Source organism: Caloenas nicobarica, chromosome 2 (assembly GCF_036013445.1).
Source record: "Caloenas nicobarica isolate bCalNic1 chromosome 2, bCalNic1.hap1, whole genome shotgun sequence".
NCBI lineage: Eukaryota > Metazoa > Chordata > Aves > Columbiformes > Columbidae > Caloenas > Caloenas nicobarica.
Window position 1 is genome coordinate 35,883,697 of NC_088246.1, and position 71,393 is coordinate 35,955,089.

The 71,393-nt window shown below is 41.7% G+C and overlaps 3 protein-coding genes across 14 annotated transcripts; 2 read left to right on the forward strand and 1 right to left on the reverse strand.

The window, feature by feature from the left end:
• Window positions 1-7,128: 7,128 nt before the first annotated feature.
• NFE2L3 (NFE2 like bZIP transcription factor 3) lies at window positions 7,129-14,669 on the forward strand. Its single transcript, XM_065627910.1, is given in 7 exon segments — window positions 7,129-7,362; window positions 13,542-13,686; window positions 13,689-13,949; window positions 13,952-14,351; window positions 14,353-14,483; window positions 14,486-14,533; window positions 14,536-14,669. Coding segments are annotated over 7 exon segments (1,353 nt in total).
• A 3,484-nt stretch (window positions 14,670-18,153) lies between these two features.
• HNRNPA2B1 (heterogeneous nuclear ribonucleoprotein A2/B1) lies at window positions 18,154-36,784 on the reverse strand. Of its 5 annotated transcripts, none has more exons than XM_065630008.1 (13): window positions 36,589-36,784; window positions 30,455-30,565; window positions 29,393-29,539; window positions 26,964-27,174; window positions 26,533-26,634; window positions 26,354-26,443; window positions 25,769-25,831; window positions 25,158-25,277; window positions 24,762-24,884; window positions 23,641-23,723; window positions 22,565-23,486; window positions 22,191-22,321; window positions 18,154-21,396 (listed from the first exon to the last, which is right to left on the reverse strand). In XM_065630008.1, the coding sequence occupies exons 1-10, from the start codon at window positions 36,616-36,618 to the stop codon at window positions 23,662-23,664; spliced, it is 1,059 nt and encodes a 352-aa protein (XP_065486080.1). In that variant the 5' UTR covers window positions 36,619-36,784; the 3' UTR covers window positions 18,154-21,396; window positions 22,191-22,321; window positions 22,565-23,486; window positions 23,641-23,661. The 5 variants fall into 5 exon arrangements, with proteins under 5 accessions (XP_065486080.1, XP_065486085.1, XP_065486086.1 ...); XM_065630013.1 differs by having other exon boundaries at window positions 26,363-26,443; window positions 36,589-36,782; XM_065630014.1 differs by lacking the exon at window positions 36,589-36,784 and adding an exon at window positions 35,027-35,359.
• Window positions 34,635-50,139, forward strand: CBX3 (chromobox 3). Of its 8 annotated transcripts, none has more exons than XM_065630017.1 (6): window positions 35,821-36,059; window positions 38,569-38,619; window positions 42,442-42,584; window positions 44,163-44,328; window positions 46,417-46,511; window positions 47,963-50,139. In XM_065630017.1, the coding sequence occupies exons 2-6, from the start codon at window positions 38,596-38,598 to the stop codon at window positions 48,087-48,089; spliced, it is 555 nt and encodes a 184-aa protein (XP_065486089.1). In that variant the 5' UTR covers window positions 35,821-36,059; window positions 38,569-38,595; the 3' UTR covers window positions 48,090-50,139. The 8 variants fall into 8 exon arrangements, with proteins under 8 accessions (XP_065486095.1, XP_065486089.1, XP_065486092.1 ...); XM_065630016.1 differs by lacking the exon at window positions 35,821-36,059 and adding an exon at window positions 36,877-36,978; XM_065630023.1 differs by lacking the exons at window positions 35,821-36,059; window positions 38,569-38,619 and adding an exon at window positions 34,635-34,724.
• The last annotated feature ends 21,254 nt before the right edge of the window (window positions 50,140-71,393 follow it).

Sequence of the window (71,393 nt, forward strand, 5' to 3'; positions counted from 1 at the left end):
TGAAAACGCTGTGATGTGCCATAGGGACCGACTGTCCTTTCCTTTTGAGTAACTTGGCAGAAACTCTGTGAAGTTCCTCTTTTGCGAATTGAGGTAAAAAAGAAGAAAGAGGCCTTCCTTTTTTCATCATAGCATTTTTCACAGAATCAGATCAAGCCTTTAGTTAGGATTTGGAAAGTCAGTTGTCTCTTTTCCTTCATCAATGAGCTGCCAGGGCAGAGCGAACTGATACAAACTGTCACATTTGCTGCTCTGCTGAGCTTGATTAGGAGGTCTGGGGAGAGCTCTTGTTTAAGGAGTTCATGCTAAAAGAAGTGTTCACACTACAACATCATTTATGTAGTGGTCTTTGTGTTGATTTATTGGTAAACACGCACAGAAATAATGCTGAGTTTGCAGGTGAGGATGAGAGGCTGACTGCCTTTGTGGACAGACAGAGTGTCTGACATGCAAACCAGCCACAGCCTGGAGAAGAGAAGGCTGCTTATAAATATCTCAAGGGTGGGTGTCAAGAAGATGGGACCAGACTCTTTTCAGTGGTGTGCAATGGTAGGATGAGGGGCAACAGGCACAGACTGAAGCACAGGAGGTTCCATCTGAATATGAGAAGAAATTTCTTCACTCTGAGGGTGCCAGAGCACTGGAACAGGCTGCCCAGAGAGGCTGTGGAGTCTCCTTCTCTGGAGACATTCAAAACCCGCCTGGACACATTCCTGTGTGATCTGCTCTGGGAGAACCTGCTTTAGCAGGTGGGTTGGACTGGATGGTCTCCAGAGGTCCCTTCCAGCCACAACCATCCTGTGATTCTGCGATTGTCTGAGGGAGGGCACACGAGCTCCCTGGCACCCACGTCTCCTCTGTGGGGCACTGCTAACGGAGCTCACCCTCATTCATTGCTGTTTGAGCACAGGATTTTAATGCTCTGAATCCGAAGACCTGAACAACATCCTAAATCTACCGCCATAACCCCTCTTCTGAGTGAAGGTTATCTTTGATTTAAGGTAGCTGGGCCAGCCTGACAGAGGTTTCCACCCCTCTTGTGGCCTGTATATGCTGCTGAGGATCTTAAGGACCGTGACTCAAAACTCAGTTCAGATGGAAAGCTGACAGCCAAAAGCAACTGCAACAGTACAGAGCTTCTGTACCCTCTTAACCCTTTAAAACTCACCATCTCGTTAAAGGAAAAGACTAAGCTGTTAATTGGTGCTCTTTAATGTACTTCATAGTGGCCTGCAGTGGCCAGAAAGAGGCTCTTGTCTCCCTTGAGGAATGGGACATGCCAAGTGCTGTGTCAGGCTGTCACATGGCAGCTCTGCTTCAGGCAGTGCTGGAGACGCGCTGGGCATCATCACTGAAAAGATAAAGGAAAAACAATGGTTTCTAGCCCCTAGATGTGTCCGAACATGTGTCTTCTCCAACAGCATATCCATCAGCACCTTCAAACACACGCTTCTTTTCTTCTCCATTTCTTGCAAGAAAGTCTATAGGCCATATTCAATTGTCATATATTTTCTTATTGTTAGAAGACTTAATCAACAAGCTTAAAAACTAAGTGCAAAGATTCCGATTGTGCTGAAAAAAAAAAAAGGGTTAACACCAACGAACAATATGGAATGTAAGGACTCATGTCAAATGTCTGTCATGGTATTCAAGCAGTGAATTACAGAGTGTAAATGTATTTAGCCTAAACCACATTTAATTTCTTCTCACAAGAGCAAAACCAACATTGTTACCTCCAGTTACATTTCCATTTTAAAACCCAGAGATCTTAATCTGGCACGGAAAGAAAAAAAAAAAAAAAGAAAAAAAAAAGTGGCAACGGAAGACTGTATCAGATTCCAGTTTATTTGGATTTTTTAAAGAGAACTGTTATTTTACTGGAATTCAAGAAACAAGGTGCAAGAAAATGCTAGGAGTATTGTAACACACCCATTGCATAGTATCACACTAGACACAACAAAAAAATGGAAATGTCATCTGTGATACCAGAGAAATGAGAAACTGCACCCATTACACACACAGTTATCATGGAGTGACACTTTGAGAATCTGCCCGAACAGCCTTACACTTCGTAAATGCCAAAACAAGCCTGAAACAGAGAAGCAGAAATTATGAGAAGTGATAAAAGACCTTTTGAGAAGACAGAAAACAAAACAGCTGGAGAAGATACTGCTAGCATATGTGAGAGTAAGTTCAGGTAGTGCTAAGTAGATGTGTTGGGGAAAATGAAGTTCAATAAGTGGGAAAGCAAAGGCATTGGATAGATATTTAGATTCCAAGTTGACTGTAATTAAAACCCGTAACTGTTTTGTTGTTGTTTTGTTTGGTCTTTTTTATATTTTGTTTGTTTTGGTGTGTGGGGGGGGGGTTGTGTGTTTTGTTTTGGTGGGCGTGGTTTTTGTTGTTTGTTTGGGTTGGTTTGGTTTGGTTTGGTTTTTTTCCTTTTATTTTGGGATTCTAAGAAACGGGGGGCGGGAAGAGTAGAAGAACAGTTACCACCGCCGGGGGGTGGAGAATTGCTTTGCGGTTCAACATTTCTTTTATCTTCCCCTAGCTACCGTGCTTTCTAACTCGGCTCCTTCGTGCCCCGCTCGCCCCAGCAAGAGAAGGCTGCTCCTCCCCGCGGGGACGCAGGGAGCCCCCGGGACACAGCTGGGGCGCCCGGCCCCGCGGAGCGGCGCTTGGCTGGGCGGCGGCGGGCTGCGGGGGTGGCCGGCTGCCCGTGTCCCTGTCCCCCTCCCGGGGCAGGGCCGGTGCGGCGGCAGGAGGGGGGCTGCGTGCGGCCGGGGTGGAGGGGCGAGTTTGTGCCTGGGCGGTGGGTCCATCTACCCCCACGCACCCCCAACAGGCGCGACGGCTGCGGGGACAGCGGGCCTGCCGACGGGCAGCCGTGGGGCACCGACCCTCCCCGAGCCTCCTCGGGCTCCGCTGGCAGCCGGACCTGCCCTGGCGGCTGCCTGGCCCGGCTCCCGGCCCCGGGGACAGCGGCGGCGCCCGGCGCTGCCCGCCCCGCCCGGGGAAGCCGCCCCGCGGCCGGCAGCGGGACGAGGACGGGACGGCGGAGGTAAGGGGGATGGCCCCGGGGGCGGGGGCGGCACGGGCTGTGCCGGCCGGGCACCGGCAGCACGGAGCGCTCCGGCTCTGCCCCGCCGCACCTGCCGAGCGAGGGGGCGGCTGAGCCCCGGGGCGGGCGGGCGCTCTGGGGCGGTGGGGGCGGGCTGCGGGGTTGCTTTTCTGAGCCGGTTCCCCCTCCCCCCAAAAAAGTGAGTGGAAAGACCTGCAGACGTGTGCGTTCCCACTCCCTCGGTGGCCGCCCGTCCCGGGAGACGGTCACGGGCAGCGGGGGGCGGTCGCAAGCCGAGCGGCAGGTTCGTTCCGTGGAGTAAAGACATGCAGCCTTCTCCTACCGGAGCGAGCGCTGGTGGCTCCCCAAGCACCCGAGCGGAGTGAACCCTTCAGAGCTGCGCTGGCCAGCGCCCACGCGTGGCCCCAGCGCCGTTCGTGACCTGCAAGGCAGGGCTGCAAGGCCGAGGCTGTCGCTTCTGCGTGGCATTTCCTCCTGAAATGAATCGCCTCAGTTTGCTTTGTGTGGGCACACAGGCGGCTCGAGAATGTCATCCGGCTACAGAAATGGAGCCTCTCTGCAGTGCATCATGATGAACATGCGAGGCCAGGCTGGACGGGGCTCTGAGCAACCTGATCTAGTTGAAGATGTCCCTGCTCATTGCAGGGGGGTTGGACTCGATGAGCTTTGGAGGTTCCCTCCAACCCAAACTATTCCGTGATTCTATGAGGAGCGGAACGGCACCACTCGCTTTGGGGAAGGGCACATTTATGTCGTAGTCTGATAGCTACACCTGTCAGGAACATTTCTTAAGCCTTGGGATTCTTCGTGTGCCAGGGCTGTTGTATCCAGCCTCATTGTATCTGCCTCTGTTATCAGTGTGGCATCGTGAACAATATAGTTGGGCAAGAAATACCCAGCAGCGATGGCTGATTTCCCTGTTTCAGTCACATAACATGCAGTCCGTGCCGCAATTCTGTCTGCATGCACCCACTCAGACCCTCCTCCTGCAGAAGAGACGTGCATGTCTATAACTTGAAGATTAGCCGAGCCATTCAGCTGCAGGGACTGCTTTTCTGAGTTAAGTCGCTAGTGGGCATGGAGTTTCATTTTGTCTTGAACAGTTTGTGATCTGAGACTTCTGTGATACGCTGTGCGGATAGAAGATACAGTAATGCCAGGATGGTGGTTTTGTGACTCTGATGTTTAGTACGTTTTGAAATATCAGGTGGAACTACCAACATTTTTCAAGTTTTTTTTGAACCAGTATAGATGGCTGGTTCCTATGAATTAAAGGACCAGAATCAGCTATTACTTATTACACTTGTCTTGCATGGTAGGTTTTCTCTTTTATTTCTTCCTTTTTCCTCTTTTACTTGTTTGTTTGGGTTTTTTTGTTTTTTCCTATTTCCCCATGTGTTAGCTTGGTTATTTTTGTAAAGTCATCGTGAAACTAGTTTCTACACCCCAACTGTAAGTGACCACTCATTTCTGTGGAGAGATTATTTGTTTCTTTGGTAAATGTAGGTCTGGGCCTCCCTCACATTTTGTTCAAGTGAAAGAATGATTGGAGCAAGACAAGGCAGTGTTCCGTTCTTGACCTAAAATGTAAATGGACTTCTAAGTGAAAACACCCATGTCTCTTCCATCAGACTTCTTTTGAAGTACACAACAGGTTCAAAACATGAAACATGAGAGGAAAAAGTTGATCTTAAGTCTTAAAGGTGACCTCTGTTATTTGGAATAACTCTACCTGTGCTGTCAAAATATTATTGTAAGAGTATAATGGATTTCAAAGTGGTTTAGCTGATTTATAACCTTCATTTTGCCTTTTGTAAAAATAGACCCGAGCTATTTTTGGCGTTTCTCCTATTCACAATAGATCAGGATGAGGGGTCTGTGTAAACAGATGAAAGCGATTGCTTTGTTCTGCTCGATATTGTGCGATTGTGTGGCGTTCTGAAAAGTTAGCAGCTGGATTCATCCACCCCTCGGTTAATTTTATTCATTGGGCTTCAGTCCATGCTGAGAACATTGCTGGCAACACAATGCAAGTTGTTGATCCTCGTCCTTAGGGAACTGGTATTTAAAACAACTGCAGATGAAAAAGAAAATGGATTCAGTGGCTGAAGCGTGCTGTCCGAGCATGCTGAACTGTATGGGGTTGCCTGGCCTATTTTTCTGTTCTGTGCTAGGATGAGATGTAGTGCAGTGTTAGGACAGCCTGAGCACTTCATCTTTGACAATGAGTAAAGCAAACAGGTGGGTTCCTGCATTCAACTTGCTGCCTGACAGACTGGGGTCAGCCTTAACCGTTGTATTCACTATGTTCTCAGCAAACTATTTCATTCAGTCCCTTTTTGTAATCAAACAGAAGTTTGCTGATGAAGTGTAAACCCCACAATATTTTGTTGCCTTAGTAATAAAAATAACAAAATATTTTTCTTCTGGAATACACCTTTTAAGGAAGAAAATAATTACAAATTCCATGAGTCTTGCTACCTGTTTTCTTAGGCAGATGTGTGTGAAAGAATCAGGAATGAATAGTGCTTGTACCAGAGCAGAGACTACATTAAAAAAAAAAAAAGTTATTTGTTCCGAATCCTGTTTGTAATTCACTGTCCTGCATTACCTAACAGCAGTTCATAGGTGACTGGTAGAAGATGTGCTCCTGTGGCTTAGGGTATTAGTTTAATATCTCCATGCTGTTCTGATCTGGGTCAGCTACAGAATCAAGGCTTGTAGGTTTGGTTCTCAGGGATGTTTAAGATTGAGACTAAGGTACCAGGGTTCCTGCCTGGCAGCCATGAGTTACATCTTCAGAGAAAAAAAAAAAGGCAATAAACTTTTGCTTTGAATAGCCAGGAAAACATGCATCAGTTCATGCAAGGAAATGGAGCAATTTGTGTAGTAATGAAAGCTGATTCAGGCCATACCATTTGCAGAATACCCAGACCAAGATTTTAGGCTCTAGTGGACGTGTTTGCTAGGGGAACAGACTAAAAGGATGAGCGAACTTTGTTTTTTCTTTGGGGTGATTGTTTCTCATGGTACTTTTTTTTTCCAGATACAGTAGTGTTTGTGCACCACCTGGCCTTCCTCATCACAATTTGCTGGAAAAAACAGATTGCAATCTTGTTTTCTTAAGAAAGGATTTATAATGGGAGCACCACTTACTCCTTGAATCATAGAATCCTGACAGTATATTCAGCACCTATTTGAATGGCGACATCCACTACTGAAAACATGGGTGCCTGACTTTTTTTGTCCTACTCAAACCTACTCAACACAAGTAGGTCACAGTATGTAGGCTATATGTGAGTAGGTCACATTGACTTACTCACACAGGCAAAGTTGGGCTTGTCTGCTTATTTTTTCTCAATGTGGTTGTAAATTATTGTTGGGTTGCTCAAGGAATGCATTTTAAGGAAAATGCTAAATTGAGACACTGTGTGGCTGTGTAAACCTTGAAGTTTTTAGCATAGAAAAAGCTACAAAAAATACAGAAAAAATACATGCAGCTGGCACTGGATATAGGTGTGACAGCATCAGGGAAAAGAGAGAAGCCATCCCACAGGCACGCAACCCGGGATGCAGTCTGTGCCCCATTGTGCCAACTGGAGGCTGCATTTTCCTGGGGCTTCTTGCTGTAACCCTGCCCTGACAACACTTATAAAAGCTGTTATGTTGAGCCTTAAGACCATATGCAAAATGAGCAAGACACATTTTCCAAAGCACATTAAAAACTGTGTGGGGAACTGGAGGCCTCTGTGCTGCAAGGTATGGCATCAGTCCTATGTATATGGTAATAATATTCACAAGTACACAGAAAGGCTCAAGAAGCTTGTGATATGTCTTAGGTGAAGATCTTGCAAGAGTTAAGAGCTGCCCTACTTGATTCAGTGATTTTCTTTTCCCTTTCTCTCTGTATATCAGTATATCTATATGTGTATGCATGTGTGTGTGTATATATATGTAGACATTTGAAGAAAGGAAATATAAAAATCAGATGGGTTCTGTATCTTTCGTGGCATATACATGGGGAATTATTTAGATTACGAGGAATGGACTACGTAGCCCTTCAGTTTTTTATCTGTGGCCTGAATCTCACAGTAAAAATGTTCTCACTTTCCAAATCACGTGAACCCCAAGCGTGGACGCTGCCCACGCCAGCAGAAGAGGCGGCGCCAGAGCGAGGGCAGCAGTCGCTGCGCTGGGTCATCGCGCGGTGCACGGGACGTGCTCCGGCTCGGGCTGGGATGGAGAAGGAAGGCTCTGCTGCCGCCCAGACCAAGGAGGTTTGTTACACGTGGATGTGTTGCGCTCTCCATGACAGATTTTGGAGCCCTTCCCAACAGCTCAATTAAAAAACACCTGCTCTAATGAATAATTAACAGCATAACATTGGTCGTGTTTATGAATTACAAAAGTGAAGGAAGAAGATGCCCAGTGGATAATTTGTACTGTTTGTACTGTAGTCGCTATGTTCATGTTTAGAAAGGGCAGTTTGGGTCAGGTTATGTAAAACTGTTATCTAAAACTTGGAACACTGTTAGAGGCAGAATTTCACAGTGTTAAAGCACTGGAGGGAATGAATCCATTCTGGACTTTGGGCACCATTTGATGTATTTACACTGAGTGAGAATAGTTAGAGTTATGGATTTGTTTCTCTTGCTGAGTGTCGAAAGTTTGGTAAAGTGAAGGTAAGTACAAACCAGGTAGGCTTTTTTTTTTTTTTTTTTTTTTCCTGAAGGCTTTTCTCCAGTCTGAGAGCAGTCCCACTGAACCTGTGTGCTTAACTTACAGAACTTGGTTTGTTTGGTTTTGGTTTTGTTCTGTTTAAATTTTATTTTGAACTCACTGGGCAGTAGGACATAGCAGTATTGCTGTGGGCAGATGTCTGCAAATAGATCTCTGCTCATGGATGGCTCTTATCTGTTAGCCAGAACTTGCCCAGGTTTAATAAGAGGGTGTGTGAAGGACTGTGTGGTGTTTCAGAGAGAGGTGTGGTAAAAACCTCAAATGTTTGAGGCACGTGTTGTCTTGAAAGACCATGATCTTTATTTTTGTTACTGTGTGCTGTGGGAGGCACAAGGATTTTGAAAAAGCCAGGTCAAATGAGTGGCCCCGAAGGGTGTAGAGGGAGTCGGGGGTGTAGGGCTGACCGACACCGGGATTTTCTTGCTCCCTGGAGAGCGGGGAGGGTACTCCTGGTGTAGGGTGTGCAGGGGACATGTACGTGAGAGATGATGAGGGGAATATCAGGCATAAAGAAGAAGGAATTAGAGTGTGGTAATTGTGGAAAATAGAAGAGGAATTACATACGGTGGCAGAGGGAAGGTGAAGATACTCAAACCCCAGAGGAGCTAAAAATCTCAGACTGTGGATTTTAACAGCGCTCTCTACTCAGAGCTGTGAGTTGGCAGCGTTTGGTATCACGATCAGGCTGGTGGCTCGAGAAAGGTGGGAGCTGGATACCTGAGGAAGTACCTTTGCCTGGGAGGGCTTAAAAGGAAGACATCAAAAAAAAGAAAAAGGAACTGAGTTGTGGACAAAGGTTTAGTAGAAAGGGTGGTCCACGGATACTTATATGTTTATTCAGTGTCTCATTCAGTGACTACATCATACCAATGAGGATATACTACCAATCTAGTCTGGGTAAAGGTACAGAAAGAAATAAGTCTCTTGGAGAACCCACAACAGAAAGCATCTTGAGACAGCAGAGGCATAGAAAGAGCTCTTTCTTTTTTTAGTGTGCTCACTCTGAAAGGGTGACAATAAATGTAATAACCTTCATCAGCTTAAAAGGTTAATTTCTAAGGGGTTATTAAACCGTCTTCGGGATGAAAACTGATGTCTGAATTGAAATTAATGACAGTTACTATTTGTGTCTGTGTCTTCAACTTGTATCCAGCTCTGCCTCCATTTAGGAGTAGGTTGGTGTTAATTCTCTGTGGTTGCTGAACGTGTAGAGTGCACAGAGCATGCGTGTTTCGTAACAGCTGGCAGAGCTGAGCCATGCTATGTAAAGCCCGAGCACTTTTGTTTCTGAAATGCGTGTGGCCAGACAGATGCTAATAACTCAGCACAACATGCAGGAGTGCCTTTAGCAGTGTGCGTTTGGTTGCAGACCAGATGGTATTATTACGATTTGGAGTTGTAGACTTTTGACAGGTGCCATATTTGGAGTCACAGTTATGTAGTGTTTGATTTACTCAATTGCGTTGCTTAATTAGCATGGTTTAGTGTGCTTTGTAAGCCTAACTATATATAACATAAAAGTTACTTTGATATTTGATGTTTCCTTCCACCATTCCACCCTTCATGCTTTCTAAAGCCTGGCTGCATTTCAAATAATAAAGTACTCTTCCGTTCCTGTGTTCCTGGGATATTTTAGGGCTTATTATGAGTATAGAGAAACAGCAATAAATATTTTGCTTTTTAGCTGAGATTAAGTAGGTATCAATTGGTAAGATTAATTATCACCACATATTTAAAGTACACAGGCAAAAAAGCCACATCAGTAACATTAGAGCTGTATGACAACAGCTATGCATCATTATATTTAATTTTGAATCATATTTAATCCTGCGAAGTAGTAAAGTGAAACTACTGGTTATGTTACTAGAAGCTGTATTTCTTTTGCCTAACTTGTACTAAGTGGAACATTTTTTCTGGAAATGCTACTTAGTCAAAATGTGGCAAAGATCACTAGGCCTGTGCTGCCTCTTTTCAGCTGTTAGCAAAGAGGCGGCCAGCTCTACAGAGAAGTGCAGTTAATAAAGAAGCTTGCAGAAAAACATCTCAAAAGTTAATGACGGTAATGGAATAATTTAAAGCTTGACAACTAAAATAAAGGTAAAATAGAGGAATTAGCAGGCAGCATGTGAATGACGTATATGAGTAATCAGCATGAAAAATCGTTGTTTTGCAAATAATGGTGGTCATATACCTTTGCTCTGGCACTGGGATTTGTAGAAATATTTGCAGAAATACCTGAGTGTGACTGCAGTGAAACAGAGCTTTGCGGGGGCCGGCACCCCCTGCCCCTCCGTGCTGCCCGCGCACCCAGGCAAACCACCCCGTCTGCTCCGTTCTGCTGCCGTGAGTGAGGCCTTTCTGTCATTCCAGAGCCAGTTCAGATGTGTCTGTGCACCTGTAGCCCTGAGCCGTGTAGTTTTAGCCCTGTTTGCCAACGGCACGCTGATCGGTAGCTGTAAACAGCTTGCCTATGCTTCCTGCTGCTGCTAGAGAGGGGTCTTGTTCGCCCACCCAACGCATCGCAGGAGACCTATTCATATTTTGATACCATTACACGTTCTGCTCCCTACATATTGTTTTATGGACCACAAATAGGGAAGCAAGGGGAGAAGATACATAGAGGGATAATGTGATGTACAGCGCACCAAATTTATGCTGAGATCTATACTCTGATGCACTTAATTGGAAACTGAAGGCTTTCTTTTTTAGTGTAGTAAGAAAATCTGCCACAGCAGGCAGCGTCCTTCCAATTAAGTGTAGGCTGGGGCACCCACAAAATCATACTTTCTCCCACCTCCTCATTGATTCTTGGACCACCCTGAGCGGCAGATTTGACATAAATTACTGTTTTTCATATTTCAAAGACTGACAGACTGAAGCTGATGGTTGACCTGCAGTAAGTTGTACCTTAGGAAAAGGGCAGAGTTAGAGCCCAGCCCTCCAATGTGAAAGGCGGTGTTTCCTGCCAGGGGTTGCTCCATGGAAGCTCTTGTAGAGGCACCAGCTATTTTAGAGAACAGCCAGAAACTCCAATGACCATTGTGCCCTGAGAAGGTGTTTCCTTGTATCTTGAAACTTGGATAATTAGGATAATTTGGTAAATCAGACTTGGTCTCAGATTGTGTTCTCTAGCCCAACTGAAACTAGTAAAAGGCAGAAGCAAGATTAGAATTTGAGATATTTGGATTTTTTTTTCTTTTTTTTGGTTGGGTTTTCTAGTGTAAATCTCCTGCCTTGTGCTTGCACAGAAATCCTTCCAAAGGCAAGCTGAAGGTTGTCATCAGGTGAGGTTGCAGTTTACTGTTTGGAAACAACCTGCTGTGGGCAGCGTGAACTTCCACACTTTCCAGTGGTAGAAGCGGAAAGGCTGATGCAACAGATGGGCTTGGTAGTAATAGCAAGCCTTCTACAATCAGCAAGAATCAGTCTTTTTCTCTCTACGGACACCACCCACGTGTAGTCCTGATCTAGCTCTGGGGCTCACAGCGGTGTTACTGTAACTCAATTACTGTTTCTTCTGCTACCATTAATGCAAAATAAGCAACAGGACAGAAACACTAAGTGTGATTGTGCAGTACTGAGTTAGTATTTACACTTTATCTCTTCTAACATGAGATGTATATTGTTCAAAGTTGGGTGGAGCCACCGGACAACTTAATTATTTCAACTAACAATTCCTATTCTGAAACCTAATGCCAATTTCTATTTATACAGCAGCTCTTGGTGTGTTTCTCTAGAGCAACACTGAGTTATTAAGCACTAGCAGCTATTAAGTATTTGCGGTGAAGGATTACAGTTGTCATAAATACTGGGTTAAGTGCTTACAAGGGTACTACCCTCAAGAAGAACAGAACCATCCTTGCTGCAGATTAGGTCAGTCAGCACTAGCAGCAAAACTTTTTTTTTTTTTTTTTTAAATTTTCTGAGCTTCTGATATTACTGTTTACTTTCTGGGTGCCCATCTTCACAAAAAAACCCCAGTTGTTATCTTAATTGGAGTCCCCCTTGTCTCCCACAGCTCATAGCTGCAATCATTAACCATGAAGCTACTCATTACATTATTTTTTTGCAATACTCCAAGGGCATCTTATATATACTACCCATTGTAGGAGCCTTCCAGGGTCATTAGCGTTTTCTATATAACTTCTTCCTTATCCCTGGAACACCTCGTTTTGGCAATTGCTAGGTTGGACAGTGCCTCCTAGCCCATAAATTAGCGTTCTCCTCTGTTCAGTTTGGTAATGGATTCCACGCTAACAGCGTTCTGAAGTTCATCGGCTCAGTTTTCTTTGTTCTTTTCATAATTTGAAAGGAATTTTGCTGTGGCCTTTGTGTAGCTATAACCATACATGGTTGCATATTTTATTTATTAATGCACTGCCATCTTGTGACAACCTGTCTGTTGAAAACGGATTGCTTGTTTTTTCCAGGCACGACGTCTTTACAGCATAGGGGATTTTTTGATAGTTCACTTCCTAAGAATATTTATTTTCAAGGGCTTAATTGAAAATACCAGCCCTACCTCTGAGTACAGGTAGTCTTGTACATGGTAACTCCCTGGGAGAAATAAGGCAAGACTTTCTTCTGTTACCTGACCTCCCAGCAAGCATAGTAGAGAACTTACAACCTTCTAGTCTTTATGGTACATCATTCCTTCCCTGTGGAAAGTGCTTTTCACATTGTTTGTTCAATGAACCGCAGTCAGAAAAGTCCTTTCCTGCACCACAGTAAGGATGCTCAGCTACAGAGGAATCGTATAATATGCTTACTTGATGCATTTACATTCTCAGGATTTTTGTATCCATGTATTTTATTGACTACCGTACTCGTCAGCAAGTGCTCTGACATAATCTTGGTCAGTGGCTTTGTACCCAGCAACGATACCCCACATAAGGTGGGCCTTAATGCTGCTGCAGTACTTACCATTTGGACTTCAGGGCTGAGGGATCATACAACAGAGTAGTAACTTAAAGTTGAATGACATCCACAGAAGGTGTGATTTGGGGAGGGATTTTTCCTCCAAACTGAGTAGTAAAGGAGTTGAAATGTGAACACAATAGACCTCGGTTAAGAAGGAGCTAGGCCAAATGTGGTAGCTCACAGCCTCAAAAGCTTTCATAACCTGTGAAAGAAAAGCGGTGAGACCTTAAAGTTCCTGTCCTCCTCCCCCCCTCTTTTCTTACAGCACTGTTCTCAGCGGTTAAGTCCTGCAGGTGAGCTATTTATCTTCTTTACAAGGTTAATTTTCCAACAATTTAGCACTTTGAACCAGCTCACCCTGTAATCAGATGATCAATACCACTACCAGGGAAGGGTCAGGACCACTTTTCTTAGGACCTTTTCTTAGAGCAGATCAGATGTACCATGCAGGCTATAGTTTGATGGACACTTAGCAACAGTCCCATTTCCACCTCTTAATGCTCATCAGTCCCACACTGTCCTTCACGAGTCCTCCTTCTCCTCCTCTCATCCCTCAACCATTTTTCCTCCGCACCCTTCCTGCTTCCTCTTGCCATATGCCAACACAGGCTGTGCTTTGTACAAGTGGAAAACAGTATTCAGGGTAGCTAGAAGAGTTTAACGTATAATATTTTTACTTCAATAGATTCAAATATCAGAATATTAGAAAATAAATTGATCAAGAGTCTGCAGGTGAGGAATGTAGAGGCATTCATTGTATAAAAGATCTTTTTTTTTTCCCCCCATCATCTGTTAGGTGAGCTTACTGGAAGATATACAAGTTGCTATTTCTAGTAGAAGCTGAGATCCATCACTGTCACACAATATACATTTCACCCAGACACTTCACCACTGTTTCAGTCCTCATGATGCCATGCTACCAAGAACAGACTGCCTCTCTCAGACAGACATTTACACAGGCAAGACTCTTTTCCTCAGTCAAGTTTTAACAGCACAAATCCAGAATCACTACTTCGTGGGTCAAATTCGACAGGGCTGTTTTCAGCTGCCAGCATTAGAAACCAAACAGCCCACAATGAAAATTTTGATGAAATTAAACTCGTGTCTTTGGAGGAAGGTTTTGATCGTATAGAAGTTTCTCAGCTCTTTGAAGAACCTGGCTCAGATTCGGGACTATCTTTGAATTCAAGTCACAGCACCACCTCTTAATCTGCAGTGAAGGTGCTGTTGGGTAAAGCAGTGATGTTAAATCGGTTTCTTCACATGGCTTAGGAGCTGTTAGTAGCCATTGCCAAGAACACGGCAAATACGGCCATGTGGAATATCCAGGTGATTCAGAGTGTTCTGGAGAAGCCACACTTCAGCAGTTTCTTCATAACCACACTTAAAATCAGCTGCCAAGTCAAGCAGCATCTACTCTGGAGCATCATCAGCAGATGTGGATGCAGAAACCAAACAAATTAACAAATAGGTGCCATAATTCTACTGATCCAAACCTTAGCAGTGACAAATAGTGTACAAAAGCTCTGAGAATACCATTTTTAGTGCATGAAATCGCGAGCATGCCGGTCAACTCATTCAACACCGTGCTAGCAAAGAACCATCTGAGGAAAAGACAAAGTTGCTGCCCAAAATTGTTGTAAATGCAAACTAAATGCAATTCTTAACTTGGAAGAAGATGTGTCATCTTCAAACGCAAAAGGAGAGCCTTCAAAGGAGCACTCTCAGTGTAGCAAATCATCTGGATGAAGCAGAAGTTAAAACAACTTGTACTGTGAATTTTCAGTAGATTGATGGCCGAGGTAGACCCGTTAACCTGTGCCAATATGTCACTCATTGCAGTAGTGATGGCAGTATTTTCGTAATGCCCAAACACTTGGTCAAATCAGAACAGAAACAAGGTAAAGGGCAGAAGCAAAAATAATCACTTAGGTTTTATTTTTCCTGAGAGAATAAGGATATCTGCATGAAGACTGGAGGTCAGTGACTACAGTAGCACAAGCAGAAGAGATATTAGAGAAGGAAGTCTGCGTGTTCAAGGGTCTGGCAAACCCAGCAGATTATCTTTTAGAAAGTCTACCTGAATGAGCAAATCTGTTTACTTTTAATTAGAATTAAAGGAGCTAGGCCATCAGTGTAAGCAGAATTGGAAATACTGCATTTATAGGCCTATGTAAAACTATGAATTTAGTTTCTGGCGATGGGGGGCAGGGACACATGTCAGTAAGGGGGGGGAAAAAGCACGCTTTAGATCAAAGTTACAGGCGAAAGAAAAAACCTGTTTAGTCCCAAGTACTTGATTCTTCATATACAAAATTATCTTATTATTCTTTTTTTAGCACTGGAAGAAAAACTGTAGCTCACATTCATCTTCACCTTAAATTCAGTGTGAATTCATGTTCCTAAGAGATATACTGTGCTTTGCATTTGTTCAGAAGTGTTCTACTTTTCCTAGTTTTCCTTTGAGGAGAAGGGCCCAGGAGGCTATTGCGGGTTTTTTGCGCTACTTTCACCATCATAGCTCCAAGCAAACATAATGTACCAATTAATTTCACAACTCATATGGTCGATATTATCTTACCTTCATTCTCTGCAACTGAATCATTCTCAAGTTTCTTTCATGAAAGTGAGTGATGGCAAATGACCTCCTACTGTTTCCCAGTTTGTGATATATTTACTTTTGTGACCTTCCTTTACCCTCCCATTTGGATACTTCCCTCAAGAAGTATGAAAATTTTTCATTTTAGCTTTTAAAAATGAATATTCTATAAGTATCTTCAACTTTATATATATTTTTTTCCCCAAGTCTTTAAAGCGAATGAAATAGCACTAAATTACTATTTATCTGTACTTGTGATAAATGAGGTTACACTCCAGTAGCAGCTTTGAATAAAGAACTTCTGGTTTCGCTATTTATTTGTGCCATTAAAAAGAAAATATTTTCTTCACTTACATGCTTATTCACTACAGTTTATCCTTTTCTACTTAATAACTTGAAAAGGATCTGCAAAAAAGACAGCCTAAAAGAGAAACAAGCATGTAATAAGGAAGGTTAAGAGGCCTAGTAGTTTCTAAGATATTAAAATAATTACTAATACGAGCAACTAGATAGCAACAAATACTTTTTATATCTTTTATAAACAAAACTCATGCAACTGGTATATATATAAAAAATCTCATTGGTCATGGCATGATTACAATGCAGCCACTTTATGGTCACATGTTTAAAAAAAAAAGCCCTTGCACTAAACACATGAAAACCACACATAGACACAATAAAATTTAAATGCCATTTTAAGAAATAAACTATGCCATTAGCAGGTAAATCATGTTATTTGTTTGCACCTGTGTTTAGAGTAACTGGTAGCATCAAGCGGTATTTTCTAAAACAGAAGCACTGCCTCAGAGTGCAAAATGCACTGAGTTATGGATATTGAAACCAGCCATTTGCTCTGCATATTGTATTAAAAAATATTTTATGTGTGCAACTGTTCCTTCAATTATCAGTTTCAGCACAGCCTCAAATTGCTAAATTCATAGCAGAAACTTCCCTTAGTGACACCCTGAAAGTTACTGCTGCTAGTTAAGCTTCACTGGGAGACATATTTACCCTAACTGGTATTCACAAGGAATTTATTTCATTGCTAGTTCACAAATTTCAACCAAAACATGCAACAGGTAACCATGTATATATGATAAATTGCGAACTTTTCTTCTAGCTCTGGGGAAAAAAAAAATAGTACATTTGAATCAGCATGAATGTAATTTAATTAAATGACATAATAAGCATTTTAAAGTCTATGCATGTAGCTTTTGTAGGACCAGGGCTTTATGGCCTCTGTGCACAAATTCTGATAGATACTATATTATGCCCATAACTGGTAAAACTGGAAACCCAAGTGTTTATGTTTTAGGGCTTCACAAGTCCTATGGGGAAGGGGGTAGGGAGGGGAAGAGGAAAGAATAATAAAAAGAAAAAAGCTAAACCCTCTTGAGTTTCTTCTTTGGTAGCAGAAGTAGAGTGAGTGCCAAGAACTCATTTGCATGATGGTTATGTGGTTAAATTTTGGCACGTGCTGAAAATAAGCAGGCTGGAACTCTTTCGGAGAGCAATCTCAAGGGAAAGCAGCATACTACAGCTATGAAATGAAAACATCAGCCCCAACCCCATCTAGTTCTTTTAGCTGTAAATTTGAAGACCGGAAATTATAATGAACCATCAGCTAATTCTACTCCCATTATTGTTCTACAACTGTATTTCTTTAAGAAGCTTGTGTATGAAAATCAATTTCTGAGAACTCAAGTAGCAACTATACCCCTACAAAATCACTCAGGTGAATTATTAATTTTGGGGGGACTGAGTTATGACAGTGTTGACACAGACACTGAGAACCAGGTCTGGGTGTCCTACATGATTTTCTCAAACCTTCAGCTACCTACGCACAGGAAAGACAACTGTATGCAGACTTCAGAACAATCCTTTTTGTTTTTTCTTCGATTTTAATAGACTGCCATTCTGCTCTACCTAAAAACTCTTAATATATAATGGCCTTGGACTGTATCTTCAACCTACATACAAAAAGAAGACATTGTACAGGAGTGGAGGAGCTATTAATAAAAAGGGTGTAGTTAAGGAAACTTACCACTGAAGCAGCTATAAAAGGCTGAGACCCTCTGACTGAAGCCTATCTTGATTTTTTTATAGATTGTAACTTTCGAGAAACCAAAATCCCAAGTGTAGACACCAGGAACTACGCCGTGTAAAAAGACAGGATGTGGTATCAGACTTAGTCTGGAGCCAGATGTCTTGTAAAAAGCTACTAGAGCTGCATTCTACCTTACTGAATACCAACATGGAGACAAACACCTCTCTGAAGTACTTAAAGACTTGTTATACTGCTAGAAAGTTGCAAAGCTGAGGACGATAGATTTAGCTGTTGACAGAGACACAAAAAAATGCAAATACCAAAGTGGGAGTTCTCATTAAAAAATTGTTCCCATGGTAAAGCCATTAAGCAGTTCATGACATTTGAGTGGTAGACCATGTTTTTGTTGCACTAATGAAGAGATTAGAAAAGGTCAGATTGAGGAAAGTACAGAGGAAAAACACTGGGTGGTGAGGAAATTGCAAAGCATACAGATTGCCTGCCCCATTATCGCCGGGTAGCAACACACACAGGCACTATGAGCAGCATTAGCCGCTGGCTGCTCTCAGACCTGAACCTCTTCTAGAGTATCCAATGTACTTTATTAGAACACAACACCCTAAGCACTGTATGAAACACAAGGCTGCACACTGACATACAGGCACACTGCCAATAACCACCCCCCCCGGAAGTCATGGCATACTGTGGTAACATACACGTTGAATGATCACTAACAGCACTGCACTGATGTGCAGCTTCAGCTTAGTGTTCTGGTTTTATTCAACACTTTTTCACAGAAGCTACATTTTACAAGCTACAACTGTTCCTGCTCAAGAGCTTACAATCTAGTTTTAGATTAGAGTAACAAACTTCAAAGAGGAAACAACAACTTCATGATTGGTTTGTCAGTTTTAACAGCTCAGTATTTGTCCCTATATACACACACTACATTCAGATCTTTTGGGAGTCAAAAGTATGGCTCTAACGAGAATCTTGAGAACAGTGTAAGTAGAGGCCTATAAATGACGCAACATGACACTTGGCAGCAGGTTCTAGTGAAAATTTATTATTCACTAAATAAGCCAAATGGAGATGACACATGTAACCATTACCATAGTGTACCTCATAAAAGCACTGCAACTTGTTACCTGCTACACAGCTACTAGAACTCCAGTAAATGCCTTAGCCATTGGTTTTTGTACAAGAATGCCCAAAAACAGACAACAAAAGAGACCAAAGAAGCAGCAACAGGTGAGGTGTGGAAAATCCCATGTTGGGGAGAACTCTAGGGGGAACAGCAATTTTCTAGGACTCACCCACCCACAAAGCCACCCTGTTCATACAGTGAAACAGCACAGGAGGTCATGGAAGTTTGTAAACTACACAGTCCCCAAACACTGTTGACCTACTAGGTTCACAGCATCTGTGGGGCAAGTCAAACACCCATTTAAAGATCAACACAATTTACTTTTACTGTTGATAAATAAACCCATTCTTGCTGACATTAACTGGAGTAACTTCTGCTGCAATGCAAATCAACACTAGCTGCAAAGCAAGAGCACAACTGTTAAGAGAGACGGTATGACTTCTGGAAAAATGGATCAACATTACCCAGGAACACCCTTCCACGTTACACTCCTGTGAATGTCTACCAGTACCACTGCACCAAAGAGGAAAGAACTCCCTTAGGAGAAAAAAAATTTGACAGCACTACTACAGGATTCTGCTTCCATCATGCGCTCAGCTTTGAAAAAAAATTGGAACACTAAGACTATAGGGAATGTCTTGTTTCAGTGTCTTCTCAGCACATCATCCTCTTTCACAAATATGGTAAAACTGCCAACACAAACTCAGCTGACACCTTCTTAAAATTCAGATCTGTTTTCTGGGATTTTTTTCTTCCCCAGAAATATGACTTCGACCCCAAGATGATATGTACATTTATCATAAAAGAACACAGTCTTCCCCACACATGACAAAGTTCAATTCCTGCTAATTTTACAATAGCAAGAGCAATTTCTCCCATTTTCCTGAACACTTCTTGGCATCTGAAGTAACAGAAGTGAATAAAATCTACCTTTAATGTAAATAATAGAACACGAAGTCTGAGTGGCCAGAACCCTATTATTGACCTCTCTTCACCACCTTTTTATAAATGCAAGTCATACACTGTAGGTTATTTTTTCTCCCATACCGGTTACCAGTAAGTTGTCTTTCACATTCTTCCCTCAGTTTGCTGGGAGCGAGCTGGGCTTAGTACCAACAACCTGATCCTCAGTTCTTAATACACTGAAACATGCTTACCAGCAATGTTGCCCTTACTTCAAAAACAAAGTCTGCAGAGCAACATAAACCAAACTTCTTAGAAATTAGAGGACAAGTATACATTCTCTACAAATTGAAGACCAGTAACTGATCACACACACACTGCTGGTTTTTATTCAAAGTTGCTAGCTTTCAGTATCAGGTTGACTCAAAATGGTGACTTCTCTTACTGAATTCATCAGTAAATGTTGTGATTGTCAGTTGTTTTAAGAACACACCAAGAAAGGTCATGGAAGTTCAACAGTAAGACAACAGGAAACTTACTCAAATACTCCAAACTTTAAGACTTTAAATAGCCAGTAACTTAGTTTTTGCATACTGCTGGCCCCTACACACTCCTTTCCCCCATCGCGAGAAGATCAAAATTAAAACATCCTTATTATGGAAAATATACTTAAATAAATTTAAAGCCTTGTTGCAAAACTACTGAAAGAGTGTAAGTATCTCAAACAGAAAAATTACTCCTCATTGAAGTGAGGCTTTTTTATATCACATGAATGTGGTCTTGGCAACTGTAAAGAAAAACATCCATTAACTAAATCTCTAAGTTCCAGGAAAGATGGCAAATTCCTTATCAACTGGTCAACTCATTCTGTTGGAAAGAAGAAAGTAAAGCAGATTTTGTGCATCTTCATTTTCTGCTTCCGTTGCAGCCCACCGGTTACCTATGCAAATATTTCAAAGTTCAACTTAAGAAACACAGGAAAAAAAAAATCATATGTGAATCCTTAAATAATATTTTTGAATATAAAGAAGGTTAAATACATTAAAACAGTACAGACTGAAGGTTATCTTCCCTCAAATACATTCCCCACTGAAGCTTTCCCAAGCTCACACTTGCGAGTTTGTTTTTTGTGGGTGTTGTTTCTCCACCTCCGAAGATTAAGCTATCAGTAGTACAGTTCTGGTACAGCAGGAACTCTAAATTCCATTCAGTCTCTCTCTCTTGATGCTAAAAGCTCTTTACAGGTGGAAAGGATAAAGCTACTGTCCTATCACATTTTGACAGTCTGTCTTTAGTCTAATTAACAGGAAAGGAGATATTTTTATAAAGTGATATAAAACACAGCCAAAAAGCTATTTTAAAGCAATTGTGTCCAACAGCAAAGAGATCAGCATTTTGAACTTGTAGCACTGTTTCTCCTAGCAGAGAACAGATGCCTACAGTCAGAGATACAAGTTCTGTGAATACACTTGCCAAGTTGACTTTGTTTTAAATCCACCTCAAAATGGAACGTTTCAAATCATGAAAGGGTCTAAAAGCTGCACATAAACATTATTTAATGTTAGACACACACTAAGTTTTATTTTATTAAGCATTACACTAGAACTACGTTGGTATAAAAAATACTTTATTTTAAAGCTATGAAAGTTATAAAAATATGTAGTTAAACTTTCTACTCACAGAGTGTTTGCTATTTTAACATTAGTGATTTGTTTCTCCTAATGAATCTGAATTTTATTCGAAAGGTTTACAAGACATTATTACTATAATTTTAAAAACCCAGAATTACAGGGAGCTGTACTAATTGTGATGTTTTATCAGTATTCATTTAACCTCTAGATTTTTAATGAAGGCAGCAAAAACAACTATTTTCTGATGATACAGAATTTCTTATTTCTTGAAGCGTTTCTGTGGTTGACCACTTCTTCATTAGTTACCTGCAGCATGGCACCTTCCTGCCAAAGAAAAAAAAAGTGTATCTGAAGATGTTTATCACATATGTCTAAACCAAATTACCAATAGGGGAACTTCAGCCATTTTTTTTAAAAAAGTATAAGCAGTTCACTGGTGTGTCTAACACAAAAAGGAACAGTATTTTTTTCAGCTGAGTCCACGCTCTTCAGTGGGTAGCCTTTTAGAGGCAACTGAACTTTGAAATCAGGGCTTTTTTGGTGGGTTTTTTTTCTTTAAAAAAAACAGATCTAGAAGAGTATGCCATCCTTACTCTGAAAAACTCATTACTTGATGAATTTTCATTAATTTGAGGTGCAAAAATTGAATGCAGTGAGAGTAAGGCTGACTGAATTTGGCACTAAGGTTTATTAGCTGCAAGAACTATAAAAAATGGTGGAAACCTCAACATTCTAGCCAAATTCCAATTTACATAAATTGCATTATAAACTTATGAAATACCACCTGCAGTTTCATTTGAAGTTTTCACTTCCCTTCCTAAAGAACTGCTTATGCAGTTAAAGAATGGACGACACATTCCTTCACAGAGGCAGATGTATTCTGTGGTGCAATTTTTTCCTTACACGTAAACAGTCTACAGTTACTTGGGAACCTTCAGGATGAAACACGTTATATAAAACAGATTACAGTAGAAAAGACACATAACATAGTTCAACAGCACACAACTACCTTCATTGCATTACCTTGCAACCACCATAATGCATAGACTCCCAAGAAAAAATAAAATGTTGCAGGATGCAAAAATAAAGTTGTATGATTTAATTAACTTGTGACCTACCATTTTAACTACCAACACCAGGGATGGAACCCTTGCAAAGCTTTACTAATGGACACTTGCAGGTCTCATTTGTTCAACTGTAGCAGTGTACAGTGGCAGCAGTCTATGCTTGTCCAGGGTTCATATCATAGCTAGATTCCAGTAGGAAAAAAATATGTTAAGTAGCTGAAATTAACAAAAATGTGTTTGTAAAAAATTTAATAATACAAGAAAACAGGATTCACAATTTTTTTTTTCAATCGGTAATTGTTAACTCAATCCATTGCTATGTTAAACTATGTAACGGTAATCACTATACTGAAAGAATACTGTCATACAACATTAGTTTCTTGGTTTTCGAACATTAAAGAAAGGAAAAGTAAATAAGATCTTACCTAAAGAAGTTTAACTGAAGCTTAGAACTATTTTGCTCTACACCCTCAGCCTTCGTTGGCATCCTTATCAACTACTGTGGTTAAAACTTTGCAGAAATACAGCGCAGCTTTTTAAGACTGGCTGAACTTAGTGACGTTTTCAAGAGTTCGCTTGTACTAGACCTGCGTCCCTGGAAGAGTAACTCGCTGGGGATACTTCCTTTCCTTGCATTGAAGAAGCAGCATCTAAAAGATCTAAAAAGGTGTTTCTCCTTGCAGAGATATCCCTTAAGTTATCTATATATTTTAAACCTGATCATTTACAGACAACATACTTTTTTCTGACCAGCATTTAATTTTACATGTACAACAATAGCTTCATATTTTTGTGGGACCTTATGCTACCCACTCCTTGCCTTATTTTACAATATTAAAAAAAAATCTAAACTTACACAATATTTCCTTCAGAATTATTTTATTAAATCATAAATGTACAACAGCTTCTTAACTCTACACACGCACTTAAATCTTTAAAAGGAAAACGTTATGTCTTATTACACCATGATCCTGGCTAATAGCTTTTCAAAACTTTGAGAAAAATCTTAAAAAAGGTTTCACATGTCACCTGAAACTTACAAATTTAACATTATCAAAGGAATGCTTCTACACTTACAAAGACCACTAGAAAGAAACAACAATTAAAAAGCTAAGAAACTGTCTTAAAGGCATTTTTACAATCCTTCCTCCACAGTAAGGTAATGTTATTAAATAATCCAAATCCATTCACAAAATGGCTCTCTGCATCTGCTCTGGTGTCTTCTGCCATATCACTGCATATTTATGCATGACTGAGATAAGTGTTTCCTTAACATTGTTATTTCGATAACCTGAAGCTGTTCTGTTACCTCTGGGCTCTCATCCTCTCCTATTTATACAGTGAAGCCTGTTTCAACAGAAGTAAAGAGTAAAAAAATAGGTTATGAAATTATTCATCTAACCATTTTTTAAAGGAAAGATAATATGATCCTAAAAAGCTTTTAACTCCTGCAGCTACTCTCAAGAATCACTGCAATTTTAACACTTATAAACATACTTACCCATGGCATGCTTGCAGAAACTCAATAACGGCTCCTCCCTCCATATCCACCACTTCCTCCACTGCCCCCTGGACCATAGTTTCCTGCAATTGCAGAAAAACACAGAACAGCTACATCAATACGCTTTCTAAATCTAGGAATGCTTTTGATTACTGTATGAAGATTAACATGTTTTACTTTCAGAGACTGCATATACAACAAATATTTTTAACATTTCACTGTCTTCCTCTAAGTAACTTCAAGAACTGCCATAAGACCTACATGCTGAAACCTTGGAAGACTCAATGTCACATGTAATTTGATGCACTGTACTGTCTTAAGCCTGCAAGGGCTGACTTTATTTGCATGCTAAACCTTACAAGAAAAGGCTTCATGTTTCAGTTTCGATTTCACAAGCTTTACATGCCATTTAGTAACATTCAGACAACAAAAAGCAGAGAACATCAGAAAAAAAATGACACCACGACAACAGGGGAAATAAAGAAACGCCAGCAAGTTTAGTGGACATTAAGTAGGCTCTCTACAAGTACTGTGAGCTGATAGCAAAGAACATGAAACTTGTCTAAAATCTTTTACAGACTGCGAAGTGCTATACATTTCATAATATTCAGGGAAAAGGTAGTATCTTGTCACTCATCTTTCAAAAAGTAGTAATAACAATTTGTCCCAAGATAATCTTTACAGTCTCAAGAGCAGAAATTGTAGCCAACTTGCAGAAAAAACATGGGCACTGCAGTCCATCTATTGCAGAAGTTGGATCCAATTTCTGTATATCAAACTTAGAATCATAGAATGGTTTGGGTTGGATGGAACCATAAAGATCATCTAATTCCAAACCCTCTGCCATGGGCGGGGACACCTTCCACTAGATCAGGTTGCTCAAAGCCCCATCCACCCTGGCCTTGAACACTTCCAAGGATGGGGCATCCACAACTTCTCTGGGCAACCTGCTCCAGTGCCTCACCACCCTCATTGTAAAGAATTTCTTCCTTATATCTAATCTAAATCTACCCCCTTTTAGTTCAAAACAGTCACCCCTTGTCCTATCATCCCTTCCACTTCCCCAAAAGACAGAAGCCCACCCACTCTGGCTCCAAGGAAGGCCAGGACATATACAATACCTCCACCATATGGTCCACCCATGTTTCTGCTGCCACCAAAATTTCCACTCTTCATTGGACCATAATTTGAAGGTTGTTGGTTGTAGTTTCCAAAATCGTTATAGTTTCCACTTCCATAATTGCCTGCATTATCAATACAAAAGTGGATAAATGCGTGGATGAGCTAAAATGCCTATAGCACTCCCAAAGTTATCTCATGATTAGAATTTGTATAAAAGTACAATAACACAGGTATTCCAGGAGTTTATGCAACAAACTACTTTTCCATACTATTTCATACTGTTTAGAAAACAAGAGCTTCCTTAGAAAACCTTTACAACCCCCTCCTCTCAAAGCACAAATGACTGGCATTGATTTACAACTGGAATGCTCTGTCATTTCAGGCCAGTATGTTACCTCCTCCATAGTTGTCATAACCACCTCCATAGCCACCACCCTGGTTGCCATAGCCAGGTCCTCCTCCACCATACCCTCCTCTTCCTCCTCCATAACCAGGACTGCCACCAAAGTTGCCACCTATGACAATATAACAATTTAAAATAAACTTTTCAGTGTAGAAGGCAATCAACTTCTACAAATCAGAAGACATTTTTCTCTTTTGAAGTCTACAAGGGAAGAAAAGGGTAGGAGTTTTGTAAAGAAATTTCTATAAACACTATTTTTAAAGACACATACCAACTTCCACCCTAACTGAACTGTGACCAAAACCCAGTCAGACTGCCTAAAGGCCTCAATTAAGAGGCTTAATTAAAATCTTGATTTTTTTTTCCCAGGAAATTTAAGAAACACTGCTATTCTAAAGAAAAGGGCATGGATGTCCAAGAACTAACCATACAATTTGCCATATAAAGGTTTAATACAAGCCAACAGCTATGTGTAGTTCTTAAAGCCAATGAAATTACTTTGGCAATTAATGTAAATTTTATAAAAATGGTAAGTGAATGTAAAAATGTTTCTGAATGAGAGAAAAAGAAGAACAATCACCACCAACAAAAAAGCAAACTAACCTCCAGGTCCTCCACCATATCCATTATACCCATCACCAAATCCACGGCCACTTCCATACCCATCTGTCGGAGAAAAAAAAAAAAATCCCACAAAGTACTTAAATTCATCTGTAGCAAACTAACTGAATTCTCAAATCCCTGTGACCTTAAGGACCAAATCTCAGGGAGTATTGATTAAGCACATCTACGCTCGAATTCAGTATGTGAAATAACACATCCCGTCCTTGCTCTACTTCTTCTATTTTTCTTGCAATCATAAGCCACACAGTTTTGATTTTGGACACAGCCCTTACACACTGTAAAAGTCAGCCAAGCGTTGCACACAATTATAGAGGATAAATCTCTGAATTCCATAACAAAATTATTTAGGTTAATTTTGGATTTTAAGAAAATCCTTAAAAAACCTCATCACTTTGTTTTACTGAATATCCACATAAATCAACTTGTATACTACACAAGAAGTTTCCAAGTTACCTTTCCTAAAAATTCTCTAACTGCATTTAAATCAAACATCAGTAGATGACAAAGTTACCCAGAACCAGAAAGTTGATATAAATAAGGAACAAAAAAATGCTACAAACATGCCTGTCTTACCAGCTCCTCCTCTGAAATTGCTGCCAGGTCCTGGACCAAAGTTGCCACCACCTCCACGTGCATCACCAAAACCGAAGTTCCCTGTAACAGTTTAATGTTTGTAAGCGGTGAGATCATGGAAGGTGAACACAAAAATCAACCACAAAACATCAACTGTTACTTGCACATACCTCCTCTCCCACTCCTGGAATTTTGAACTTCCTGCATTTCCTGTCTAGAGAGAGCTTTCCTTACTTCTGCATTATGGCCATTGATGGTGTGATACTTCTGCACTGTAACCGTAAAAATAAGATACAATCAGCATTTAAGTACTGATCTGGCAACAAACAGAAATATCAGTCTTATAAAAATGAAGTAATTTCCAAATTAATCCACATATATTCCATATAATCATTTAGAAAACCCAAAATACCTTAATTTTTAAGCAAAGTCGTCAGTACTTATTTAAAATACGTTTCCCACACAATTCACCAAAACGACAATGTAGCAAATATTCATGCACATAACTAATACCATTATCTCTTTAGTTTAGCTTTAGACAATTACCATAACTGCAAGGATTAGTACTATCAAATGAAAGAGTGAAATGAAGCTTACTTACATACAATTTTATCCACAGGATCATGGTCATCAAATGTAACAAATCCAAACCCTCTCTTTTTACCAGACTGTCTGTCAGTAATGATTTCAATAGTGTCGATTTTTCCATATTCCTCAAAGTAGTCACGAAGGTGGTGCTCCTCAGTGTCCTCTTTAATACCACCGACAAAGAGTTTTTTCACAGTAACATGAGCACCAGGTTTTCCAGATTCCTGTTAAAAAAACCCTTTAAATCATCACAAAGAAAAACAACTTCACAAATCACTGTTTTTCCAGGATTTCAGGAATGGAATACTGATAAACTAAGATGGTTTTTTTTCCTAGCACTGAGGTAGCCCTCTTAAGATGCATGTCCCTGCAACCTTGCCTGAGGGGCACTCTGAGAAGCAAGTAACATGGGGTAATTTGAGGTTTTTCCTCCCCATTTTATGTCAAAGCCTTAAGCGCACTGAAAAAACACAGTTAAAAGTGCTATGAAATGCATAAAAGTAAATAAAAACCCCTTTAAACATATTTAGACAAAACATAAGATCAACTGCTTGAAACAAACACGATTTTTATAATTGAAACAAAGATATGTCAGCTTCCTCTGCCCACTTCTTCAATGGCAGTGAAGGCAACATCCCACTTATATCAACAGTAAAGGTCCTTCAACCTGAGTCCACAGCTATGCATTTTAACTCCTATTCATATAGGAAGACAACTCCTCACATTCATGGGTTATTTTTGCACTTTGAGCAGGATATCAAAGAGGCTGCACTAGATAAGAATGACTTATTTGTAAAGCTTATAAATAGCTTTGTGTGTTTAAACAGTATGTAGGTAATGCTGCTTTAATTACCTTTTTCCAAATGCTAACCAACCCTGCATTCTGCAGGAAATGGAAAGAAAACTGGGATAGCTAACAGGGAGCTAGTGATTACAACTTTTGTTTCCCTTGACCTCTGGGACAGCTCATTTGATTCCAGTTCATCAGTGCAAACACACTAAACACCTGGATCCAACCTTAAACTGGTAAACCCTACAAGAGCTCCCACAATGTGGTGAACAGAACTCACCTACAATCTGCACTTGCTCCGTAAGTATTTCTGTGCCACACAGGCCTGGCTGAAAAGTTTACAGGTGAATTGCATTCCTGTGCATACACCTAACTCATACCCTGAAGTTAAAAACCATATCTGGGGCTAAAACCACAGTAGTCCTAAGATGATTTTGTATACCACCACTAGAAAAAAAAATATGTTTCCCTACATTCTCTATTTTCAGTCATTTCAGTTACATACCTTTTAGAAATACCCTAGGAATGGAGTCAGGAGAGACTGACAGGAGTTTATTAATTTGAGGTTTAGTAACAGTAACGACTGCAGAGAAGAGTTAGTTTGGAATTTGCATAATTACAGGCATTAAACACATTTTCGCTAGCAGCACTTTCAGATCCCAGCTGCATCACCTGCAGACATGATTCTGCAACCAGAATAACTTTAATAATTCACCGTAATATTAGACATGTATATAATAGGGTCATTTAACAGATGAAAAGTGTGGGAAATAGCACCCCAACTACAGCCTTTCAACTCAAAGAGTTTCAACCCATGCAATTTCAACAAGAAAAAAGCTGTGCTGGTTTGACTGAAAATGTGTTAATTTTCTTCGTGCAGTTAGAAACCTTTCTTTTTCATAGCTAGCAGGCTCATTATTTGGACTTAGTTTGAGAACAAGAGATAATAACACCCAGTACAGAGTTAATGTTTTTAATTGCTCTGGTCTGAGAGTCAAGGACATTCTGAGTGTTCTGCCCACAGGCATGAGGCATCAAGGGAGAGGGGGCATGGATGGGGCAGAGCTTGAGTGACATTCAGATTGATCAGTAAGACTATTCCACCCCATTAGCGTCATGCTTCTTATTTAAGGATTGGGGGATCTTCCGGTCTCTCTCTGGGGCGTTCTCACTCTTGGGCATTTTTTTCTCTCGCACGTTCTTTCTTAGTTTTTTACTGGAGCCAGGGGAGTTTTGGTTCAGGATGTTTAGCTCAGCCTTTTGCTGTTCTGCAGAGGCCTCTGAGCCCTTCTGCTTTTTTCCCTCTTTTTGGGACTAGGGTCTGGCTTCCTGGGACTGGCTGCTCAGTTGTGGATGGAGTTCGTTTGGAATTGCCTTGAGTATCTTTTATTTCTATTTTACATATATATTTACTAGTAGCGTATTAGTATTTTGTTATTAAACTGTGCTTATCTCAATCCAAGTTTCTCCCTTTCCTTTCAAATCTCTCCCCCATTACAGGAGGGTGGGGTAGGGTGGGGAGAGGATGAGTGAGCAGCTATCATGGTTGTATTGCTAGCTCAGGTTAAACCACGACAAAAGCATAAATGTCTGACCAAAGCAGATTCCTTTTTCAAAGCATAAGAAGTATCTACTTTCAATGCCATACTTACCTCTCTAGCCACAGCTCTCTTAGGCTCGACCACCCTTCCATCAATCGTGTGAGGTCTTGCAGCCATGGCTGCATCAACTTCAGCCATGGAAGAGAATGTTACAAAGCCAAACCCCCTTGATCTTTTGCTTGCAGGATCCCTCATTACCTAAAAACAATAAATGTTTAAACCATGTCTCCTTGTCTCATGTTAAGCTTAACACTAACAACTTCGAAGAAAATGTGTAAACTTAATTTACCTTTTCTTTGATTTGATTTCAAAACACAATTATGATAAAGTAGCATGCTATGATGTTTAAGTACATGAACAGCACTGCTTGGCATCACAGAAATTTAAACCACCATTGTCTTCCAAGACTCGTAATGCAGAAATGCTGCTGTATCAGTGACATACGTTTACATTTGTTTTCTCAAAAAACCCAAACATATAATTTATTTTAAGCTTTCCGAAGACCACAGATCTAAAATTTGTGTTATGAAATATGTATTTCCTGTTCCCAAAACAAATTCAGCAGAGGAACTTCTGCAAGGGTCACTGTCCCTGGAGGTACTTAAAAGATGTACAGAAGTGGTGCTTAGGGACATGGTTTAGTGGTGGACTTGGCAGTGTTAGGCTTAGAGTTGGACTTCATGATCTAGTGAGTCTTTTCCAACCTGATTCTATGAAGACATCCTTTTCCAGCTTTATTGAGGTTGCTTACCGTATCAACTTTCTGCCAAAGGTTACCAATAACACAGATATAACAGTGCTCCATGCAAGCACCCCCTAATGCACTTCAGCCAGTGACACCCAAGTTAATTTTAAACTGTTGAAATGAGTGGTTAGCGATAATTTGAGAGATTTTACAGGAAACACATTGTGAATGCTTCCTAATTCTATAAGAGTTTGCAAGGTAAGGTCTGTGCATAGCTTCAATGGACTGAATTATGGACCAACCACCTGTACACTTAGGAAAATATTAATATTCTGTCTTTTCATTAAGCTATCCTGAAAACAAACCCCTCACTTCTGCAACTTCTAAACATTCGCTGCCATCGTTGCACATTAGTACGCCAAACTTACCACACAGTCTGTAAGTTTTCCCCATTGCTCATAGTAACTCCTCAAGCTTTCCTCTGTTGTTTCAAAACTTAAGCCACCAATAAACAGTTTGCGGAACTGCTCCTTTTCCCTCTATCACAGAAAAGAAGATTATATTAATATAATTAACAATACCCCTTTTGCATCGGCATAATTAGACACTATGTCAGATTTTTCGTTAAGTGTCAAAAACTTTTGGCAAGACATATTTTTCAAAATTATGCTCAGCTTTTCTAAACGTTCTACCACTATTGAAGAAATTAAGCAATTTACGCAATTCTATGTGTCTACTTTTACAACACAGATTTTAATGTTAAGAACAATGAACCACAAAGACTTCCAGAACAGTCCCCTCAAAGATCTTCAGGAAATGCTTTTAAAGAAAATAAAAACAAACCCAAAAGTTCTCATTACAGGTAACATAAATTCATTCATAGTTGGTTTCTATTCCAGATAGCATTTATTTTTAAAAACCATGCTGGCTCAAATTGTCTTACATGGATACTACCATACTATTTACCCAAGGCATTAAAAATAAAGGAAAGTACGCTTCAAGATGTTCTAAAATGGGTTGACGATTCCTATTTTCTCATTAACTGTTAAAATGAATGAAAGCCAGAGCATCTGTAAAATTAATCTGGGATCCTACACCACTGGAATCAGCAGGAAATTCACCTGCCCTCAACAGCAGCAGTATCAAAACTAAGTGGATTTCCTTTAAAACGGAAATGTGAGTAATAGTCACATTATGTATCTACTATTATAAATTATGCTTTCAGTAAGACTTTGTTCTATTACCTTTCAGAGAAATTATCACTGTGCTTGTTTGCAGAAATTTCTGCTGTGATCACAAGTATACCATTAAAAAAACCCAGGACCAATAAGGCATTAGATTTACTATTTTGTATGTGGCATTATACCCAAGCAGGAAGGAGAACCTTCCAACCTCTACCAGTTAAAATTAAAAATGCCCTAAAAAGTAATCCCCTTCCACAAAATTCAAGATGTCAGAATGTTGTTTGAAAGAGAACTGTCTTGCTACGGATAAGAGAGCTCAAATGCAATAATTCCTTCAGCTTTATACTGCTAACTAATTTTTAAAATCAAGAAAATCTACTTGGGTGTTTGGTTTTATGCCTTCTTTAAGGTGGCGGTTGTTTTTGAAACAACCCAAACACTGCATAGTTAGCTATAGCTGACAAACACAACACAACCAAGTATGCACTGGACAGAAAGATAAAGAGGAAACTAGACAACCAATGAGATTCAGAAAATAAAAATAGTTCAGTGCACAAATGCTTTTGAAAGTATTAAGCCAATCAGCACTATAGAACAACATTTTTTCTCAGGTTGTCCAAGGCAGGCCTGATCTAGATGTATGTAACAGTAAAACAATTACTGCAGGTAGTACTGAATCATGTTTTGTGCAAAATGCATCACCCTATTACCAGCTTGAGATACTGCAGCCCGACAAGGAAATCAACCATTATAAAAATAAAAACTTCTCATTTTTATTTTGGGGGAAATGTAAAATGTCTCTTAAGAACACATGAAATCTGCTGTTGGATCTAGTATGTTTACTTCTAAGGAACACAGAGGAAGCTAGTACTGCCTCCTCCTTGCACAGACAGGCAAAATTAGAAGAGTTTTAAACCAGCAAATCCATGTTATGTCAAGTTTCCTTTCACCTCATCTCTTAAAAAGAATAAAGAAAAGGATGCTGCATACCAGACTTAGACTAAAAAGTCATATGCTGCAAGTATTGCTATCATTTATGATTTTGAGTAGGCTAGCAGAGAAATAATTTTAAGCAACAATATTGGGAAAAAAAAAAAATTTCCTCCCTTCAGATTACTTCAGTTCTCCTGCTTGAAAATTAGGAAATACTTATTATTTTAACAGGCCCACAAGAGACACGTTTTCCTATATAATCAATTGTCACGTGTCTAATACAGGTAGGATTTTTCCAATAAGCATTAGGTTTACCTTTGAAAACCGTTGTAAACATGTAAAGGAAACTCAAGGATCTCTAACAACTACATTTGCTTTTTAACGGACAAACATATACTACCCATTACTAATACACATTAAACAGAATAATAACAGATTTAACAGATGTATGAATTATTAGAAAGTGTAATTTACCATGTTTTAAGTGTCATACACTACATGCCCTACCCAGAACAACATCTAGGCACCACACATGTCAGGACACGCAATAACAAGTCACTCCCGGTTTTTCAATTAAAATTACTGTGTGAAAATACCATACGTGTATTGCTGCACTAATACAGGCACAGCCAGGGAAGAAGAGAGACTATTTGTCTTAAATGTCTTGTGCTGGTTTAACTGAAAATGGGTTAATTTTCTTCATAGAGTTAGAAACCTTTCTTTTTCATAGCTAGTACGCTCATTATTTGGACCTAGTTTGAGAACGAGAGGTAACAGAGACCTAATGCTTTTAATTGCTCTGGTCTGAGAGCCAAGGACACTCTGTGCACTCAGCCCACAGGTGTGAGGCAGCGAGGAAGGGGGGCATGGATGAGGCAGAGCTTGACTGACATCCAGACTGATCAATAAGAATATTCCATCCCACTGGCATCATGCTTCACATGTAAAGAGAGTTGGGACCTTCCGGTTGGTTCTTCTCTTCCGCTTTTTTCCTCAATCTTGCTTGCTCTGGGGCACAGCTGGGGGAGTTTGGATTGGGAGTTTTAGTTCGGCCTTTTGCCGTTTTCCAGAGGCCTCTGAGCCTTTCTGCCTTTCTCCTCTTTCTTCTCTCTTTGGGACCAGGTGCTGTTTCCTGGGACTGGCTGCTCAGCGTGTTTGTGAGGAATTGCCTTGAGTATCTTTTATTTCTATTATATATATATATGTTTACCGGGAGTGTATTAGTATTTTATTTTTATTAAACTGTTTATCTCAATCCAAGTTTCTCCCTTCTCTTTTGATTCTCTCCCCTATTGGGGGAGGTGGAGGAGGGGATGAGTGAGCAGCTATCGTGATTGTATTGCTAGCTCGGGTTAAACCACGACACGTGTCAATTTTAATCAGCTCAGTCTAGCATTAACCTCCCACCATGGTCCAGAAAGCTCTGACCAACTGAAGTTTATGCTGAAGCTGGAAAACATATGATAAAAATTATCACTCCAGTCCCTCTCAGAATCTTGATGAAAATCTTCATTTGGCAAAAACAACCCCTCTCCCCCCATACAAACAACCCACCTCCACCAAGGCCCACAATATAAAAGCTGGAAGAAAAACCTCGTTCAAGATTTCCATAGTACGCTCTGTGGCAGGAACAGAGTGTGAGAGGAAATCTTTATGAACTCTGCAGAATTTTCATTAGTGCTTATTTTAAGCCTCCCTTCACAAGCTTAAAGGAACACTTTAAAGGACTGGAAAACACGTGTCCTTTGCTGAAAAAATAATCATTAGAGCAAGGAAATGTGTTTCATACAGCAATAATGTGTGCACAAATACTCCGAGCTGACTGCAGACTTCTCTGAGTAACAAGAACGGTTAACAAAGACAAGCGAGTGGGATCTCCGAACCACTATGGCTAGGCCTGCCAAAAGCAAAGCTGGGTTTATTGATCCCAAACTCGAAAAGACGCTGTCTCCCCTCACCCTCTCAGCTCCTCTGCGTTCTACAGTGCTTTGCGATCCTTCTCCCGCCCTCGCAGCCTGAAGTTATCCGGAGCCGGCTCCGCCATGTGGCGGCTATCAGGAACACAGCGCGCCCGCAGCCAGGAGGGGAAAATGGCGCCCGGAATGAACCGTCGCTGCCAGGGGCAGCGATGCGGCGGGAGGGAAAGGACTTCAGCAAGTACCGACCCCAGATAAAAACAAACAAAACCGCCCACGCCTGAGTCCTCAGGCTAAGCAGAAACCAAGTGCTGCAAACCGCTTCTAGGGTGCACCTACACACACGGTATCAGGAAGAGCCTGTCTGCAAACGCTGTTTTCCGCCCCCGCAGATACCAGACGACTACGGCTGCCCTCCCCCCTTAGTGGGTTTATCGCTCCCAGAGGGATCCTCACAGCCTCACGCACAAGCGAGTCTCGGCGCCGCCATTTTAGCCCTCCCCCTCGCCACCGCCATTACCGGCAGCGCCGCCCCGGCCGCTCAGGGTGCCCTCGCAGGGCAAAGGCGACTCCCCGGATCCCGCATTAACTGACCTCCATAGTCGCGGGTGCTCCTCCGCTCCCTCCCGGCTTCAGCGCCACCTTAACGGCAGCTCGGCTAACGGGTACGTCGAGCGATTCAAGAACTCGCCCACCCGCCATGCACGGCTACCGCAGCTTCCGCCGCCCCTCTCGGCTGCGCACCAGCCCCAACCGCCGCTTCCAGAACCTTCCTCCCCGCTAACGCTTCCTCTGCGGGAAGATAACCAGCCGCCCCCCCATCCGCAGCGGCACCCAGACCTGCACTGACAGGGGCTCGACCCCACCCGTAACGTCCAGACCCGGAAAATTTCACTCCGTACCCATAACCAGACCTGCCGCCCTCCTTAAAAGCAAACTCTGAATTTTCCCTTTTTTTTCCACGTACCATGTTCTTCATGGTTTACGTATTCCTGCTCGAGAGTGGCGTACAACTGGTCAGTAATGGCTGCCTTAACTGTTACGCAATTTGAAATTCAGCTCCACGTAGTGCTAGCGCCCTCCTTCTCCAGCCTAGGCTCCCTTCCCAGGTTTTAGTTCAAAAAAAAAAAAAAAACCCACAAAAAAAAAGCTTGGAGCCGGAGCTTAAATATCTCCAAAGGGGCAGCAATTCTGTATAACGCCCCTACGTGATTTTATCACGTAATAAAAAGTCATCAACTCCCGTTAGTAATGGCTGTCTCCGGAATGAGCCGAAGGAGCCGTCGTCGTCGAGCTTATCCGCTTCGACAGTCGCCGGAAAAAGCCGAAACAGGAATGGAATCCCGTTCGACTCGCTTCGGCAATTTCCGGAATTTACCGAAGCAGAAAAGTATGGCGCTCAAAACCTGTTCGGCAATTTCCGGAGAAAGAGACGCAGCAGTGATCGACTATCCGGCGCGTTCGGCAATTTCCGACAACGGAAGAGAGTCGCAATACGTGCCCGAGCGGAGCCGAAACAGCCCCGATCTCGATTGGCACCGTGACGCCTTTTTTTTTTTTTTTTTTTTTTTTTCCGGAAAAAACCGAACGGCCCCGAAGGCTCAAACCTCCAAGAGAGGGGGTTATAATTAACTGAAAGCAGCCTCATGTCCGCCCCGCGCTGCTCTCTGGGTGGCCACCTGTGGTATTGGCAGGGAGCGGGCGGGAGCAGAGTAAAGCGCACCCCCGAAATCTCCCCTTGCTGCTGGCGGCCTGGTCCCTTCCCCCTCCTCCCGGGCAGCAGGAAGTGAGAACGACCCAGATTTTGGCGCCAGCACCGACACAAAGCGGGGGGCCGGGAGCCAGCGGAGGGAGGCGGGCTCCGCCGCAGCCTGCGCCGCTCTATCCCGCACCGCCGACATCGGGCCCACCGCCCGCTTCGGTACTCCGTTCTTCTTTCCCTCCTTCCTCCCCTCCCTCCCTTTTTCTCTTCAGCGGCGCCGCACGCACCGCGACACAGGGTGAGTGCTGCCGCCCCGCGCACCAGCGAAATGGCGCTGGAGCTGCTCCTTGCTTCCCGCCCCTTCTTCTCCCTCTTCCCCCCCGCCCCCAGCTCCAGGGGAAAACCAGCGCAGACCCACCCGCGGCTCCTCGCCCGGACTGAAGCCTTCCCCAGCCAACTCCGACCCCCGTCCCCACTCCTAAAAAGAGTTTTCGAGCTTCCCCCACGCACTGCTTTCCGAGCCGCCCTCCCTCCCCCAGCGCCTTCGCTAACGACTAGGCCTCCCCGCCGCAACGCGGGAAATGGCCGCGCTCCAAACGCCCCCCTCAGCCTCGCCGCAACGAGCTTCAAACCCACCCCGCCGCTCGCTGCCCGCCCTCCCCGCTCCCGGGGCTCGCCGGGGCCGCCCTCCCACAGCGACTGAAGGCCTCGCTCCGTGGCGGGCGGCGCCCGCTCCGGCCCAACGCGCCCTCATGGTGGCGGCCATCATGGCGGCCGCAGTTACCGGGCTCCGCGGGCCCGTTCCCCCGCCCGCCGCCCCGGCTCACCCAGTCGCTTTCTCTGTCGCCGCGAGGCATCTTCCTTCTTTTGGACGCCTGACGCGGTCCTGCGCTAGCCCCCCGTTGGAGAGACGTCTTGGCCCCCCTCCTGTGCTGGCGGCGACGACTGTAGGAGGTTGCAGCTCGCGCGTAGGCGGCGTCGTGCGCTCTGCCCCGTCAGCCGCCGGCGCGCAGTGCTCGGCCAGCCCAGCCCCGCCAGCCGCCGCGCCCGCCCCGCGCCGCGCTGCCGCCCAGCCGCTCCCCACCCCCTCCCGCTCTCCCTGCCCCCACCCCCCACCTCAACCCCCCTCAGATATCGCTGTTGCCGGCGCTGCACAGTGTGCGCAGGGCGAGAGGCGAGGAGGAGACGGGAGACCCGAGCGGCTGGGCACCATTGAAGTCTGTATCCTTCTCTCTCTCTCTCTCTCTCCCCCTCTTTCTCTCTCTCCAGCCGCCTCCCCCTCCCCTCCGCTCCCCGCGGAGCGGGCCTCGCCTGCGGGGAGATGCGGGACACAGCCCGCTTGCCCTCCCCCGTCCCGTCCCTAGCTGCCGCTTCCTTGGCGGCGCGGCGGGCCACGGCCCCGGCGCTTGCACGGTGCTTCCCGGCCCGCGCGGGAGCGAGGGAGCGGGCTTTGCGGCGGGGCAGGAGGGCTGCGCCGGGGGGCGGGGGCAGCGGCAGCCGCGCGGCGGCGGACGCGCTCGGGAGACAAAGCCAGCCCGCCGCCGCGGGGCGGCCTCCGCCACCGGGCGTCCCTGCTCCGGGAGGCGGCGGCGTGTGCCGGGCCCCGGGGAAACGTGGCGGGGGGGAAAGAGACGGCGTGGAGGGGGGCCCCGGCGGCGGGGGAGCGGCGCACAGGGCCCGCCGGACGGCGGCTGCCCGGGGCGGGAGCGGCGGGCCTCCTCCCGCAGGCCTCGCTGTGAGCCGCCCGGGGCAGTCCCGTTAGCTCGCCCGGGGCGTCCCCGCCGGCCTCACGTGCGCCCACCACAGGCCCGAGGCACAGCCTCCCTCGTTAGGCCTCCGCAGGGCTCTCTTTATTTTCTGGTGGGAGTGGCACGGGGGGTTTTATTATAATTATTATTGTTGTTTCTTTTACCCTTTGTCCTGCCTTTCGAACGGGGACAGGACAAGCCCCTCTGTGCTGGGGCCCTAGCCCCTGCCCTTCTCCCACTCGCTCTACCCCGCTGCCCATGGTTTTGCCAAAATCCACCTCCCGTGTCAGGGGAGGATTGGGTGGGATTGCCGAGCCCGGGAGGTTTTCTGGCCTCGAAGGACTTTCTCTTTTGCCTTGCACAGGCAGATGGGGAATTATAACAGTTCGATAGTTTGCAGTGGGGTGGGGATAATACATGCCCGAGGAGGTGGCCAGCATGAGAAATGACATGGAAAAGGGGACGGATTGTGTTCAACATCATTTGTGTAGGTCAAAAAAGTAGTATATACAGCTTAGCTGAGTTAATATTGCTCTAGGACTTTAACTTTTGCAAATTTGAGAATCAGAAGGCAACCTTGTAGTTATGTTAAGATTAATAGTTGCGCTTCATAAGCATTTACTACAATGTAAGAGTAATGGGTGACTCATTACAACACAGATATTTAGCTGCTCCCCACCAGATATGCAGTTAATATACCTAGGTATATCTTGATTAACTGCTAGAATCTGAACTCCTGTTCTGCTGGGTTTAAGGAAATAAGCATCCCTGATGGTCCTCCCCCTTTTCCCTAGAAACGTCTCTGTGCCTTAGAAGGCCTTGTGAAAAACCTTTTTTCAACCCTATATACCACTTTATCGTTTATACTGGCTAGCATGATGCTGTGTTGCTGGGTTATGCCAGACAAAGTAGTAACCTACTTTTTGTTCTGGATTTAATCCGTATTAGAAATGTTATATGCAGGGAATATATGGGGGTTGGAACAAGGACCATGCTTGTATTGGGATGCCTTTCTCTGAGTAATGTAAACTTCCTTTTAATTGTCATGCATTTTTCTAGTAAAAGCTCTGCAAGTCTGCAATAAAAATGGCCTCCAATAAAACTACATTGGTAAGTTCATGCACACCTAAAGTATATAAGGATTTAATCAACATATTTTTCTTCAAACTTATAACTTGGCATCTCCATTTAAAAGATACATCCACATCTCCCCTCCCCAGCATTATTCTGACCAAAATTTCAGATCCAGAAAGTAAGGCTACTAGAAAGGACATTATCTTTGGCTTTAATAAATCTGCCATTTCTAAAGAGACTTGTTGGGAAAAAAAAAGGTCTCTGCACTATTTCATCTGTCCTACGGTAGAAAACACTGAGCATTTTATTAGCCTCCTTTCAGTACACCATGTAATTCATCATATATGTAACAAATAAAATCAAAATCATGTATTCATTTAATTTCTCCCAGTGTATTTGGGGAAAACTAATTGCCTGAGAAAAGGCAGTCTTTACAGATGAATAATAGCATTATTGGGAAATGATGTGGCATAGTTAAGATGCCTTTTGAAATGATTTTTAACAAATAACAGTTTCTTTGAATTTCATAGGAGCAGAGATTATCAGATGTCAACCCCTCCTGGACCGTTTTAATGATGCATTCATGGATCTCAAGTCCTATAAAGCTTTGCTTGACATTAAAAAATGGACTTCTAAGGGCAGTTGGTTGCTGGTTACCATTCAACTAATAATGATACATAGTTTGGTGAAAGACAACTGAAAAAGTATAGCGTGAGATGCATCTGAGGTTGAGGTGGGGAAGTAAGCAAAAATATACATATACAACTCAAAATTTGGAAAGCAGAACAGCTGATCTACAGTGCATTCAAAAGGCCTTTTCTTAAATTTACTGAAATTATTACTAGTTGACCCAGATCAAGATATATTAAAAAGTTGTATTAACTCCTGGCTTAGAAGTGCAATGGAGTACTTCCTTTATATTGTATTATAAACTATTTTAGAAGATTTCACCAAGGTGAATGTCTGAACTTTCAGTTAGTAATTGATTGCCCACTCTTCCTTAATTTGAGGAAGAGAAGAAGTTAGCCAGGCTGGGGAGGGGGTGCCTCAGGGAGAGGAAAGTATCAGTGCAGTATTTTTAATCTTTTGATATTGTTGAGAATTTTGCTGCACAGGTCAGGAAAATCAGTTATGGTTCCCATGGGAACCATAACTAATTCTGCTTCATTATGTACTTGCATGCAAAATCTAAATGTATGAAGGGATAGCATAGCTGTGGAACTGTAATTCTGATTTTGTTACCTTTTGTATGTTAAAATCCTTCACCACAGTGTCGCATCAGTGTTTTAATCTTGCCCCTCAAAGAAAGAGTGATTATCCGCTGGAGAGCATCTGCATCTGTCATATGTGACTTCCGAATGCAGAAAGGGAAACAAGCCGTAGATGAGCATTCAGTGGTCAGACGCCCAAGTTGCAGCTTGTAACCCTAGAGGAGGAAGCTTTAGGGGTCTAGTGGACATTTAGTAGTCAGGTATCACATTCACTTGTGGGCTGAGGCTTACATTGGCATGTGTGATCTCAGAATGTACAGGGTTTTTAACAAATGTTCAGTATTTCTGCAGGCTTTGCAATCAAGTATTATTTTAATAGGTCGGAAAGGCTAAAGGGTTTGGAAAGCGGTGCTGATGCGCACGAGACCTAATTCAATCTTTAATATATAAACCAAAAAGCAACATACTGTTGATTTTGTTATTTTTTACTGCACTTCAAGAAAAAAATACAGACCCACGTGACATTCGTTTTCTTCTGTGGAAGATTATGTAGATACCTAAGTCTTAGAAAGTAAAAAAAAAATTGTTGCTTTGATACAGAAATCCAAAACATTTAAGTGACGAGAATTAGTGAAGCCGAAAAGAGTGCCAGAAAACAGTCTTCCATTGAATCAAAGAATTTTAGTCCAACGGAGAACACAGATGGAGATGTTCCCCACTTGTAGCCTGCTTGCCTCATCACCAGTAATTATAATGTTATTACTATGGTATAGTGAGTCTGTGTCTTTTTTTTTTTCTTTTTTCCTCTGCTTCTTTTTGCTTGTTTTCCTCATATCTACCCATTTCTCTTTTCCACATTTCCGCTTTCTCAAAAGCAGCTGCCTTCATAGAAGCGTTGGACATTTTCATGCTTCTATTTTCCTTCATTTCCAGTCTTGCGTTCTTTTTACTATGAAGGCAAAAAAAGCCAGTGTGCTTAAGCTGACACTTTTCAGACATGAATGCTGTGGTCGAAATACACCTGGGATATGCAGGCAGTTAAAATCTAATTGGAAATACATGCTCTGTTTTAGATAATCTCACTTGTATGCTTCCAAATCAAAACAAATGTCACATGAGATACAATCATATACAGAAATTTGCTGTTTGAAAGAGAAACTTGAAACTTGTCTTCATTTTTTGCACCTTTAATTTATGGGTTGCTAACTAGACTAAAGCTATATTGAGGAGGGAAGGAAAAAATAATTGTGAAAAATAAGGGGCACAAAAATAGGGCTTTGTAATGAAAGATTCTGCTTCAAATCTTCAGTCTACAAAAAGAAGACAGTTTTTCTTCTAACACATACCTTTTTTTTTACCATTCACCACATCAAGACAAAATTCTACAAAGTCCAAATTGAACAGTTTCAAAATTGCTTTTCAATATTCTCAAACTAACCTGCATTAATTCTAGAGAGGACTAGAGAAAGGCCATCAGGCAGATAGAAGTGCTCTGTGATTTTTCGCTTGTCTGTTTTCTGTTCTATAGGAAGTGCATCAGTGAGGAATTAGTTCTGTCCACTTTGATTTAGAGTGCCGCATGACTATATGTTTTAGGAGCTTAATACTGCACCCATCAGTTTATGGCTGCCACTTTAATAATTTCCTTATAAGGTGCGGTCCAAAATGGCAAGCAAACTGCTTTTGGTCTGCTAGTGCTCCAGAAATGTGATATGACAACATGATAGCCTTGTTCCAATCTCTTTAAGATTACAAACAAGGAAATTCTGAAACGTGTCCTTCAATTACTATTTAATTGTGCCTTATTAAACTGGGAATGCCTTGAGGATGATGTGGATGTAATATTTGTTTTAAGAACTTTAAAGAGTATTACTTGAAGTATCGAATGTAAACTTAAAATATTTATAAAGTTCTTTAAGTTAGCGAAATTTCATTTATATGTTAAGTGCTGTACTTAAGTGTAGCTGTTTTAAATTTTTGCACCTTTGTGACATCTGTTTGAATGTAAGTTACATCGGTGCGTGGCTAAGAATGAGAAGGGACTGCACTAATGGAATGCTCCGAGCATGCATCCTGTCACTAGTTACGGGTTATTGTTGAGTATTTTGCTTATTGTAGCAATACATCATAAATTTTGTTCCCATCAGCTTCTTTTCTTTTTTTTTTTTTTTTTTTTGGAAAAGGTAGGAACCACCTTTTTTTGAGTAGCATCCCTTTTCTATTTTGTGCATTTTCACCATTCCCTTATTACTTTTCTTTACTTCTGCCTTATGCTGTTTCTTGCCATCTGCCTTTTCATAGGCATAGAGTTAACTTCTAGAAGCTTCATAATTTTTGAGCATGTAGCACTCTGAGAATTAAATTTATAAGGGGAGTGGAGGCACTGAGTGTAAGGGCAGAAATCTTTCACCTTTTAAAAAACTGGTGTTGGGTATCTCATTAAGCAACTGAAAAAACCCAAAACATTAACATGTCTCGCTCAGGTTACCTGACCACATGCACTAACGTAAAAGGGGTCTGAGCTTCTGGCTTTAGTGTGAAAAAGTACATGATTCTTTGCTCTTCACTGAGCAAAGTTGGATTTGGCCAGTGAAGTAACTGTGTAAAGCAAAAGAATGAGTAATGTCATTCTGAATTTCTTTTGTAGCACAAAATGGGAAAGAAACAGAATGGCAAAGGTAAAAAAGTTGAAGAGGCAGAGCCTGAAGAATTTGTTGTGGAGAAAGTCCTGGACAGACGTGTTGTAAATGGAAAGGTGGAATACTACTTGAAGTGGAAAGGATTTACAGAGTAAGGCATTACCTTTTTTTTTTTTTTTTTTTTTTTCCTGATAGAATGCTAAATGCTAACCATTTATTTGAAATAACTGCAGAGAGGGGATTGGATGATGGGGAAACATTTTAAAGAACTTCAAGGGAAGGACATCTATAAATGCATATTCAAGTGGGGCAGTCAGGTATGAAAATAAAATAGAAGATACATAGCTTAGTGTTTGTGCTACATAAAATGTTCCAAGATTTTTACCAAGTCCTTAGTAATTGTTCTTTTACCACTGTTGTTTGATTGTGTCAGTATCTGTCAAGGTGAGCAAGGCTCGCAGTTGTTATACATGTGATGGAATGAATGTTACTTCTGAGGAAGAAGTTTTGCTGGGATTTAAACTGTAGGCAGCTCTGAAGTGATGAATTTGAAGCAGATAGTTTGCTTATTATCCACTTTTCTGAACTACTCTCAAATTAGATGAATTTGCATAAGGAATTCTGTGGCATGGTTACCTTTATTAGGCATACCCGAAAGGTGTCATTTGAGTCCCCCAGGACTTACGGAAGCACAAAAAATGTTACAGTGGACTTTAACAAGCTGATTGTTAAAGAAGGTACATAGTTGTGCCTCTTCCTTCCTGTGGCACTTTCTGGCAGACTACTAGCTGAAAAAAGGTGATGCACCTAGAATTTGCACATAAGCAGTTACATATACAGTCACATTATTGTTGCATGCTTCCCGAAGTGTTCCCATTGCAATGTTCTGCATTCTAGCACTTGACATTTCTGTAGTGAGAAGTACGTAAGTGCAGAACACAATGCGTTTAGTACTCAAGGGTCTGATCTGAAGTTGTAAAAATACGTTTTTGTAGCTGAAAATAATTTGTAGGCATCCTGCTTGTGCAGTAGGGCTATGCAGTGTTTGTGCATGAGGACTTCTGAGGAGGTGCTTAGTTGTTGTAGGGAACATTCATGGACTTCTTAACATTTTAGTTAACAAAATGCACACTCATTGGAACATTTGCGGTGCCCAGCTTGGGATGTGGAACCTTTGTCCCCCTCCTGTAGTCAACTGAAAGAGGGAGGTAGTTCTAGATAGAGTTATCTCAGTGCTTGGAGAAAACTTTTGAGAGCATTCCTCATATATAGAAGCTTGTACATATATACTTATGCTGTCTGTAGTGAATGTTGTGTATATTCTGTTCTCCATCAGTCTTAGCGCTTGTATCTTACGGTTTGTTTGCATGGACAGTCTTTAGAGGAACCAGAGAAGGGAGTTAGTTTAAATGGACAGGTATGTTTTGGTAGGGTGGGGATTGCTTGTTTTAACTCCCGTGATCCCAGCCAGATCATAGGACTTAATAGAGCTGCTTATTCTCTATCTCCAGTTTAAGAATGTTGGTTTTCGACAATAGCAGAGCATACTTCTTTCAGTTGTCAAATGCAGTACGTGAAGGTTGCTAAAGATGGCAAGATAAGCATCCTTAGGTTTAAGAAACCTCCCTTACATAATCAGAAAAAAAATAACTTGCTTAAGGTGAGCCATGTGGCTAGTTTTACATTTTTCTTCTTTTCCTAGTTTTACATAAATGTGTGTATATTTCAGTGCTGACAACACATGGGAACCTGAAGAAAACTTAGATTGTCCAGAGCTAATCGAAGCTTTTCTGAACTCTCAGAAAGCTGGTAAAGAAAAAACAGATGGTGCCAAAAGAAAATCTTTGTCAGATAGTGAATCTGATGATAGTAAATCAAAGAAAAAGCGTGATTCTGTAAGTATGTGTTCATGTGCTAAGCTTTATTCTACTGTGTCTCTTCCCTAACTCTCCATCCCCATCCCCCCCAAAATTCTGTTGTGACTTTGAGAATGAGACCAAACATGAGTTTAAAACTGTAAAAATCACACAACATCTGGAACTGTGGTTTGAAATCATTCATGGCGGTTAATGAGACTCTCCAAATGGTGGGTAAAAGATGATTGATTGACATGATGACTAAAAGTTCTTGCGTTGTCCCATAGTGCTTACAGAATAATTGAAAGTAAGACTGGTTAAGAGTTACTTATTAATGGTATTAAGTGGTCAGTTTGTATTAGAGCAAGAGGTTCATGAACGGAACGAAGATGAAGCTCTGTTTTGGCTTTCACATTTAGCATACCATTTTAAATAGGTGAGTGGCAAGACGGCAAAATGTCAAGACCAGGCAGTTACTCGGTTTAGGATTGGACATGATGGTGGAAAGGGAGTAGAAAGGGTGACTGAAGAAAGCCTACCTTTTCTTAAAGGTCTGGGTTTCTCCTACAATTTAAATGGATGAACAATGTGACAAATTTAGTGCTGTTAAGTACAAAATAATGCACATAAAACAATGTGCTCCATAGTTTACATTTTTCTCTATAAGCTTCCAAACTAGCAACTTGAAATGAAACTGGTTGGCAATGTCAGTGGTTTGCTGAAGACAGCTGTTGGATGTGTGGTTACTGTCAAAGAATTTGGAAGGCATCAGGAGTAATTTAAGACTAGTACAAAAAAAATGTCATTTCTGCATGAAGGTGATTGTGTGTCTTTATCTGGTACAGTAGTGGCCACTTTCTCAAAAAGGATATTGTGAACCTAGAGGAACTAATACAGGAAATAGTTGTGATGTTCCTTACTGCCAGTGTAATCCCAGTGAACCAAGAAGAGTTGAGATATCCTCCAAGGATGCAGTTTCATGATTCGCTTAAGGCAACCCAAATCTGTTCTTTTGCTGATAAGAATGTGTTTTTCCCATTTCCAGGAGTGCATTTTGGCTTGTCTCTTTTGCTTTTACTGGCCGTGCTGGCTTGTTTATCTGTTACAAGGATTTTTAGATCACTTGTTTTGTGTATTGAGTTTTCAGAAATAAATGATAGAAACATTGGTGTAAAATTCCTTAATTTTTACTCTACACCTAAATGAACTCAACAGACATTTTAGAGGGGTGGCCCACAGACTAAGGGAATTAAATCTGTGTGTATATATCCAAAGACAGGAAAAAAAGGCAATTATTTGGAATGTATTGGAAAGTATACGACCTGGGCATGATGTAGATGGTATAGAATAAGGGGTGGATACTGTCCTGATTTTGGATAGGATAGAGTTAATTTTCTTCTTAGTAGCTGGTATAGTGCTGTGTTTTGAATTTAGTCTGAGAATAATGTTGATAACAGACTGATGTTTAAGTTGTTGCGAAGTGGTGCTTATACTAAGTCAAGGACTTCTCAGCTTCCCGTGCTCTGCTAGTGGGGAGGTGCACAAGAAGCTGGGAGGGAGCAAAGGCAGGACAGCTGACCCAAGTTGGCCAAAGGGATATTCCATACCATAGGATGTCATGCTCAGTATATAAACTGGGGGGAAGTTGGCCAGGGGCTGGGATTGTTGCTTGGGGACAGGCTGGGCGTTGATCAACAGGTGATGAGCAATTGCACTGTGCATCATTTTTTTGGTATATTTTGTTGTTCTTAGTAGGAGTAGTATTAGTATTTTCTCTTCCTTTGCTGTCCTATTAAACTGTCTTTATCTCAACCCACGACTTTTACTTTTTCTTGATTCTTCTCCCCATCCCACCAGGGGGGAGGAGTGAGCAAGCGGCTGCATGGTGCTAAGTTGCCAGCTGGGGTTAAGCCATGACACTTGGCCTGAAGATCAGTCATGAAAAAATAAAATTAATGTCATCTTCAGACAATTATATGTAATTATAGCTTTTACAACTAAGTAATGCTATATTTTTAATTTCATTATACTCACATAATATATACAAAAGAATGCATAGATCTAGCTCTAATGCCAAAACAGAATTTTATTTTAAACTAGATAACAGTCTTCTAATTTACTCAATAGGTTGATAAACCAAGAGGGTTTGCAAGGGGTCTTGATCCCGAGCGGATAATTGGGGCTACGGATAGCAGTGGAGAGCTTATGTTCCTCATGAAATGGTAAGTCTCACATGCACAGTTCTTGTCCATATTAAGGGAGGGCAGGCAGTTGCACTTAAGCTAGTGAGACAACTTCATTTCCGGAGTAAGACAGAGAAGCTGGTAGTCTGCTTATTAACCTTGTATTCTTAAAAAACAAGTCTCCTCTAACCAGTTAGTACTTCATACCTCTTCCTTCAAAACCCAAATAACTTCAGTTTCTATTGGTTTGGTTTTACATAAGTAGAAATTTGAAAGGTAAATTCTGATAAAATGTGGAAAAATTTGCATTTGTATGGAAAAGCTGGATCTCAGTAGTGCTCTTGCTAAGGGAATGACAGGCAGAAATCCAGCTTTACATGTTTCAATAAGCAGGAGGCAGCTGCTGGATAGCCAACTATTTAACCAGCCATAGTGCCAGCTGCTCTGCATGCAGCTGAGTGGAATTGGAAGCAACTAGTGGAGGAAGCTGTGGTTGAGATGAATAAACAATGTGAAAGAGAGGTTTATCTTTATGGGCTCATAAAGAGGGGGAAAGTGATGGAGGGAGTTTGTGTTCTTGGGAGGGTGGGTGGAGAGCAGCTTCATTAGCTATAATGTTGACAGGAGGACTTCTTGCCTTGTGAACAAATAGGATAAAGTTAGTATTTTTTTCCAGCGTTGAGAATACAATAAAATAAATTAACATTTCCTGAGGGTTAGATTTCTTATGGTGGTGAGATGAGAAGGATGATAGCATTCCACAGCCTTTGAGAAGGGGTCTCCAGATAAATGATTAGTCATGTGGTATGCCTTGACTGCTGAAGATTAGTGCTTTGAAAGATTCTGTATCCCTTTTCAATTTCTTTATAAATTTTATATGAAATTTAGAAGAGTTGCAAAGTATAGATTTTGACTATTTGAATTTCCGTAGTGATAATTGGCAACACCAGACACAAAAGAAATGTACAAAAAGCAGCTTTTTTTTAGTTCAGTTGCAGTTGATTAGTTTTTTACAATTGTAGTCGACAAACGTAGATAAGAATATGTATGCACAAAACTGACTTGTAAAGGCAGCATACACTTAAAAATGGAATCTGAAGCATGTCAGACTGGCAAGTTTATTACCCCAAGACAGTGTCAAGAGTAGCAGTATGAAATACAGCAAGTTGCAAAAGCAATACAGCAAGTTGACAAAATTAGCAAAGTTTTACTGCTTTAATTACATAATGCAGTAGGTAACCATATAAAAGATTCCCTTTGAATAGTGTTTTCTTTTCAAATAGAAAAAAATACAGGAAGGGAAGAAAAAGAAGATGCAGCTATGAAGTCTTGCTTCTAGCATGGAAATTCTTGGTAGCTATAGTGAAAGGTATACTGAAAACTGATTTCTAGCTGATATTCTTTTCAGAATTTAGGACCTATCAAGAGCTGTTAATCTTACTGAATTACTGATTATGTGTTTTCTTGAATCCCACTCTCTTCTACATCAGGAAAGACTCTGATGAGGCAGATCTGGTGCTGGCCAAAGAAGCGAATGTGAAGTGTCCTCAGATCGTAATTGCTTTTTATGAAGAGCGACTAACTTGGCATTCATGCCCAGAAGATGAAGCACAATAATTGTTTGCATTGCTTTTTTATATATATGAATATTAAAACCTGAAATTTGATTTATTAGCAATGTGAGAAACATACATTCTAACAAGAATCAAATTTGATATTTTTTGAAGTAGTATGTTTTGCATCAACAGCAAGTAAATAAAAGCTTTCTGCAACTTGTTTCATTTATCATAAGAGAGCATTTGATACTACTGCTTCCTCCATATTAGGTAAAAGCTTTTATAAAACATTCATAAACTTCCATAGTTATTACAAAATTGTAATGAATGTCTAAACAAACTCACAGATGTTTTGTAGTCTTCTATACTATTGATGTGCATGTATCTTCTTTACCCAAACCTAGCCCTTTAAACCTGTAGAATCATTCTTTTTAGTATTTGGGATCACTTGGCATCAAGAAGACCAGGTGAAAACTAACTTTGTAGTAATTTGAATGTTATCAGACTGTATATTGTTTACTTTACTGTAAATACTGGTGAACAGTGGTCAATAAAATAGTTTTATATTCTTCCTTTATACTGATAGGCTGTGACTCTTTTGAAGCGATATGATATTTCTGAACTTTTGATATGTTAAGCTCTGAATTTGTAATATATTTAACCGTAAGTTGGTTTTTTGGGGGGTAGATTGGTTAATTAATATGGCCCCATTGCTACTCTGTAATCACAATACCAGACAAATACCAGGCTTTGATTCTTTTTATTTTTTCGGAAGGGCCTGTAAAGTGAATATGGTTTGAGTACTGAAGCTTTAAGTCACAGGCAGCTACGATACTGCCTGGATATGGCTGCTGGTCACAAGGTGAAGTGACCTCTGCAGGTGTATGAGGAAATACTTGACGTGTGTTGATGGTATCAGCCTTTGCTTTAATTTCTGGTCTTAATACAAGGCTATAGTATAACTAGCAGTGGTTTCAGACCAGCCTGAAGAATACTTACATAGCTCTGCCTTTAAAGTGGAATATTTCAATTAAGATACTTAAGTCATATACTTTTTAAAAAAAATAAGACTTTGTTTCTATTTCTGATTGAATTTTAAAATGAATCCTATAAATTAGCTGCTTGGAGAATGTCTTCAGAAGGGCAGAAGGAGTGGGGAACTCAGGAGGAGGAGGAGGAAAGTTGCCTTTTTCCATTCTTAAGTTGCCATTCATCTTTTCACATTCTTTCATCTACACACCTTTTGTTTGTGTTTTGACTACCATGGTGTGGTTTGCCTTGAGCTGTGCCTCTCCATGTGTCAATGGCCACTATTACTATTTGCCCTCACATAGCTTCAAAAGCCATTTACATTGCGAATCAAAACTTGTCATTGTAAAACATTTATTTGAAGTTAAACACTGCAGTGGCTAAACTGATGCTAAATTACCTTTCTATGTGTAACTGCCTTGTCAAGATTTTTTTTATTACTGGATTTGGGCAGAATTCAGTTGCCATCTATTTGTGACTCTAGGAAAAATGTGATATTGCGGTTAGTACGGGGGTTCCCTTGCACCAGGGTAATGACAATTTCAGAGCTTAGCCGGCTTCTCCTTAGACAAATTATCCCAACTTTGTCATACGTGTAAGTCTTCTACAAAGTTCATGGCTTAATTCTTTGGGCTTAGAATAGAAATATTTATATACTTAATATACAGGAGTCTGAAATCCTGGGGTTTTTTACCCACTAGCTTGAGAAATATACGAGCCAAACCAATTCCATAACAGCTTGCATTCTCCTGCCTCCTCCTTCAGTGTGGAGTGCTTTTCAAGGAAGTCTTAAAACTGTTATTCTACAGTTTGTGTTTTATTGTCTGAAACTTTACAGTTTCTGTACTTTGTTTCAAATGCGGTTATCAAGTTTATATGAAGTTGCTGATTTGAAGCAATACAGGTTAAACAATTTAAATTACCAGTTAGTGGTAGACTAGAGATTTTGGTTGAAAAGTTGATTCTCCTCAATTTGTAACCCTTAAAATACAGATTTGCAACTAGATATAGCTTTTACATTATATTTGGTTCTTTCTTCTGACTATCTGTAAAAAATGCACTGTATTCACATTTAAACAACTTTACAGCTTGTTAGACAATTATTTAGATTTCTCATTTTTTACATTATTACAGTAGTAATGCTTACTGGTATTTGTTTCCCTTTTTTTCTCACTTTGTGTCAAACTGCATTTTGATAGTAATGAAATGCAACACTTTACAAGTTATGTAAAATTATGCTGAATGTGCTGCATACATATGCAAAAAGTAACAAATGTTATTAATTTAAAATTAACTGATTAAATAAATGAGATATCTTCTGTAGTTAGTGAGTTTTGCGGAGGTTTCTGGTCATTGTCCTTTCTTATACCAAAACAAATAGGTTTCAGGCTGTCATTTCATGATAGCTCTTGGTTTATGCTGCTGTCCTGAAAAAACAAAAAAAAACAACCCAAAACAAAAAACCCGGTTGTGCTTGCTCCAGTACTACTCCTTGCTCTGGCTGAAGAAAATACTCTTGAGTTAAATGTAAGCAGGTTACGCAAAATTCAAATTGTGATCAGTTATGGCATCATCCTCTCACAACCTGGTTTTTCTTTGCTAGGAAAGAATAATACATTTTGCTTTTTTAAAGGCTCCTAATTTGTTCATTAGTCTTGAACTAATTGCAAAATAATTAAAGACCAATTGATGGTAAGTGGAATAAAACAAATTGCTGCAGAAGAAGCCACCAGCACTGTAAGTGAGTTTTATCAGTTCAGTACAGATTCTACATGCTTCATTGTAATTCTTCTAGACTCATGGTCCAGTTCTCTTTAAAACTGCTTGACAATTTCTTAACAATAGATTTTAGTACATTTAGGGTTCAACATAAGTTGTCATAATTTCACATGTAACTTTACTGCTAATTATTATTTATCTTATTTGCTCACCTGAATTAGGCTCTTGCACTGTAAAAGATTGCCCTCCTTTCCTATCCAAGAGCTTTCTTCAACATCCTCAGCATTTTCCTTACCTTTGGTGTCCTTTTTCTGTTTGGAATTTCTTCTTAATATGCCACCTTTAATTCAACTTTTGAATTTAGCTGCTTGTGTTAAGACATGTCTACTCTGCTGACAGAGACCTCCAAACTTGGACTAGCAGCCAAGCCAGATGCCCCCAAATTTGTTTCTGAGGTGCCTCCCCAAAATGAAAAGTCTTGCTGCACCTTACAAGCTGAAGTGCAATACCTTGTGGCTGAATGGTTCCTGGACCAAAACAGTGCTGGGTCAAACAGAGGCATGTTTTTTCCCTGTTGATTTGTGAAGCTGTGTCTCCACTAGCTCATGACATAGTGCTTTGTTTATTAGAGTGCACATGCCGACCAGCTGTTGTGGGGCTTATCCCATCTTGGGTGTGTACTCTTCACAGGCAAGTTCCTCCTGAGAGTGTTTTGCTGTTCTCCCACCCTTTATTTGTGGCAACACTTGAGAGGATGTGCAGCACCTGCAGTAAAGTGTTTGGTGGTACCTTCACCTTAGCAGGACCTGGAAAGAGACTTCTGAAATTCAAATGGAAATCTTCAATCTCCCAAAATCCTTTTCAGGGGCTCCTGTCAGAGCAGTCTGGGCTCTCATTTCAGATAAATTGAAGATGGTTTAAGCTAAAAAAAAAAGAGTAGGCCAAGCAAAACTGAAGCACTTGTACCAGAGAAACAGCCTGTAATTGATCCACCCCCGTGCAAGCAGGAGCGGTGCTTTTCTTCCTTGTAAAGCACTTTGGGATTTATTAACATGGTAAGAGAATTGGACACGACTCTCAGGGCTCCAGATGGCACCTGCCAGATGGGACCTCATATTCTTATGTCTTAAGATGCTGGCGTTGATGACACGGTGTTTGAGAATGCAATAACCTCTCATGATGGGTTTTCTTACTAGATAATGGTTTTAGCTAAGTGGTCGAGTACTTCTGTTCATTGCCGTGTCTGCAAAATTATTTTAATCTGGTATAAAGATAGCCCCTCTGGGTATGGTATTGGATGGCAGGGTTTGGTTTGTTTGCTTGGTTGAATGTACAAATGCCTCAGATTTGCTAGGCCAGCGGAGACATCATTGGGTTCTGTGTCTTGATTCTTCTTCCCCAAAATGAGTTTCAGGTGCACTCCTCTGCGTAGAGTTCCAATTTGAAATCTCTATGCATTTTTTCTTTGAAATCTTTGTCAAAAAACACTGGGCCTTGTTGCTTGACTTTATAAGCAGGCAAAATAATCAGAAAGTTCTGTCTTTATAAAGAAAAGGCATGTTAAAGACACTTAGGATCAGGTATTGGTGTTAATCTAACACTTACCAAGCCTGCCACTAAGCCATGTCCTTAAGTGCCACATCTACACGTCTTTTAAACACCTCCAGGGATGGTGACTCAACCACTTCCCTGGGCAGCCTGTTCCACTGCCTGACAATCCTTTCTGTGATTAAACTTTTCCTAATATCCAATCTAAACCTCCCCTGGCACAACTTGAAGCTGTTTCCTCTCATCCTATCACTTGCTACTTGGGAGAAGAGACCAACACCCTCCATGCTACAACCTCCTTTCAGGTAGATGTAGACAGTGATAAGGTCTCCCCTCAGCCTCCTTTTCTCCAGGCCAAACAGCCCCAGTTCCCTCAGCTGCTCCTCATCAGACTTGTGCTCCAGACCCCTCATCAGCTTCTTTGCCCTTCTCTGAATTCTCTCCAGCACCTCAATGTCTTTCTTGTAATGAGGGGCCCAAACCCAAACGCAGGATTCAAGGTGCAGCCTCACCTTGACAGGGAGCAGAACAATCGCTTCCCTAGTCCTGCTGGCCACACTATTCTTGATGCAAGTAAGTTGGGCAAGCAGGACCTGTCTTTCATAAACCCATGCTGACTGGGCCTGATCGCCTGGTTGTCCTGTATGTGCTGTGTGATGGCACCCAAGGTGATCTGGTCCATAACCTTCCCTGGCACCGAGGTCAGACTGACAGGCCTGTAGTTCCCCAGATCCTCCTTCCTGCCCTGCTTGTAGATGGGTGTCACATTTGCCAACTTCCAGTCAATTGGGACCTCCCCAGTTAGCCAGGACTGCTTATAAATGATGGAAAGTGTCTTGGTGAGCACCTCTGCCAGCTCCCTCAGCACCCTTAGGTGCATCCCAACTTCACCCAGAGACTTGTGCTTGTCTAAGTGTTGTAGCAGGTCACTAACCATTTTGCTTTGGATTACGGGGGCTTGATTCTGCTTGCTGTCCCTGTCTTCCAGCTCAGGGGGCTGTGTACATGGAGCACAACTAGTCTTTATTAGTACTATTAAAGACTGAGGCCCAGAAGGCGTTAAGTGCCTCAGCCTCTTCCTCATCCTTTGTCCCTGTGTTTCCCCTCACATCCAATAAAGGATGGAGATTCTCCTTAGCCCTCCTTTTGTTGTTAATTTATTTATAGAAACATTTTTATTGTGTTTTATCACAATAGTCAAATTGAGTTCTATTTGGGCTTGGGTCCTTCAAATTTTCTCCCTGCTTAGCCTCATGGCATCCTTGTAGTCCTCCTGAGTTGCTTGCCCCTTCTTCCAAATGTCATAAACTCTCTTTTTATTCTGAAGTTCTGTCACAGTTGAGACGGACAAATGACATAGACCAAGTTCTTATGTACAAACAGCAGTCTCCATTTGTTGCCACAAACGCTTTTTTATATAGTCTTTACCAGCTCAAGTGTCTTTTTGCTATTGGTTACAAGTTGCAGTAGTAACATCTCATTGGCTAATTTTGCTGTCATCAATGTTACTCTTTTACACCCTTCTCTCTCACGGGTACACCTTAATATCTTCAAGGCTAATTTCTGTTCCCATACCCTCTGTCAGGGAATCCATGGACCCGCCGTAGTTTCCCACAAAGTTCCAGCCTGAGCTCTCTGTCCAGCCAGGCCAGTCTTCTTCCCCACCAGCTTGTCTTTTGGCACACAGGGACAGCCTGCTCCTGCACCTGGAAGATTTCCTTCCTGAAGAATGTCCAGCCTTCCTGGACTCCTCAGCCCTTCAGAGCTGCCTCCCAAAGAACTTTGTCAGCCAGGCTCCTAAACAGGCCAAAGTCTGCCCTCCGCAAGTCAAAGGTAGCAGTTCTGCTGACCCTCTTCCTTACTTCTCCAATAACCAAAAACTCTATAATTTCATGATCACTATACCCAAGAGAGCCACCAACCATCACATCACCCACAAGTCCTTCTCTGTTCACAAACAACAGGTCCAACGGGCCACCTTCCCTAGTTGGCTCACTCACCAATTTGTCTAAGATACAAATGCACTGATACTGCTTAATTTTCTCCAAGGAATTTTTAGAAAACAATCCTAAAGATAACTCTCATCTCAAGATAGGATGTGGAAACTTTATGCAACGTAATGCCACAAGACTGAAAGTGAAGCACCATTGCCCAACCAGAGCAAAGACACATTTTTTTCTCTTTGGATGGAAGATGAGCAAATCTCCATCTTATTCCCAACTTGAAGGTATTTTGAATTCCAGAACTGAGACTATTTGTTTGCACATCTAAAGGTACATGTCTGCTCTGGGAAATCATAATGAAAAGAAGATTGTGGTAATTTTTGTGTGTGTTTCTCAATCATTTATAGATTAAACGCTTTCAATCAGAAATGGTCTCTTTCAGCTAATGCCTCTGCTGTGTACTGTGGCACGGAGCCACTGCCTTCTCTTTCTACATTATCTTCTTCATTAGGCTGAAGGTCCTATACTCGGAATTGGTTTAGTTTGTTTGAGTTCTTTATTTGTAGGAGTTTTTACAGACTGAAATATAGCCTTAGTTATTCTTCTCATTATTTTTATTTTTATTTTGAGTATCGGCTAACCTGCTCCTAATGAAGCAGAACTTAAGTTTCATTCAAGATGTATTCCTTTTTTTTGTTTGTTTTCTGCATTGGTTTGGTGTTTTGTGATGATTTATATAGAGGCAGCTATTCATAGACACAACATATGTATCGAAGCAAACTGATACTCTGCATGAACATTTTTCATACTGGACCACTGCTTTTCAGGCTTAACTTCTGAAATTGTTTCTCACAGCATTTCTACCTGAAAGGAGAAGAACAAGGCAGAGACATCTCACAGGAGCACACTTCTCCTGCAAGTCACAGCTCAGCTTTTCATACTTCGCAGATTTAAAACGAGAGTTTATACTTTCTACATGTTTACTCAAGCTGAAACTTCAGACCTTCCAAGGCTCACTTCACTTGGTTTTATCCCTTTTAGATGCTTCACAGGACACTTGTAGGGGAATTAGTTTCTCTCTGATCAGTATTGGGCTTAGCCCCCATACACAGAATTCCTCCAAGCAGGAAGGTCTAATAAGGATCATCATAAGAGACTCGTCATAATATATTTACATTCTGAGAAGCTTGTGATTTTCGTTCAATGCCATGATACTTCAGAGTTCACAGACTTAAAGCTTATGTTTCAGTTCTTGCTGAAGAGTTTTTTGGCAGAAGAACATAGGCAGTGGAAATATTTCTATCCCAACTTCAAACCAGCTTGACAGGTAAAACTGATTTATAACAATCACAAAGGGGATTATTTGTGGTAATTTAATGCATTTTCTTCCTATATCAGTGCATGGCATCAATGTAGTACAAACGTTGACAGGAATGCTAAGAAGAGAGGTAGATGGCATGGTGAGGAAAACAAATGATACCTGAAAACCTCTCTGAAATGTAGCCTATGCTGCAGAAACCTCTGCATATCTCTGCTTTTGATACTTGTGGTGTGAGTCCATGGGTAACCATGACAGTGACAGGACCTCTAGCAGCTCCCGGAGTGTTACAGGCTGTGAAGACTGCTCTTTCTGTAAAGGGACTGTTGATACAGGGCTGACATTGGGGCCCATGAATGGACATGCTGGCCAGTACCAAAGGACACTGATCCTTCACCTGGCAGACCAAAACTCACCAGTACTGTCCTTTACCGAGCACACAATGTGTTTCTCTGACACAAACAAGAGGTTTCAATCCATCGCCTCCATTCCCTCACAGACCGACTCTTCTCCCAGCTAGAGGGGTCACTACTTCTTGATACTTTATTTCTAGAGTCCATCCTTCCCTTTGGGTGCCAACTCAGGACATCGTGTGAATCAGCAGCAAGCTGTCCCTTCATGGCTTCTCCTGTTTCCTGCCTTTGCTTATGAACATAAGCACTGCTGCTGCAGTTCCTTCCATCTTGTCTCCCTTTGCCTTGGCTGCAGCTCTGGCATTTCAAACTGGTGTCCTCAGCACATGCCCTCCACTGGACCTACCGTTACTGCTGTGATGGGGGAGTTTATTTGCACTAACCCAGGAGAAAGGTATAGATACAGAGACATATAGATACTGATGTAGATGGAGATGATATAAATATAGATGTAGATACAGATACAGATGATACAGACACAGACACAAATACAGATACAGATACAGATACAGATACAGATATGTGTTTTGTTGTGTGTGTATTTTTTTTTTCTGGTTGTTTCTAAGAGGTGATTCTGCTCGTTTTGTACCAGGAGTGGGCAGAGGCAGTAGCATCTTCTACTGTTGTTTTCAATGTGAATAATGGTACTTTGCCTAAAAGAACAGTTTGTTCAGACAGACACAAAAATTTCCTCATTTCAGATAGGAGCCCAGCTGGGGCTATCTTCTGCAGCTTACAGCACCACCTCCAATAACAAACTCGCTGACTTTCCCTTTTCCCCTCATAGACCACTCAAGAAATAAGCCTTATGGGAGAGAGACCAACAGTCATTCTGCATTTCAAGGGTGTGAACAAACTTGCCAGGGTGATTTGTTGTCCATCTCTAAATCTCTGTCCTCTGCAGAGCACCCTCAAGCGATATTTAGCTGAGGTTTTTTAAACCATTCTACACAACTGAGTCAGATACTTGTTTTTCCTGTGTTGCAGGGAAAACCTGCTCAGTCCGTGTGGCTTAAAACAAATTGGAATCAAAGTGCTTTATTGATCTGTCAGCAACACGGAATTAAGGAGCAATCAGTGAAGTGTTGCATTCAAGTACTCATACAGCAGGCAGACCCTCAAACCAGACACGTTAACATTAATAAACACCAGCAAATTTCTAAACACCCTCCGTAACAAACACAAAAGAGATTTCTTAAATGCTACAAGCCTTTCTATAGGAAAGGCAAGCATCGTGCCAAGCCCTGGTGAGAACCCACTGGTACCACTATGGACATTTCTCATTACTTAGGTTCAAGAAAGGTAAATCCTGTCTAGCATGAGGGCAAACAAAGACTAAGCAGTTGATTAAGGACATGGAGGGCCTACAGAAAAAGATAACTACAGGGAGTAAGACAAGGTCTGTGAGGGCTGCCATTACTTCCAGAAGAGATACCAAGAATGAAGGCCGAAGGCAGAAAAGAGCTGTTGAAGCACAAGGAAAAATATGGCCAAGACCACAAAACAATTCAGGACTTCTTTCCAAGGAGAAGACTTCACCATAAGCAGTGTATTAGCAAATGTCACTTCGTGTATAGGTAAGGAATGGGTGAAGAAATCTTGCATGTTCTCTACATCTCTGCAGAGTTCATGCAGAGAGAAACAAATCCCTTTCTTTCACCTCTGGCATTGCCACATTCAAATGAATGTATGTGGTATAAATGCCCTTATTTACATAGTCTGAATGTACAGATTAATTTACAGGCATGTCCAGCAGCTGTGTCCAGACCAAGGGCAGGGACAGCCCCCTGGGCCTCCTGGGTGCTGGGGCAGCCTTGGGGCCAGCACCCCAAAGGCCTTCCTCCGAAGGATTCTGGCCGGAGGGGTGACAGGAGAGGCTGTGGTGGATGGGGCTCTGGAGGACCCCATCACCCCCATGTCACAGTGCCACCACCCGGCAATGCAGTGGTCACAATGCCCTGGGCAGGATAAAGGGGGCATCCTCCTGCATCCCACCACGAGTCTGCCTGGCCCTGCCACCGGGACAGAGCTGGCCCAGGAGCAGCCTGAAGACATCCGAGAGGAGCTTCTTGAGGAGCCAGTGGAATTACTTGGAGGGGCTGAGGGAGGAAGACTCAAGGCTGGACAGGGCTGCTGAAGGTTCTCTGCTGCAATTCCAGCTCCCAGTGGGGGCACATTCAAAGCTCATCTGATGGACTGAAATCCTCACTCAGCCTTCAGGAACTCAGGAGATGAGAAGAACCACCAACACCTGGAGGTGCCTGAGATTCTCAGGCTTTTTCAGCTGGATGGCAGTGGCAAGACCAAGGGAACACAGTTTTGGCACTTGAGGAGCACTGCAGATCCCACCGTCCTCATGTCCTGCAGGGCCAAGGATAGCAGCTGTAAGAAATGGGATGTACAGATGTCCCAGTGCCCTCCCACAGTGTTTTGGAGTTCCCACCGGTGTCCTGACAAACACGGGAAGGATTCCTGTCCCCAACGTTGATCAGGCCAGGAGTATTTTGCTACTCTTGGAAGCCCCTGAGGTGGCTCCAGGTTGAGGGAGGAAAGGGGATGGGCAGTGCTAGTGTCTCCTGGGATGTGTGACCAGCCTGTGGGACAAGGAGACAGGTCTTGCTCACATGCTCAGGGAACAGAACCACCTCTCCAGGAAGCCTGTTCAAGTGTTTGACCACCCTCATGGTAAAGAAATGTTTCCTAATGTCCAGCGTGAACCTCCCCTGGTGCAGCTTTGACCCATTCCCACACGTCCTGTCACTGGATCTCAGGCAGAAAACTCAGCACCTCCCGCTCTAATTTCCCTCCTCAGGAAGCTGCAGAGAGCATGAGGTCACCCCTCACAGGACATGTCTTCCATGTCTTCCTTTCACCAGCTTTATTTCCCTCCTCTGGATGCATTCAAGGACCTTTGCATCCTTCTTAAATGGTGGGGCCCAGAACTGCTGTGGCAGAGGCACTCAACCTGCCCCCGGTGACAGCCAGATGTAGCTCCATTCCCTACAACACTCGAAGCCTGGCCCTTCAGCCAGTTCCTCACCCAGTGCACTGTGTATCTGTCCGTCTCACAGTTGAACAACTTGTCCAGAAGGATGCTGTGAGGGACAGTACCAAAAGCCTGACTAAAACCCAGAAAAACTATATCCACCACCCTCTCTTCACTCACTAGGCGTGTGACCTTATCATAGGATATCAAATCAGTTAAAAGAAGACTCTCCCTTTGTGAATTTATGTTGACTGTGCCTGATGATTGCATTGTTCTTTAAAGGTCTTTCAACAGCACCCAGCATTATCTTCTCCATAATTTGTCCAGATACTGGATTGGTTTTGCACATAGAGTTGCACACCAGTTCTACGTCTCCACAGTAAAGGAGCTGTTATAATGCAGTAGGTGATGTCTAATCATTCTACCAGACCCCACGGATCACTGCACTGTAATTCGGAGCTTTGTATTCAGTGGATTGTTTACCATCATTTGAAACGATTGACCTGAAATGAACAAAAAAAAACTCTGCAGATAAGCATTAAGTCTTAATATTTCAGAAAAGTGTATATTGGTGAAATCATAGTTACATAAAGGAAGTATCTTTGCATAAGTAAGAAATAGCACATTTATTAAGGAATTCATTTTGGATTACATGAGCAGAGTTGCAGTTTGGGTTTTCAGTTAATTTCCATTTATTTGATTAATTGAAACAAACAGATGTATACCTGTAAAACCTGAAAGGAGAATTTTTTCTCCAGGGCAAGGAAAGCAATCGCTTTATATGCTGAACCTTTAAACTCCATACTCCAACTGCTGTACTAAGCCTTAAATCCTGTTAAGGCAGTAAAAACAGATATTTGAGGTAGAAACAGCATCTCACCCTGTTGTCACAGACATTCTGCAATTATTGCAAGAGCATCGCTGGCTTTCAATGAGCAGCATTTCTGATTACTCTATATGATTCCATGTGTCGTATTTGATTAATCTAAAGTTTTGAATGCTCTTGGTGGACATCTATTGATTTTGATAAGTCACAGAACAGTTGATTTCTAGTAAATGCACCTCTGTATTCAGGATTTTGTATTTGGCAACCACCCCATTGCTCCAACTGCAATATGAAATCCAACAAAGAAATAGGTCAGTGCAACTCTACAGATGAGGAAATTTAAGGAAAAAGATACTACAAAGATATACATGAGACATATGTAAAGGTGAATAAAAAGGACTCGCTTCCTTAAGAAATTACAAATTACAAATTCTGATTTTCAATACAATTCCCAGTGATGTTTGTCCTACTAGGCTAAGTTGCAAATTTCCAAGTATTCTGTAACTGATGCTGGAAAGCTGGTGGTTTTGTCTTTACTTAATGACATCCAAAAGCTAGTTTAAGCTAAATAGCTACAGTAAATCCAAATAAAACAGAGGAAAATACTGAGAATGCATCAACACATTTCTCAACTACAGGCAACGCTAACACTATATTGATTTGTATTGTCTTTTGTTGTCCCGTGGGCAATAAGAATTCCTCCTTAGTGTGTACATACTGTAGTCAGCAAGCTAAAAATATATCTCGTTTTTGTGGACAATCCATTACAAAAGAGGCCAAGAGAATTACACCAATTAGGATAAATACAGTTATAGAGGCTACTATATGGGAACCAATCTGTTTGGACAACACGAGACTGCTAAGTTTATTATTTTCATCCACTTTCTGAAATTCAAAGGCTGCTTGGACTTCTTCACCCCATCTTTTAAAATACCAACTGAAAGGCAGGCAATGAATTGTGACTTTGGTTTTCCCAGAACTTCAAAATGCTGTTTGTACTAAATATATTGGGAGGGTTGAGAACTGAAAACCCATTTTCTCCCTCCATCATTGGGAACCAGAAGTAGCCTGGACAAGATGCAACATTTCTGTAGAACAAAAACCAGCTGAAGCAGCATGCAGCCATCATGCTTCCAGTCACCTGAGAAACACTTAAGTCCTTCCAGTGCCAGTAATCATAGTATTAATGATCCAAGTGGAGGCGCTTAAAGCTTTTGCTTTTATAGAATAATACATGGCGGTCCTTAGATAAAAAGCAGAATTAATGGGTTTCCCTTTGAAATTCTGTTGTTTCTTTTAATTGTCACAGACCCACAGGTGCCATGCCTGTCAGTATTCTGCACATCACCGCTTAGAAAATGTATGCTATCCCCTCAATTTTGAAAAAAAAAAACTAGTTAAACCTATCTTTTTTGAATTAGTTGTTGGGTTACAGCTGGTTTATTCCTTCATGGGTAGCTGAAGACAGAGTTGCTAGGCTTAAGCATTTAAATGTGTTGTTAGATATAACACATAATGAAAATATCCCACGTGTAGCTGCTTTTGTTTCAAATGCTGTGCCTAAATCTGCAAACCCTGACCAAATCACCCTAGGCAATGGCTGTGGTGATTCAGTAGGTGGCACTCCAGGCTGGGAGTCAGGCAGCTGCCCGCATCCAGCCCTGCCAGACCTGGCAGGTGGAGTGGCTACATCTGCATGGGCTGAGCAGGAAACTGTGAGGAGAAAATGATGGAGAACCACAGGAGATCTCTAAACACACCTGGTTGTGCTAGATGTCAACCATGTCTTGGTCTCACAGGGAGACAGTCACCCTGTGCCATCCTCCTGTGGGCTCTTCCAAGAGTTTCACGGCTGAAGGAACCCCAGGCTGTTGTGTTCTAACAGCAGATTGCTGCAGTCTGTTCCTACCCTCTCAGAGAGGCATTGGTGCCTGGGGGGTGACGCTTGGGTTTTCCCATGTAACTGCGAAAAATTCACAGTTGGTATGCTATGCTGCAATTATGTACCTTTTGACTGCCCCATGGGATGCAGTCGACAACCTACTAGAATGCAAAGCACTGGAGTCAAATTAACAATGTACCGTTGTTCCATGTTCAGTGCTCCACTGTGAATTTGTTGCTAACACTCTAGGTGCCATTTTCAAAGTACTGTGCACCATCTTTCCAAAAATCACTGATAATGAACAGTTCTTCTGGCATATTTGTCCTCATTTTGGTGGATGACTTTAAAGACTTGGAAGATGCCACCAGCCTGGCCACTGTGACATAACATGGACAGCATTGGAGAAGAGGGATCGTGAAAGCAGCTGCTTCTGTATGGCCATCTCTTTGTGATGCTCCACTTGGGTTGAGGTAGTCCCAAGAATGGAATGGTGAGCAGCAGCCAGAGAATTTCAGAGGTGAACAGTAGCTTCCCTTGCAATGGTTCCAGGCACTGATGTCTCCTTCAAGAATGTAATTGTGCTGATTCCTTTCTAGTGACTTATCTACTTGCTGCCAGCAGATCAGCAGTTGGAGCTGCTGTAGTGAAGATTAGTGCCTCCATTAAGAGGATGTTTTGTTCATTTAGAGGGAAGTAAGTGGGTCTGGGGAATAAAGCTAGTAACGTAAAAGTTCAATATTAACTGCTTAAATATGGTTTAATGTTTGAATAAAAATACTTCGGTTTTCCTTATCCCATGGCAGACATGCAAGATCCATGTTGAAGTTTGCAAATATATTTTTAGGGTGAACAACAACTAAATGATCAAGCTTAAAAAGTTTAAACTTAAATTGAATAGGTATGTAAGGTAACATTAATTAGACAATTAAAATCCCTTACCAAAGATATTGTAGAGAACTCTCTTAACCTGCCAGTAGGTCTGATGAAAAAGAACAGATTCTCAAGCTGATTTTAGGACAGTCATGCTTACCTTCCTCTTGTGATTTCACGGCTGCTAGTCGCATTGGTGGCGATGTGACATCCTAAAGATTCAACTTACTGTTTGCTTCCTTGGCTTCCAAATGATTTCACTGAACATCTGGACAGGAGGCAAAAGCTGTTGAAATTCATCCAGAACAGCTGTGGAGTAGCAGGACGGAGCAGATGTGGATGACTGCAGACTAGCTGTACGTAGCAATGTGCACGGTTTGCTCACTGTGCGTATGTGCAAAAGCAACAGAAGAACCACAGCAAATGCTGGTAAACATAGATTTGGGAAACTTTCTCACCAGCTGGACTCTGCAAAATGCAGATATTTCGAATTGGTTAAGAGATTGCACATTGATAAATCACTATTTTTCCAAGAAAGCTGTTGTGCTAAACCAGCAGTTGAAGCAGCACCTACCAAAACATTCTTTCTTGTTCCTTTTGTGATAACATCAGTAAATTCTGGACTAGACTCACAGAACTGACCTGCTCATGTAAGGTGGGGATGCCGAAGTGTAACTGAAGAAAAATGATGTAAATAAATAAGACCGCTTCACCTATATGAAGGGAATGATTGTGGTGTATATCGGAGTGGTTATATGGAAAGAACAGACATGGAGCATTTCTCTTTTCTTTACACAACTGCAAGAAACAACACTGAGACCATCACAGGCTTGGTTCCTAGTAACTCACTCTTTCCCATGATGAATGTTAGATGCTTTCAAAATAAGAGATGCTGTATTTTGAAAAAGAGGTGGCTTGATTTGATAGGCAATACTTTTCAAAGGCAAAACTGAAGTTTAAGGCAGTACTGAACCCCATTTGTGGGGACAATGGGTGTACATAAAGCCATCAGCACTGGGGTAGATTTCAAAGACAGAATTACAAACTTAAAAGATACTTTCTGGTAGTGGAAAACTGAAGTCTAAACAATTGAAGGCCTCCTATTCTTCCTTACTATCCTTCGTATTACTTGCCATCTGAAGCTGCAGAATTACAGCTGCTACAGACTGCTCACTGCCTGTGTCTGTTTTGAATAAGCATAAATATGGAACAAACTTCATCTTGTTGTGCCTGACTGAGTCATATCTCACTATTAAGACAACTCAACAGGCTCTCGCTTAAAATTTGCATGCCTTTCTGTTTCCTGTATTGGTGAGAAATGGATTTTGTAGTTGCTGAGACTGGTCTGAGTGGAGGCCATTATATCAAGACCTGAACCCTTTCAAATATGAAAAACAACATGCTCTGAAAAGGCAGGTGAGAGCTACAAGTAGGGGAGAGTTGCTTAGGTACTCCCTTGAAATCTCAATTCTAACTGTTCCCCAGATATTACACACCATATCTGTAATGAGTGTAATCAGTATAACTGCACCAGCAAGCCCAGCTACTGTGGTCTCAATGCACAGGGGCAAAATTATTTTATTTTATTTTATTTTATTTTATTTTATTTTTTTTTATTTTTTTTTAGTAATAAAAAAACTTTCTAACAAAATAAATTCATTATTACAAGAAGACTTTTGGTTTCTTGTTTAACTGTGCTAACGAAGTGATGGTGTGCAGCACAGTATAGCATGGAAATACTTATTTGGAATTGCAGCAAGTGCATGGTAGATCTAGTCCCACATCGCAAGCTGAGCTAAGACAGGAGGTATTACAAACCTCCCTAGGAGCAGTGCTATACCAACAAATCCTAAGCTCAGACCAATGAGCTTTGAAATGATTTAGCTAATAAATTCTTACCACTCTTCCCACTGCTGAAGTTACGCTAATATCCAGCACTGGTTTTCACGAGGTAATTAAAAAATAATACCAAATGTTTTCAGAATTTGGAATCAGAAACAGGGAACCAAGCCACAGGCGGAAACTAAAGAGCCACGCAGATGCCTGAAAACATGTGTAATTAAGGCACACTTCAGATAGTCCTTGGCCTGAGCTTTTTAAAGCACCTAATATAATGAATAAACCTCACATGAAGTCACGAAGGGCAGACAAAGCAATGATCTACACCATGGGGCTTGTCTGCACAGGAAAGAGCTCAGAACAGCTACTGCAGGGCACCTGTTCTGCAGCAGCTCCCCGAGGGGACGCTTTTCTGCAATAAGTATGCATTTGTGTGGTTTAGCTTAATACACATGAGAAGTGACCTATGTTAAAAGCAAACAAAGGCATCCACCATGGAAAATAAGAGCATCTACTTGAGGAACTAGGACGGGAGAGCTGCTGGGCTTTGAATTTCCCACGTCAGATCGTTTCACAGTAACCACCTTATTACAGATCAATCCAAAGTGCACTGCTCCTTCACTGTAAATGCATAAAATGAAGGAAATGGAACAACAGACTGCATGGCTTCGTGATGAGGTAATAGCCAGAAGCTGCTTGTGGTGCCGAGCTAATGCTGCAACTCACGTGTGCAGGCTCACAAAGTCTGGGCTGCCAGCTGCAAAGAGGCAGCAACAGTCCCACACCACTCATGACCTACAACTTGGTTTTGTGGCCATAAACGGCCTTGCAGATGTTTATGAGACAATCAAAAAGCTCTTTCAAATACACTAGTGCATATGATGTAATTTATATTGGAAGTTCAAACATGACGTGGATGTGACTCCTTATTCCATAGAGACTTCAGAATGAGTCCGAAAAAAATAGTACCATTTCTCCACTGTGACGCCTTTAAAGCAAAGCATACACTTGTCGCAAAGGGACAGAATACATGGGCAACAGGGAGGGCAAAGCCTGTCCCATGTAGCTGTGCCAGGCAGGAGGAGGTATCTGATCCACTTCAGTTACTGCTGTAAGAACTAAACAAGACCCCCTAAAATACAGCATCAAGAGGGGATTCTGAACAGCAGATGGTTTTGCTTGCCTATCTTGTCTGTTTAACAAGCCAGCTGGTTCAGTAGATTTCATCCATGTGTACTTTTAAAATTTATTCACAGCAATGAGGTATTGATATAACTGAAAGTGACAGCCATTGACATGTTAAATGCTGTACTAGAGGTTGTCTATGTATGAGAGTCATACCACCATGTAAGAGTAGTACCACTCTAACTACATAGGTGTGTCTAAAACAATAAAGCCTTGTCAAAGAGTTAATTAAATTTGCATTAGGAGAGCATATAGATAAGCTTATGCCTGCACTAAGAAAGAGAGAAAATTGTACTAATGTGTGATAGCCTTAAAACAGCATAATACGTTAGTACCAGCAATTGTACCAGTATATTTATCCTGCCAAAAGATTACCCACCCTAAAAGGCACTTAGAGCAGCACAAACCCTGCCTGCAGCCAGGCCGCAGGGCCAAGGGTGGGTAATGGCAGGAGAAGCAAGGGAACAAACTCCCATCGTTCCTTGGCCTGGTGGGAGCCACCCATAGGTGCGACCTCTGAGCACTGGGAAGGCAAAGTGATATTATAGCATTCAGCTTAAATCTTTCTTGTTTCCCACTAAACTAGATTGTATGACATGGCATTTACATGAACCAACAGCAGAGTTGGTGCGACTCAGCTGATGCACAGTAGGTTGTAGAGATGCCACGTGTCTGGCACAGGAGTAAGCCCTGACCCTTTGCCATCGAAGTACCGATGGAAAATATTCGTTCAGTGTGTAATTAGAACAAGAGCACACTCTCAAGCTGTTAGGAAAAGAGATCTCTTCCCCAGTAACACAACCACTGTCAGTAATGCCAGACCCAGTAAGTCTGGGTATTTCCAGACCTTCTTCTCTTGATTACATTTTTCCTTTTCCTACATTACAATTCTCCTAATTACTGCTGTTCATCTTCTGACTTCATCGGTAGTTACCTTGCTACAGCTTCTCTTAATTCGCCACCAGCTCCATCCCTCCTGTCTGTGCTCATCTCAGATAAAAAATATCAACCCAAATGCCTATCAAAATGACTAACATCCCCCCTGGCTCCAGTTGCTATTACTCTAACTTCCTTCTGCCTGCCCACAGGTTCTCTCAGCAAGTCATTGCACAGATACTATCTAGAAGACAATGGCGGATGTCACCTCACTGGGTCAGACCTACCTGCCCCTTGGGCTCAGGGTGCCATCAGCAGAAAACACAAGTTCCCAAGGCATCAGGAGTGTGGTGAGAACTGTGGGGTAATCTGCCAAAGGAAACAGATGCTTATTCGGAAATACATATGTACGACCTCTAAAGTTTATAAAGAATAGTCGATTTTTTCTTTTTTTCTTTTCCTTTATTTTTTTTTCCCCACATGTGAAATAAATGGCACAAGAGAATTTATCATGGGTTTCTTTGCATTAAAAACCAAACCAGAAGACAAATACCAGAAAGTTACTTATTAACTGATAATATTTGGACTGAGATTATTGCAAGTCTTCTTATTCCACCTCTTTTTACGAATGTATCAGGACAATGCTGGGGAGTAGACAGAAGTCCACATAGATACTGCCTTTCATTTGATGTGCATGTTTTCTGTGCTAACCAGATGCCAGCTCATGGCCAAGCCTCTGCGAGCCAAAAGAAAAAAACTACCATTTTTCAGCCAGTCTGACCCAGATGCCCTGCACTTAGTTACAAAATTGCCCTTGGCTGCCTTTCCAGACACTAGAGGCACAGGTGCTTTCAGAGGAGAAATTAAATCCTAGGCAATCTGAACTGTTTGAAGGAGATGTTTGTATCTGCATTAACTGCAGAGAGCTGAGGGACAAATCGGTCCCCAGTGCAGACAGGAAAAATAGGGCAGCCAGGTCCTTGGCCTTTGTGCCTTGCATCCCAGTACAAAGGGCAAGAGGGAGGAAGGAAAACCAGGAGATATGGAAATAAACACTCAGCTGGAATCCCCTTCAAGAACAATATTGTTCAGGTCTAATGTTTTGCAAGAAAACAGCACACAACCAGTAAGAAACTGCAGATGGAAAACCAGCATCTGAGGCTCTTCGGTCGATCACTGCTTTACACTATTATTATTTTCTCTGGAATAATCATAAATATCAAGCAAAATTTGAGGGCTGTATATTTTGTTACTCTAGCGTTTGCCATGAATGCTGATTTTAATTTGTCAGTCTGGTGGATCTGTGCAAATAAACATAGTGACTCCATGTTATTTTATTAAGCCTGACTTAGAGAAACAAAACAGAACAAAAATTGCTTAGAAATCAATGGAGGAAAACAGAAAGACCTGGTAAGATGCAAAGTTAGAGGGAAGAAGGGAAAATAAACTCTGTATTCCTTTGATTCTATCAAATGTGTAACAGAGGAGTCCCTTTAAACATATTCCTGTTTGTTTCATCCTTGCTTATTTTTACTGTAGAATATCATGCAAGTTGGCCAGACAACTCTCTGGAACACCAAGCATGTGGCAATAGATCATAGCTCTTTCTGATGGTTTTCAGTTTTTAACAAGGCATTTGGCTTCTGCTCAAGTTGAAAAGATGGCATACAGATTTCATTAATTTGTATTCATTCAGTTCTTTGATAATTTTCTTCTTCTCACTAGAAACACCAAGGACTTCTGTTTTAGCTTGTCTTCAGATCAGATATAATACAGAAAACTGGAACTACTTACAGGGAAAAAAGAAAAAAAAAAAAAAAAGAAACCACGTAAACAGTCCTTTTTCATATTACATGCAAATCCAAATAATCCTCTCCCTCCCACAGTCTGACCCAATTTTGCTTGGGCAGACTTTGTTTTTCTAAGCCAGGCACCTTTGAGGCTGCAAACTTATCAGATACTACTGAATATGAGAGCACAGCACTTGCAAATCAAGTTTAAAGCTACTACATTCATGGCACTAAAATGTCCAGTGTATTGACAACTTGCTTGTTCTAACCAAAACTCCTCCCTTAGCCATGCTCACACAAATGGACAAACCAAAGCCAAGAGTTTAATTCCTCCAGCAATTTTAGGTATCAGGACATCCATCCAAGCTGCTTGAGGGAATGTCCTATTCACAGGTATGAGTATTTAAATATGTTCAACTGCCTGTTGTTATACATACTTGGAAAATTGATAAAAATTATTAGCAGGACATCAGCAAATGTGTTGCAAACAAGCTACAAAGAAGTCACCCCTTGCCAAATACAATGTGATGACATGATTGAGGGACAATTGTTGTTTTCTACCACAGAACACAAACCAGTAAGGGGAAATACTTGCAGAGTTCCTTCCTTTCTTCTCCTCACTCTTTTCTCAGTGCTTACACCTTCCACAACATGAAATCACTGAGCATCTTTTAGAACTGCAATCAGTGGCACAACTCCTGTCATTATTTATTGGTGCTTCCCAAGAGTAATGCCTAAGAATTCCACTGCAGCCTAGTGCTGCATAATTTCCTCCCTCTTTAGCTACAAAAAGGAAATTATAGGAGCATCTTAAAAACATAGTTATTTTTATTTTGTGTCCATAATACGCCATGTGTGCTTGTTCTTTAGCTCTTTAGTTTGAAGAAGAATACCTTGCAAACGTAAGAATCTTCCCTCGTATCTGAAATTTTGCATAATGTCATCAAGCAGTCAGAATCCAGATAGTCCTGTAGCAATTTCTGGATGCAGAGCTTTATTCCAGCCTAATGGAATAGCTGAGGAATTATAAACACGTGGTAACAGAACCAGCATTTTAGTCACCCTGCAACTTAGGCTACGTCTACGTGAGCAAGCAGCGGGATGCAATAGGAGAAGCTCTGCAGCGCAAACCAGCTTGTGTGGAGGACCTAACCTTCGCCCTCTGCATGCTCTGAAGGGTTTGTTCCAGGCTGGCTCCATCAGTGGTTGGAGTGCAGACTTTGGTTACGTTTCAGGTGAAACGTTTCTTCTGTGTTTTCTGGAGTGGCCCCACAAAATGAAGAGAAGAGCAGGAAGGGAGGGCAACCGGAGATACGCTTCTAAAAATACGTACCTCATCTGAAACAAATGATGAATGCATGCTTAAGTTTGCCCTTCTGAGTAAACGGACAGCCATAGCTGTGGCAGATTTCATCTGAAAGAAGTCAAACTAATGTCAAAGTAGCAGAATAATAATTTATTTCAGTGGAAATTTCAAGAGGGCTGGTGTGGAACAAAGTGCCTGCCCCCCCTCTTTTTTGGAGGAGGCTGAAACATGAAGGAAATACCTTACGTAGATTCAATAACTCCCTGAAGCGCAATCAGTTTATCACAGTGTTGAGAGGCAAGTTCTTGGCATAGAGAAAGAAGTGTCCTCAGACCAGCAGGTCAGCGAAGGCCAGCAGCAAGCCCCATCGTTCATACCAGCACTACGGCTGCACCCCGAGAAAGGCTCACAAAAAACCTTGATGAAAATACGGTCTTGGACATCATGTCAGGACTCAATGCTGCTGGTGTGAAAAAAAGCTGGATAAAAAAATAGCACGGAACTTCACAGAAAATGCACAGGAATTTCCTTCATGCAAATTCTCAATGCATAACAGAACTGAATTGGCAACATCTGTTTTCGAAAACTCCCCCTTACCTGTGATATCTGTCGCTTTCCTCAGTATATTAATCCCCTTTTTCCAGTTATTCACTCTTTTCCCCCTCCCTATTTTTTCTTCTGCTTCCTCAGTCTTTCCTGTTGTTTTCCTAGGATGCTATATTTTATATTTTTTTAATTTAGCAGCTGCAATAATCCTGAATTTTGCTGTTGAGCTGATAGCCATTTCCCTGCAGTAGGTCTGGTGGTAGATGCTCTGAGCATTAACCAACATGTCCCTCTGGATCTCTCACCAGACAAGGCAAACCAGGAGCCTGTTTGCTGGCAAAAGCAAGAAGGAAAATGAGTTGAAGCATATGGCCCCTGTAATCCATGAATAAATGGAGAGCAGAACATAAAAACATCAGTGAAGACGACTGAGATTAGGAAAATTTTGTCTGTGCTAGTGAAAACTGGGTGCATTGGCTAAAGCAGGTGATGGAAAAAGAAAGCCACCTTTTTGAGGAAATTCATCAAGGAGGTCTTGGACAGATCTTCTATTTCAGAACCACAAAATGTGGATATTGTGACAACTGGCATTCAGTCCTTTTGATGTAAGCTTTCCTATAAAAACAAGAAGGAAGAAAAATTCTGTAGGACCATCATTCACATGTTCATTCTGCTGCTCACTGCAAGCAGTCGTCTTAGTAAGGTCTGATGTCTTCCAATCTCCATTCTTTCCTGGAATATAGCTGCACAACGTATCCTTATGAAAGGTGATAATTCAGTATGACACTGAAGTTGGACAGAACAAAAAATCTCTGGAAAAGGAATTAAGGATTGAAATCCTACAAATAAGCAGTTTGGAAGTTTGAACAGAACTTCTCCAAAAGAAAAAATTGTTCCCTGTCATAATTTTTCTTTTATTTTTCATTAAGAACACTTGTCTGTACAGCCTCTGTTTGCTAAGTTTAACTATATATAATTATGATTTTTTGCTGGCAAAATTGCTTGACTTAGAGATAGCACTATTTCACATTCATTGCAGCAACAACAAAGACTTATAAATCTCATTGATAATTTTTGTTGTGGTAGACTATAAAAAAAAAATCCGAGTTCTGAAAAGGAGTTTATACTAGCAATCCTGCAGAGAGCAATGTAGTGGCCAGTTAGCCTCATTCTTCCTTTTCACTTGGGTCTTTTCCTATGCTGGCCTTACTTTGTGAATTGTTTCTCTGACAGGATGGCAGCTCAGAGCCGCTGCTCAGCACAGCATCTGACATTAATAACGAAAAAGG

Coding starts and splice junctions, on each gene's coding strand:
- HNRNPA2B1 (XM_065630010.1), bottom strand. CDS start 36,618: ATGCCTCGCGGCGACAGAGAAAGCGACTGG. Junction 26,635..26,963: donor TCCTGTGGATAAAATTGTAT/GTAAGTAAGCTT, acceptor TTACGGTTACAG/TGCAGAAGTATCACACCATC. Junction 25,278..25,768: donor ATATGGTGGAGGACCTGGAG/GTTAGTTTGCTT, acceptor ATATTGTCATAG/GTGGCAACTTTGGTGGCAGT.
- CBX3 (XM_065630015.1), top strand. CDS start 40,497: ATGGAGATGTTCCCCACTTGTAGCCTGCTTGCCTCATCACCA. Junction 42,585..44,162: donor AAGTGGAAAGGATTTACAGA/GTAAGGCATTAC, acceptor TGTATATTTCAG/TGCTGACAACACATGGGAAC. Junction 46,512..47,962: donor CTTATGTTCCTCATGAAATG/GTAAGTCTCACA, acceptor CTTCTACATCAG/GAAAGACTCTGATGAGGCAG.